At 42.0% G+C, this 59,208-nt stretch overlaps 2 protein-coding genes and 1 long non-coding RNA gene across 3 annotated transcripts; 1 reads left to right on the plus strand and 2 right to left on the minus strand.

Moving 5' to 3' along the window:
- The first annotated feature begins 6,853 nt into the window (after positions 1 to 6,853).
- On the plus strand, positions 6,854 to 10,709 carry LOC118973974 (uncharacterized). The gene is made up of 3 exons (XR_005063541.2): positions 6,854 to 7,450; positions 7,542 to 7,651; positions 10,273 to 10,709. It is a non-coding gene; the product is annotated as an uncharacterized lncRNA (long non-coding RNA).
- Positions 10,710 to 28,013: 17,304 nt separating this feature from the next.
- Positions 28,014 to 32,729, minus strand: LOC140848610 (spermatogenesis-associated protein 31D1-like). Its single transcript, XM_073232876.1, is given in 2 exon segments — positions 28,014 to 30,208; positions 32,720 to 32,729. Coding segments are annotated over 2 exon segments (1,638 nt in total). The 3' UTR covers positions 28,014 to 28,580.
- A 10,261-nt stretch (positions 32,730 to 42,990) lies between these two features.
- LOC108386767 (uncharacterized) lies at positions 42,991 to 50,192 on the minus strand. The gene is made up of 8 exons (XM_073232877.1): positions 50,147 to 50,192; positions 49,297 to 50,096; positions 48,064 to 48,253; positions 47,582 to 47,764; positions 46,980 to 47,084; positions 46,681 to 46,890; positions 43,928 to 44,027; positions 42,991 to 43,557 (listed from the first exon to the last, which is right to left on the minus strand). The coding sequence occupies exons 1-4, from the start codon at positions 50,190 to 50,192 to the stop codon at positions 47,727 to 47,729; spliced, it is 1,074 nt and encodes a 357-aa protein (XP_073088978.1). The 3' UTR covers positions 42,991 to 43,557; positions 43,928 to 44,027; positions 46,681 to 46,890; positions 46,980 to 47,084; positions 47,582 to 47,726.
- Positions 50,193 to 59,208: the final 9,016 nt, after the last annotated feature.

A 59,208-nucleotide genomic window follows, 5' to 3' on the forward strand; every position in this document is an offset into this window, starting at 1 on the left:
TGTGCAGTCTTCAACTGTGGCTGCTTCTAGTCTGTGAAGTCTCCTGTTCCCCCCCAAACCGACCTCCCTCCATTGTTCCTGGCTGGAACAATGGGAAATCCCCCTCCTTGATTCTGGATCTTTCTGTCTGGCCCCAACTTCTGTGCTCTGATAAACCCTCCTCCTCATGCTGTTGTTTCAGCCGTGGGGTACCAGCTGCTGCCCGCTCTTGCTAACCTCTCTGTCACCTCACCATCCTGTGTTGGGCCTCTTAGCTTTTCCATTTGCTGTGTAACCAATTTTGGAATTTGAAACACCCAAGGTGGTATCTGTTTTCCTGAGTGAACCCTGCATAGTACAAGTATTGTGCTCATCCTTGGTCTAATCTGAGTGGCTGCAGAATGGGCTGCCTGGTGTAGACTGACACGGCATTGGCGGAAGGGGCAGTAAGGGCAGAAATCCCTCTGGAAGGAGGGCTGAGCATTGAAGGCCTTCCTGGTCACACTGAAGGGAAATGTACAGAAAGGTGACATTGCTGGCTGGTAGACTCTTGGATGAGTTTTATATTATTTTTCCTTCATTTTTTATTTACCCAAATTACTTACACATTCTACAATGGACATGGATTATTTTGCATGAAGAAAAAAATTTCCAGCATGCCATACTTCATAAACAAATGAAAGAGAATGGTGAATATGCCGTGTACGTTAAGATATGTCAGTGAAAAAAGAAGTGGCTAATGCCATAAAATACTTTGGCCCCCAAATCTTTTTTTTTTTTTTGGCCTTATTGAGGTATAACTGACAAATGAAATTTTAATATATTTGAAGTATATACTGTGATGATTTGATATACATAAACATTGTGAAGAGATTCCCACAACCAAGTTAATTAACACAGCCATCACCTCACATACTTACCTTTTATTGTTTTTGGTATGAACTGAAGTTCTATTGTCTTAGGACATTTCAGCTATACAATGCCGCATGATCAACTATAATCACCATGTTATACATTAGACCTTCCAAACTTACTCCTTTTAAACTAAAACTGTGTACCCTTTTACCTACCTCTCCCCCTTTGCCTCAGCCCGCAGGCCCTGGCAACCACCATTCTATTCTCTGTTTCTATGAGTGCAACTTAAAAAAAATTTTTCCACATATAAGTGATTCAGTGCAGTATTTGTCTCTCTCTTTTTGGCTCCCCAAAGCTTTTAAATAAAAAAAAAAAAGAGTCATTCTATATAATATAAGAAGATATAAGAGTTAACAGATTTCTCTTGTGAGATTTATATAAAATGCTTATACTTTTTTGTATGTTTGATATAGTTCATAATATAATTCATAATTTTAAAAACCTGGTGCTATAACTGTAAAAGGGGAAATGGCTCAGTTGTTGAGGTTTTCACCTGATCACTCAGGCCCACAAACAGGCAAGTCTCCAGTGAACAGGAGAAAGCTATGCTGGCTTATATGTTTACATTTAACAGGTGACTTGTGTGATTGTTTATAAGAATTAGAGGGGTTTTCAGTGTTCAATTACTTAACCAAATGATCTTAGGAGTTTTAGAAAATTTATTAACAAATAGTCTGCAGGATTTAAAGGGATATTAAAATAGCAGAGGCATGGGTTAGAATTCTAAGAAAATGAGTAATAAAAGCAAAACAAATAGCAGTGGAAAGGCTAAGTAGGCCACAAGCTAAAATACAGTTGCAACAGTGAAGATAGAATCAATGGAAAGAAAATGAACTATCAGAAATGCAAAGAGCAAAAACAAAAAATGACAGTGTTAGCTAAACAGTCCTGGATTTGAATAATTAACAAGTGTTTTTCACAGAAGGTCCTAACATAGGAAACACACATTGCAAGGGAGAACACAGCAAAACCTGCTGCTATTTTACATCAGCTCCAATATCATCTGGTACCAATGTCTTGACAAATCAAAAGAAGACATTTTCTTAGGTGTTCAACTATTTCAATGACCATCAGTGAGTCATTGCCACAGACTTTTGACTTCAACCTGCCTCTGCTTGCCAAGACCTGTATTTAGTCACGGTCTAATTATGGCTCAAGAGTTTATTCACTGGATTTACGAAGCACTGTATGTGAGAAGAATAAGATTGTCAATTCTGTCTGAAATGAAACACATGAATAAATAAAAGAGTTGATATTTTATTACAAATTATTCTGACCTCTTAGTGTTGCATATTTTAATGTCATTAACTTTTATAAACATAGGAGAAAGTGTCTAGTCAAAGGTAGATTTTTTTTGTTTTTATCACCCACATTGAGAAAACAATCTATGTTGAAGAGCATCTCTGCCTCTGAGAATCTCCTTCTTGAGAATTTTCTGCGGACAACACTGGAGAATGTGATCCGGACAGCTCAGTACAGTAGCTGCGAAGTTTTGAAAGGGGCTGGTATGGATCTCAGCAGAGATTTCTTGATTCCTTTCTTAATTTTCTCCCAGCTTTCATCTTGATTATCTCATTAATGTCATATCTACTATTGAAAGAGCCTTCTGGAAGTTGCTCAGTTATGATGACATTCTCCTAACACATCAGGAAAATTTGAGCAAAAGACCCAGGAGGAGAAAACTTGGGCCTGGGATGTCTTCTCAGTGCATCTAACACTACTGGAATAATGAAAAGACCATGGGCTGCGTGTTTAACAACTCATCTTTATTAACTGTATGATTCAGTTCTTTTGCTTCCCCTTTGCAGAAATTCTCGTTTGTGACATGTTTCTGGACACCCTATTAGATCTTTAGTTGTAGGTAATACATAGGAGAGTTATTGCAACATTCGGAGCATGGTAACTCATGTTCCTGGAAATATCTAGGGCAGGTGTCAGTTTTGGAAATACCTAAGGCCTCAAGTTATCAAATAGGCATCTGAACTTGGGGTTGGTGGATGTTAGGGATTCTTTTGAAAGCTATTGACTTACAGTTGTGTAAAAAATACAACTGTTCATGCCCGGAACCTGCTGAAGGGCAATCAGATACATAGTCAATACTTAAAACTTTTTTTCCATGGAGGGCATTTTACTTACATTAATTATGTAAAAGAAAAATGTCTTTAGAGCAACACTGCTCCCCCAGCAATGAAACATCGCCAGGTCCTCTTATTGTGCATTTCAGTCACTTTCCATTGACCTCAAAAGCCACATCTCTTAAAGAATCAATTTTTTCCCCCATGCTCACTTAGTTTAACTTCCTCTCCTCATTTATTTAACCAGGAGCAGTAATTTATCTTCATTTTAAGAAGTACCTAATTAGGCTTTCTTACATTCTTTCTGAAGACAAAACAAATCTAGTTTTCTAAGAATTGACATCAGAAACGCTATCATTTCTATTTCTGTAATTGTTTAACAAAGAACACGCTGATTCCAACATTTTTTAAAAGGAATATTATTCATATCCAGAGAATACATTTTTTAGAATTAATGGATTTAATTTTTTCAGAGCAGTTTTAGATTTACAGACAAATCGAGTAGAAGTAGGAATCTATTTTTTGAACAGAAATTCTTAAGAGCTCACAAAGTGCTAGGGCCTATCACAATAGTTAGGTAAGTACCTATGATCAATAAGCCAGTAGCCTATAGCCATGTGCAAGTGAGTACCCACCAAAAGTCTGAGTGATATATATTTTGCTGTAAGTCATAAGGCTGTACATTATAGGTTTTATATATGTATATTTCTACTCTGCCATTTTCATACCACAGTTGCTGTTGTCCTCAATACAGTTTCTCTAAAAATGTCCCTATTACTTTTGGTTCTGTTAAAGCATGAGCTAGGAACTGCCCCGCACTGGGCTCCCACCGTTCCTTGTGTTTAAGTACAATAGGCGTGTAAACCCAAGTTACGTGATTCATGCCCTTCAAAGTCAGCAGGATTGACAGCCCCTTGGGTTTCAGTGATGGGCTATGGAATGGCTTGGCCACCACCCTGGGGCTGACAAGAGCATTTCATCCTTTTCGAATTCACCAGCAGTTTTCTTTTTCTTTTTTTTTTCTTTAATTAAGGTATCATTGATATACAATCTTATGAAGGTTTCACATGAACAACATTGTCGTTTCAACATTCACCCATATAATCAATTCCCCCACCTCCACCCCATTGCAGTCACTATCAGCGTAGTAAGACAGCAGATTTCTTTTATTACTAAATTTCCCTAAGGTTTGTGAGCATTTCTCAGTTTATTCCTTTAAGGAAGGTTTCTGAATAGTCTAAGTCCCCATCTTTTCTTTGCCGTTTCTGGTTTTAGAAGTCTGGTCTTGGGCGACTGTTGCTCATGGAAGTGTGCTGATCCAAATTTACTTACTTTGCTGCCCAGGAGGCTATTGTATAACCACCTTGATAGAAAAATATCTGACCGTTTGTTTCCAGGCCTGTGTTCTTGTAAACTTTCCTTTTAGAATGGGAACCTTAAACTCAGATTCTACAGCAAAGTTTCTTAACCTGGGGTCCAAACACCCTGTGGCTCACAGTTGAGTTTTAGTGGGTCTGTGAGTCCCTTGAAATCGCATATGAATTTCCTGTAATTGTGATTTTTCTGGAGAAAGAGTTCTTAACTTTTGTCAAATTCTTCAGCAGCTGATGTCCCCAAAAGGTTAAGAGTCACTGGCCCATCCTATCTACTAATCTGATCTAACTTGATTCACACTGTTCCTTGTCTCTATTTCCAACTGGGAGAGTGTGAATTGGTTTAAACAAGGTCTTAGCAGTGTCTCACTGTGTCTCTCTCTTGCTCTTGTTCTTTCTGATTATACATATTTTCTGACTGACAACCTGTTTCTGGGTACTCTTTTAAATCTTTCTTGTGAGCTTTAAGTTACTCAGTGATTCAACTTATGGTGGTGGTGATCTTTAAATACAAAATGACTTTTTCTTTTCTGTAACTCTTTTAATGTAAACTGTATAAAACATACAGAAGAGCACACATGTAGGTGGGATTTAAAGAAAAAATTAAAGCAATTAAAAAGCACCCAGGTAACCAGTTTAACAATTAGACTATTGCTGTCATCGCATTATGCACAACCCCTATTAAAACCTTTCCTAGAAATAACCACTCTTCTAGCCTTTCGATTTCCTTGCCTATCTCTATAGTTTTTCCATATATATATATAGTTACTTAGTTTTGTCTGTCTTTCAATTTTGTAAGATTGAAATCAAACTAAGTTATTTCTCGTTTCTTTACCTCAATATTATATTTGTAATATTAATTTACATTGCTACATGTAGCTGTAATTCTTTCATTTCATTGCCTTGAAGTGCTCTTTTGTAGGCCACAATTAACTTATCCATTTCACTGTTGATGGACAATGGGTTTCCTCTCCACAGTTCTTAAGAATAATATAATCTTTTTCATGTATGTGGTATGTATGGACAAGAGCTTCTCAAGGGCATGTACCTAGAATTGGAATTGCTAGTTTGTAGGGTATAAGTAAATTCAACTTTATTTAGAAAATGCCGATTTTCTGAAGTGGCTCTAGGAATTTAAGTTCTCACAACCAGTGAATGAAACTTGTTCCTTGGTATTATGAGTTTTTAAAATTTTAGCTATTGTGGTAGTATTTAGTTATATGTCACTAAAGTTTAGTTTGTATGTTTGTGATTACCAATGAGGTTGCGAATTTTTTAATTTGCCTGCTGACTATTTGTATCTCTTCTTTTATGAAGTTCCTGGCCAAGTGTTTTGCCTAGCTATGACAGGTTGTCTCTGATTCCTTGATTTATTGGAGTTTTTTTTGTATCCTAGATACCAGCACATTTTTTTCTATATATGTGCTGCAAATATCCTCTTCCACATCACTGGTTCTCTTACAATTTTCTTCATGAGGCTTTTGTAAAAAAAATCCTTTAAATTGTTAATTGTATAGTGTTGTTTGAAGAACAGAAGTTCTTAATTTTTGTTTAGTCCACTTATCAATCTCTTTCTTTAGGGTTAGTCCCATTTATGTCTTATTTAAGAAATCTTTCACTGGGGTCTTGAAGGTATTTTCCTAGATTTTCTTTTGAAAGAGTTATATTTTTATCTTTTACCTTTAGACCTGTAATCTACTTGATAATTGATTTATGAATGATAGGACTAAAATCCAGCTTTTTCCCACATGAATACCTTTCTGTCCCAGCATCATGTATTAAATAGTCCTTCCTTTCCCCACCTGAGCTACCCTACCACCTCTGGCAAAAATAGCAGATATGCCTGATGCTGTTTCTAGGTTCTCCATTCTCCTCCAGTTGTTCAACTTGTCAGCCCCTGTGCTAACGCCAAGCTGTCTTCATAAGCAGGTTTTGGTTGTTGTCTGGCTTAATTGCTCATAGCACGTATAATATGGTCTGACCACAGTCTGCCCATTTTGTTGAGACTTGCTTTATTGTCCAGTGGGGAACATTTTTGTAAAGGTTCTCTGTGTTCTTGAGAAGAACATTGCAACACTGAGCACTGTGTTTTACAAATGTCCACTCTCTCAAATGGGTTAATTGTGTTGTGCAAATCTGTATCTTTATTTTTCTGTTTTGTTTTTTTTTTTTCAGTTTCAAATCTAGATTCTTCTTGCTATTTCGTCTGCTTGGTCTCTCAGTTACTGAGAGAGGTTTAAAATTTCCCAGTAGGATTGAGGATGTGCCTGCTTTTTCAGGTAGCCCTGTCAATTTTTATTTTATGTATTTTGGGTTTATGTTATGAGGTTCCTATGACTTTAAAATTATTATATCTTCCTGGTGAATGGAGCATTTTAGCAATAGGAATTGAATGTCTTCATCTCTAGAAATGCTGCTTGCCTTCAATTTTTTGTTTCTGTAATTAATATAATGACAAATATTTGCTGGATGTATGTGTGTGTGTATATATACACATACAGTATATATATATATATATATATACAAATTCATCCAATGTTTACCAAATTGTGAACCATTGCAAACATTGCTGAATCCTGATGCTCACTCATCCCCATCCCTCTCCTGGCTCCCCTTTGAGAAGGAAGCCTGGAGCTGGACCACCCCAAACACCAGAGGATACCAGGGAGATAAAGAGAATGCAGGAAGATGGCCGAAGATGGGGGAGAGGAAGGAGCAGGGCCAGAGAGCAAAGCTAGATTCCTGGGCCACACACCCCCACACACACAACACACACACCTGTATACACACACACACACACACACACACACACCTATACACACACACATCTACACACATCTTACACACACATCTATGTACACACACATTACACACACACATCTATATACACACATGCATATATATGTGAAAAAAAATGAAATTTTACGGCCCCTCACGGTGGTCACACAAGCAGGCAGGGCAAACCGTGCAGGGTGCAGAGGCCCTAAGTTGGCCAGGACGGCATCTACTGTGCTGGGAAGATGCCCTCCAGCCATTCTCACCTGTATCAGCAAGATTGCTGCAGCCCCTCACCTGCAACAAGAAAAGAGCCTGGAATGCTCAAAAAAGGTAAACTGGAAGAAAATCTGGTTTTCCCATCCTTGATAGAATTCTTTGGGAGAATGATAGCCGTCCTCACCCTTGCCTCCTCTCATGTCAGGGCATGCAAGACATTTCCGGCGCACTGACTGGACGTCTCCTTGGCCCACTGCTTTGATGTACTGACAAATTGTGACCTTTTTCTTGCACAGTGTCCCCTGTTGTAAAAAGGTATGTAAACGTTCCCAGATAAAGGGGTTTGGAGCAGTGTGATGAGAGCTCTCTGTCTGTTCAACTGTCATCTGGGTCATGGCCCTCAGTAAGACTGAATAAACTGTCTTTCTTAATACAAAAGTCATGTTGATTTCAGCCAATACATGGTGTGTGTGTATATATATATATATATACATTTTTTATTGTGGTAAAATATACATAAAATGAAATTTATCAATTTAACCATTTTAAGTGTACAATTCAGTGGCATTAAGTGTATTCATATTGTCATGTAACCATCACCACTACCCATTTCCAGAACTTTTTATAACTCCAAAAAGAAACTCTGCACCCATAAAACAATAATTCTGCATTCCCTCTTCTAGGGGAAATTACCTGTATTACCTCTTCTAGGTACTTCATTATCAGTGGAAACATACAATATTTGTGTTTTCGTGTCTGGCTTCTTCCACTTTGCATGCTTTCAAGGTTCATCCACATTGTAGCATCTGTCCGAATTTCATTCCTTTTTATGGCTTAATGTGTATATACACTACATTTTGTCTATCTGTTCATCTGTTGATGGACACTTGGGTTGTTTTCATCTTTTGGCTATTGTGAAGAATGATACTATGAACATTGGTATAAAAGTAATCTGTTTGAGTCTCTGCATTCATTTCTTTTGGGTATATACACACATTTTAAATATAGTATTTTTCAATTAAAATTTTTTTAAACCTTTCTAAAAATTTACATTTTATGTTTCTCTTAAAAACCAGCCTGTCACTCTTTGAACTGGAACATCTAGGCCATTTATATTTAACGGAATTACTGGTATATTTTACTTTATATATGTCATCTAATTTTATGTTTTCAATTTGTCATGCCTGTTCTGGGTGATTTCCCCCCATCCTTAATTACTTTCTTTTGGATTGATTATAATCTGTTAAATCATCCGTCTACCAGTTGTTTGGAAGCTCTGCACTGTTTCATTTTCTTTTAGTTCTTACTTGGAAACTACAACATGCATTCTTAATGTATCAAAATTTAAATTTTAATATCTTTCCAGTCATCCAGACAACACAAGAACCTTTGAATATTTTAAAATATATTTATTCTCTTTCCAGACTTTAATGTTGTTATTGGGTGTTTTCATTTTTTAAAAATCTTCCATAATACCAATATTTTATAGAATCCATTTTCATTTACATTTACGTACATCTCTACAGCTGTGTTCTTTATTTCTTCTTGAAATTCTAACTTTCCGTCTGGGGCCATTTTCTTTTTCCCTGAAGTATATCATTCAGAATTTCCATTGGGGGACTGCTATCTTTATTTTGCTTTCATGCTTGAAATACATTTGCACTGGTCCTAGAAGATGTCCTTTCACTGTGTCCTGCTTTTCATGGATGTTTTTACAACATCTGTGAAATGAACTCTAAATCCAACAGTTACTACTTTGTAAGCAATCTGTTTTTTTAAAAAAACTATATGAAGAAGTTGATGATTATGTAACTCCTTTGTGCTCAGGATTCAACTTTGATAATTATAAACTCATGGCCAATCTTATTTCTCTATATTCCTACCGACTTTCCACCCACATGGTTTTTTTTTAAGCAATTGAGGCCATCATATTATTTCATAGATAAATATTTCAGTATACAAACCCAAAAGCTGATTTCTCTTAATAGAAGCATAACCATAATACTAGTATTGCCCCTAAAAATTAATAATGTCTTAATATCATCAAGTATCCAGTGTTCAAATTTCCAATTGTCTCATAAGTAATTTTTTTAGTTTGTTTGGATAAGATGTTCACATTGCTAATAATTTTTGTATTTGTTAAATTCTTTCAGTCTATAGGTTCCTCTCCCTCTTTTTCATTCTGACTTACTTGCTGAAGAAACAGTGTTTTTCCTGTAGTGCCTGGCACAGTGCATTCTCATAGCATCACTTAACATGCTCTGTGACTGCACTGAAGAACTTCTCTTTGTCTTGGATGTTCTGCATTTCATTATGGTTTGCCTGGGTACAGCATTCTCTTAAAATGTTTCAACTTTTCTGCTAAGGGGATCTCTGGGATTTTTACATTTGTGGATATGTGTCCTCCCTCAGTTCTGCAATAGTCTTGCCCATTATGTCCTCAGGTATTTCCACTGTCCTGTTTATCTAGAACTCTGACTGGATTTATATTCATCCCTCTCACTGCTTGCCTCTTAACTTTCATCTCATATTTTCCACCACTTTGTTCCTCTTGGTGGCATTCTGAGTGATTACTAATGGCTTATCTTCTCCTAATTTCTCTCCTAAACTGTATCTAGCCTGTTGACAAACCTCTTCATTGAATTTTAATATCTTGCTGTATTTTAACATGTTATGTTCTATCCAGTTCCTTTTCAAACCCACTAGGTTACATAACATGTATGGGATAGGCCTATCTCATTGTGTTTCTTAGACAAACACACCAAATTGTACCTTAGAACAATAGTCTACAAAGGGTTTGAGAATATTGGAATGGAAGTTCCAATCAAGGAATTATTTATACCTGCAGGTTGGTGCGGCTACTCATAGAATCTGCAGGCCCAGGCAGACTTATCTTTGAGAGATTTCTAATCATTTTCTCTCTGCTTTATTCCCAGTCAACATGTACCCCAAAGAGGTTATGTTATCCTCGTCACAATGGGAGCATCTACCAGAGCATCTGTCTTACCTGGAATCTGAGCCTTGATAATTATAAGTTCTGAGAGAAAAAAGGAAACTTCTGAATCCAAGTTCTGTGGTGCCGACCATCATCTGGCTAGATCTACCAGGAGGCACTTCACTGAATTCTGTCTGGAGAGTAAAGTTCTAGGGGAAGAATTTCCTGTAATATACTACTAATAAGAACTATCTCTAAAAACTTATAAATGTACCAGTTTCACTTCGATTTTTAGAAAAAAAAAGCTATAGAATGAAAAATCTTCCTGTCCCCATCTTTCTAATTTCCACACGCCTCCTTCCTGGAAACCATGGTATTGGTTTCCGACATTTTCTTTTAGAGTTTCTTTATGGACAAACCAGAAAAATAATTGTAGAAGAGAGCATGCTAAACATAATATTTAAAATTTTTTCTTATCTTTTAAATTCGTACTTTGGAAGTCTTTCTAATATCAACACAGAACTTTCTCATTCTTTTTACCACTGCGAAATGTTCCACTGTACAAATTTACTATAATATATTTAGCCAGTCATCTACTGATGGACATTTAGGTTTTTTTCCCAGGCTAAAGAAAATTAGGTGCCACAGGTTCTCAGCTCTGCTATGGCAGGCAACCAGTGAGCTATGTAATGGACCTCCTACAGAGGTGCAAAGAAGCCCCTGCTGGAAGGCCTGGCTGCTTGTTTCACATAAAAATAAGGGTAAAGATAAGAAAGTGTTTTGTTTACTGGATTCATTCAAAAAGTGTTTATTGAGCACCTACTGTACACCAGGTATGAGAATAGAGATGTTGCCCTCAAGGAGTTCCTAGTCTAGTGGGGAAAACAAAAATATAGAAAAAGTAATGTGGCAGTGTGTTACTGTGAAGAAAGAATCCCTCACAGGGTGTTGTGGAGTGCAAGGCAGGGAGGGGTTGGTGTACTCAAGCATGTTTCTCAGGGGAGCAGTCAAACTGAGTCTTGAACTCTGAGTAGGATCTGCCACGTAGGTGGAAACAGAGGCGATCTGGGGAGAGGGTGGTCGTTCTGGGCAAACAGGCAGCAAGAGTTTCAGGGAGCTGGTGAAGCTTCAGGGAAATTCATGGGGTTGGACCAGGAAGAAATAAATGATATTGTTGCAAAGAAAACAGGAAACCCACGAGGAGATTTTGGTGTGCTGGTGAGAGATGACAAAAGCCTGCGACAAGACAGGGCTCTCAGGAGTAGAGCTGGGGGAGGGAAGAGACCCTGAGGAAGACTCTGGTGTTCATCTGGTCGTGCTCAGGGGAGAGAGAAGGGGAGAAGAATGTGAGAGAGGGCAGAAGACCAGGAGAGAGAGGGAAGGAGATTGACCCAGGGCCACTCCCTGGTTCTTGGCTGGGGCATCTAGGTAGATGATGGTGTCACTTACTGAGATGTGGGGCACATGAGGAGTGGAAGGATTGGGAAATATGACTTGGTTTTGACAAACCATATTTGAGGTGCCCCTGGGAGGTAGAGAAGAGTATTCATGGCCCACTGTGGATAAAATTGCAATATTTTCAGAATCTCTCACCTGGCCTTACTGCATCTCCATACCAGTGGGTGATTACAAGGGGGAGTGAGGGCATATCTTGACGGGGGTGGGCTGGGTGGGGTCCCTTTTTGCAGATGGGTCCTGAGAGGGAGAGCAGAAGTGGATAACTGCCTGTAAGCAATAAATGGGTTTCTCCCACTTTATTTCTCCCTTTGACTGATTTCAGCTTCAAAGATAATCTGCCCTGGGCTGGGAACTATCCCCCTCCTCCCCCACCACCCCCAGAGTTGCACTCACTTAATTGGACTGCTTTGCCTATGTGAAAGCTGCAATGTCCGAGCAGGGGCGAAGCAGTCCTTGGCAGAGGAACTGTCAGCAAGAGCGGTCCAATTCAGATTCAGTTATGGAACATTTACTATGTGTTAGACATGGTGCAACACTCACTGACCGCCAAGGGGCAGAGGTTCTATCTGGCTCGTCCACACTTGCATCCCGGGGCCCACTACAGATTGATACATGGTGGACATTTGAGTAGTATTTGTAGAATGACTAATCGAATGCATGAATGAATGTGTTTGGTAATAGGAATGCAGCATTCATTATGTACCTCCCAAATCCCTCCCTTGGGAGCTTGCTGTCTGGTTGGGGAGACAAATGCAGAGACAACGAGTGTCAAACAGTATATTAAGTGAGGGCAGTGTGGACTCAGGGGAGGAGGGAGTGTGTGTGTGTGTGTGTGTGTGTGTGTGTGTGTGTGTGTGTGTGTGAGAGAGAGAGAGAGAGAGAGAGAGAGTTCATTTTCTTACTTCCTGCTGTCACAAGATACTCAGGCTCATCTTGTATCATTTCTGCTCCAGTCCTAGAATCAGCCACCTGCTTAAGGAGTACTGACTCTTTTTATTGGACAATGGTATCAAAGTCCAAGTTCTAGGCTCTAGGTGTGCTTGTTGCTACTGGAGTGTCATTGCTTCTAGGCCCTCTTAGCTGACAACACAACTATATATATATATATATATATAATAGGATTTCCACATTATCGAAACAAAATACTTACATTCTATTATGCAGCTTTTATCCCTGTAACTGTTTTCATCTTAATTCTGTAGTATGTGTGCATTTAATGCTTGAAGTTTCTCTTGGTTGGCTGGAATTTGTCCTCTGGTAGTTTCCCCAAGAAGAGCTAATGGGAACAGTAACCCTTGATTTCTCACATGTTCAAGATGGTCTGTAGCTATTATACTGGAGGTGCAACGTGGCTGGATATGAAATCCTTGGCTCACTCTTTCTTTTCTGGTTGTTGCTCACTACATTCTGGCATGGGATGCTGAGGTGGAGAATTATATGTGATTTGATCATTTGGTCTAGCCAGCCAAAGGATTCTATTGTTATCTTGAATTCCAGTAACTCTCCAGACTGTATCTCGGTGTTTAGGTGTCAGATCGATTTTCCCTGGGACATGGTATGCCCTTTCAAATTATAGATTTGAGTGTTGTTTTTCCTAAAAGGTGCATTTGCTTGAATTATATTTTAAACATTTATTATATTCCTATGGATTGTTCCCTGGTTTCCTTTTCAGAGACTTCACTAATGTGTATGTTGGCAAGTTTGTACCTCTTAATCCTGTTAATCTCCTAATCTTGTCTTGATTTGTTTCATTATATTATCCCATTTTTACCTTCTACATCACTGTGCTTTCTGTAATATATGTCCCCCATTGTACTCTTTTAAATTTTGCCTTCACTTCTGTAGTGATTTTGCTTTTTGTCCATTTTTCTTCTGAGTTCTACCAATTCTCATTTTAATTCCTGCTGTTGTCTGGTCATATCCTTACTGAATTATTGTATTTTCTATGTTGTAGTGGTTTTTCACAGTAGCAGTTGCTTTGGTAAGTATTTTTAAATCATGGTGAAATCTTTGGATACATATATTTTTTAAAATTTTATTTTGGTATCATTAATCTACAATTACATGATGAACATTATGTTTACTAGGCTCCCCCCTTCACCAAATCCCCCCCCACAAACCCCATTACAGTCACTGTCCATCAGCGTAGTAAGATGCTGCAGAATCCCTACTCATCTTGGATACATATTTTTATCCATTCCATGAAAACCTGTTTCTGGGAAATGTTTTCCTTAGAAATGTTTTGTACCCTTTTTTCCTATTTAAAAATGTACACTATCTCTAACTGGATGGTGTGTTAATTCTTTTTTTAAATTCTTACTTGAATGAGTTAGGTTTTTCTCTATCAGCTATTTGCAGAAATTTCCTGTTGGTATTGGGTCATGAAGGGACAAGAATAGCCTTCCATGGTGTGCAGCTCAGAGGTCCCTTTCCTGTTTCTAGACAGATGGGTTGTTTCCTTCAAATGTGGTGCTTTTATATATCTGCAGCTCCTCTGTTTCCCCACACCTAAGCACTTCCGAGGGGGCTTGGCCACTTCATGGACCTCTGCCACCCAGCCCATGGCCTTCGGTGCCATCTCCTCATTTTCCATACTGGTGATTTCTGAGTTCTCCTTATAGGGCCCTATACTCCACTCCTTCTTCCACAGAGCTCCTGTCACTTCTTCATGCCGAGCTTTCTCTGCAGTTCTTTTTATATAAACTGCTTTTGAACACAGTTGCACATACTTTTGAGTTTGGAGCATTTCTCTGTCTCCTAGATTACTGAAAATTATTTTAGATTATTTAATTCTCCTTGTTCTTTATATAGTTTCCAAGAGACTATATGAGAATATGTATTTACTTATAATATATAATATAATATGTATTATATATAATTTATGACATAATATAATATGTAATTTATATATATGTAATTTAACCACTTGAGATCCTCAGTTAAAGAACTACTGAAACATGTACCTCGTTGAGAAGAAACAGATCTCCGAAAGAAGGCACGGGATTCCAGGAGCACCAAAATATATAAATATGTTGTTCAATTAAATTAATTTATTCACTTAAATGATTTGATTAACTATTGACTGGAGGGAAATAATTGTAATAATTATCTTTTGTATATTTAAGATATGACCTAAAACTTCTGGCAATAAAAGTTGTTTTCTTATATAGAATCCTTTTAGATTTTAACAAAAGTGTAGTTAGATTTTTGATAAAAAATATAAAGGTAAACACACCACACATACACACACACAAACACACAAAAGAGACATACAATTGATGACTTATAATTCAGAAGAGGGGAAAATAGTAATATAAAAAAATTGCCAGTTAAACAGAAAACAGAGAAGAAAAAGCAAAGAAAAGGTGGTAAAACATACTCATAGTAAGATGAAAAAATAAGTCCAAATACATCAGCATTTCCAATATAATGGAGTTACCTGCAGAAAGTTAGAGATGATCATACTGGATTATAAAAATAAAGTCTAATTTTATGTTACTTAGAAAGGACATCTGGAATAAAACCACACTGAAGTGCTGCAAATAAAAAATGGATGGCAAAAGACACACCGTGTAAACACCAACCAAAACAAACTAACCATTTTAACATTATGGAAAGTAGAAGGCAAAAAAGCACTAGTGGGCATAAAGAGAGACACTTAGAATGCCAAAGGAACAATCCCCCAAATAATATAACAATTATAAACTTGTATAGCCTCAAATACTTAAGGCAAAAGCTAACAAAGTTGGAAGGATTAATGCATAAACCCTCAGTTTCTGTGGGAGAATTTAGGCATATGTCTTTAAGAACTGGTACAGTAGGCAGACTTAAAAATTAATAACATAGGAGTTAATACATTTTTAACAGGGAAAAAATACATGAGTATAAAGTTGTTAATTACTGGGGGAAAATAGAAGCATTCCTACTAGTCAGAGAAAAGGTAAAATTGCTCACTATCTCCAGCATAATTTAACAATGTATTGGAGGTATTAGCCAGCATTGGGGATGGGGAGTAATAGAAATTAAAAAAATAGGAAGGAAGAAGTAAATGTATATTTGCAGGTTACATCATTATATGGCTGGAAAATCCAAAAAAGGAAATGGAAAACTACTAAAACCAAAATGAGAATTTAGTAAAGTCACAGTATACAAATTTAAACACAGAAATCAGATGCCTTTATATAGAAAACTAGTTGGAAAAAATAATGAAAGACCATATTTATGAGAGCAATGAAGAAAGAAAATTTTCCAGCTATAAATGTAACAATAAATGTACAAAACCAATCTGGGAAAATTACAAAATACCCCAAGACAAAAGTCAGACTTGACCAAGTGGAAAGGCATGTCATGTTTATGAATAGACCATGTTGTGAATCAACATAGTGATCTCTTTAAGTTAATTTGAAAAGGTAATGTGATCCCAATACACGTACAGTCAGTTTTGTTCTAGACCTAAAAGAGTGATTATGAAGTTTATTTGGAAGCATAAACTAGCAAAGATACTCAGGAAATCTTTAATAAAGAAGAGCTTTGGGGTCACAGCCCCCAATCAAGTACGAAATATACTTTTAAAGCCTCCATCATGAAAATTGTGGGGTTGGAGCACAAATAGATCAATGAGACATCATACAAATCTAGAAATAGATATAAAAGCATATGACAAATTATATTTTAGCTATCATGATATTAAAGTTCCTCTACTCTTGTTGTGGAAAGGACTTAAATAAATGGTGCTGAGACAACTGGATGGTCATATGGAAAAAGGCATAATTGAAACTATTCCTCAAACCATAAAGTAGGGAAATTTCCAAGTGATCAAGTACCTAAAGGTAAAAAACAATAACACCCCCCCCATAAATGGTAATAGAAAATGTGGATGAATTCTGTTAGAATCTGGCAGTGGGAACATTTTTCTAGCAATGACCAAAATTCCAGTAGCTATAGAAAAAGAAGATGAACTTGACTGTATAAATACAAAACAAGCAACCAAATCTTTTGTACAACAAAACCCCACAAGTGACCTAAAAAGACAAACGATAAACTGAGAAATAATTAGCAATTTTTACCACAGAGGGCTATTATCCTTAATATATAATGAATGTCCAAGATTTGAGAAGAAAAAGACCAATAACCTCAGAGAAAAGAAATGAGCAAAATATATAGAGATAGTTCACAGGTAAAGAAATTAAAATGGCTCTTAGGCATATGCAAAGATTTTCAACCTTGCTTCTAATAAAAGAAATGCAAATTAGAACTGCCCTGAGATGTCTGCTGCGCACCTCTCACAGTTACAAAGATCAGTAAGTTTGGTTAACACTTTGTTGGCAAGCCTGTGGGGAAAAAATGTTGGTGTGAATGCAGCGTGGAAATTTGGCAATACATAGCAAACCTGTTAAAACAGAAATCCCCCTTGTAGAAATTTGTCCCCAAAATACCTGGACAAAATAAAAAATGACATAAGCATAAAACTATTAATTGTAGCACTTTTATAATAGCAAAGGACTGGAAACAACCAGTGTCCTTCATTAGGGGACTGGCTCACAGATACAGGAATGTCAAAAGTAAAAATATAGAAAATATACATTAGACATTAAGAACAACATCAAAGAAACGGCAGATGTAGCATTACAATCCACCAGGAAGATAAAATAATTCTAAATTTGCTTGTAGTGTGCTTAATAACATCTGAAAAAACATAGTGCAAAGTTGACGTAACTGTAATGAAAGATAAACACATTCTTGGTTTTTTTTAATTTATTTTTTACTAAGGTATCATTGATATACAATCTTATGAAGGTTTCACATGAGCAACATACATTCTTAGTTTTAAAGGGAAATTATATCACACCTATCTCAATAACTAATGCAACAAATGGACAGAAAATTAGTGAGATTTGACCTAAAACACATTATATCCAAGTGCACAAGGAACATGTACCAGAATTGATCATATACGGCCATAAATTGAACTGCAACAAATTTCAAAGGATTTTAAGTCATGCTGAGTAAATTTTCTGACCACAATTGCATTTGAAATCAAGTAATATAAATATAAATTTGAAATCAAGTAATATAATGATAATTAGAAAATCTCAAATGTATGGAAATGAAGCAATACTCTCAAAACAAAACAAAAAAAGAACCATCAAGAACACCATGGGTCTATAAAGAAACAGTGAAAGTTAGAAAATATTTTAACTAAATGTAAATGAAAATATATTTTGAAACTTGTGCACTGCAGTTAGAATCATGCTTAGAGGAAGATTTATAGCATTAAAGGAAAATACCAGAAAAAAGTCCCAGGCTCAGTAGCAATCATTTGAGTATCATCTCATAAAATCAGAAAAATAATAGTAAATAAATGTGAAAGTAGAAAAGAGCAAATAATAAGGAGCAGAAATTAATGAAATAGAAACAAACGTAACAAGGGCTTTCAAAAAAGCAACAGTTTGTTATTTAAAATACAGGTAAAATTGATAACACCCAGGCAAAATTTATGGTAATGAAAATGAACAAATTATGACTGCAACAAATAGATGAATCTCACAAATGTTGAGCAAAAAGAGCTAGCCCAAAGTATATACTGTATGATTCCACCAATATATATTTCAAAAAACAGACAAGACTACAAGACTATGTATTGTATTAAAAGTAAAAACGAGTTACCTTTAGGAAGAAAATAAATTATTGGAGCAATTGCCTTGAGGGGCTTTTGGGATACCGGAAATGCCTATTTCTTGAATAAGTATTAGTTGCATAAGCATGTTCGCCCTGTGAGAATTCATTGACCTGTGTCCACTTGTGATCTGTGCTTTTCTGTATTGCACAGCAGTAAGATTTTATCAAGGAGAGACAGATGTCATCAGAAAATAGTTGCTTGACTAAGTCAAAGCCAAAGAAAGATAAGAACAAACTGCTTTCTCCTTCACTCTTATAGCTGCCTGGAATATGATGCGATGCCTAGAGATTCAGAAGCCATTTGGAATCCTGACGATGAAAGCCACAAATGACGACAACTCTGAAGATGGCAGGAGCAGTGACGTCAGCCGTGGACAGCCCACGACTGACAGATTACACAGGAAAAATTAACCACTTGCCTAGTCTGGAGCCATTCTTACTTGAAGCTCAGTGCCACCTCAGCTAATGGTTTAAATATCCAATTTTTAAAAGTAGAAAAAGAAGGAAGCAAATAACATATTCATAATGCACAAAATGGAGAAACAATAACCTACATAAAACCTTTTAAAATAAAGCCAACAAAATAAGCAAATCTCAAGCTTTATAAACCGCGTTAAGAAGGATAAAGGAAACACTACTTACACAGCATAGTTTTAAAAAATATATACTAAGAACTCTGCTGCAGGGATGGAAAAGGAGAGAGTGCTCTAGAATCCATGGTAATTTACGGAGCCTTCTGTTTGGACCTCATCATTACCTGACACAAGAGGTGTCCATGAAGCAACATTTTATCCTTCCAATTTTAAAAGCGTTAACTGTCCTCTCTGTAAGTAATTGGAATTGTTGCTTTGATTTCAACTCATCCATGAAGCAGAAAATAACCCGGTCTGGAGGTGAGACGCCCTAGGACCACACATTGAATTCCTGGGTTTTGCCCACGGCTTAAATAGAGAGCCCTCTAGGGGCCAGCAGTGGGATAACAGGAGCTGCTGTGTGGCACGTCGAGAGAGACGGGGGAGAGAAAATGGTGGCCTCTAGACTAGAGCTTCTAGCCAAAAGAGAAGACTTAGCATCAGAACTCGTGATCCTTTCTCCTACCCTTTCCAGATGGCCACCGTGTCGCACAGCGGCATTGGAACCGGTTCACAGAGAATGCAATGCGAGTGCCCGCTCTGGAGTTGTGCAAAAGCGCAGCTGTGCGCGGGTACCGATAGAGTAAGAGGGAAGGACTGATCAAAGTCAGCTCAGAGAAATCTAAGGTTCCGAAAGTGTTCTGAGCCTGGTAAAAAACAAGGGAGAGAGGTTATTGATGGGAAAGTTAGGGGTGTGTGGTGGTCACATTAACCAAGATTCAGAGGCAGCAGTAAGCGACCCTCGTGTGCAGAGGTGCCCTGGTCAGACCACCTCAGTAAAAGAAGAGAGTCAGACCAGACTCTCCTATGATTAGGGTGGAATGTTTTGAAGGCTGGACTGAATAACTTCAAAATGTGCTTTGGGGAGGTTAGGATATGTGCTGAGGCGCCTCCAGGGCCAGGTAGGAGGGAGGATTAGAGAGAGAGTCAGAGAAGTTAGGCGCCAGGGAGATAATCCTGTTTTTTCTCTTACCTAGTAAACTTGTCCTTTCCAAGACCGTCTTAAACCCCTAGCTGTAGGTGTGCCTTCAGAGTCTTTGGTCCACCCACAATTCAGTCTAGATAGTTCAGTTTGGATCTCAGTGACCCCTTTTTCAAATGTCTGCTTAATTTCTTCCCATAAGTGTCCTACTGTTCCCCTAAATTACAGTTTTCCTCTCTCTAGCCCAATGATGCTCCTACTCGTATCCTTGGACTCATCCGTTAATCTCCCTCACTCCTTCCTTCCCTGCTGAAACTCAGCCAGTCTTCAAGTTCTTTCAATATTTACCTCACAGAGGCTCTCCAGAAAAACTTCCAAGTGACCAATGCAAAGATTCTGAGAGTCTATGATCTCAGACTGTCTTTTATTACCCACCAGAGAAGGCAAATTCCAAGTTAAAACTCCACTCCTGCTTGGTGAGACAGTGACTGAGGAGTTAAAAGGGTGGCAGCATCAATAGGTGAATTTTGATGGGTCATACTTGTCTGTTCTTACATTATTAACTGTATTATGTTAACCGTACTTCCATTGCCTCAAATACTTGTGGAGAGCTGTGGGGCATAAACTGAATATGTAAGATGTGCCTGGGATTCAGATGCTCTCTATCTGGCCCATCCTAGGCTGTCCCAGAGCCCTTACCCCAGGCCAGGCTTTCATATTGAGATGATAGCAGTAATTTCCAGATTGGTCCTTCAGTCTCTACATTTTTTAAAAATTATTTTTTCACTTTGATATCATTAATCTACAATTACATGAGCAACATTATGTTTACTAGACTCCCCCCATTATCAAGTCTCCACCCCACCCCATACACCATTACAGTCACTGTCCATCAGCGTAGTAAGATGCTATAGAGTCGCTACTTGTCTTCTCTGTGTTGTACAGCCCTCCCCATGCATGCCCCCACATTATGTGTGCTAATAGTAATGCCCCTTTTATTTCCCTTATCTCTCCCTTCCCACCCACCCTCCCCAGTCCCTTTCCCTTTGGTAACTGTTAGTCCATTCTTGGGTTCTGTGATTCTGCTGCTGTTTTGTTCCTTCAGTTTTTGCTTTGTTGTTATACTCCACAGATGAGTGAAATCATTTGGTACTTGTCTTTCTCCACCTGGCTTATTTTACTGAGCATAATACCCTCTAGCTCCATCCATGTTATTGCAAATGGTAGGATTTGTTTTCTTCTTATGGCTGAATAATATTCCATTGTGTATATGTACCACATCTTCTTTATCCATTCATCTACTGATGGACACTTAGGTTGCTTCCATTTCTTGGCTATTATAAATAGTGCTGTGATACACATAGGGGTGCATCTGTCTTTTTCAAACTGGGCTGCTGTATTCTTAGGGTAAATTCCTAGGAGTGGAATTCCTGGGTTTGATTGTTTTGAGGAACTTCCATACTGCTTTCCACAATGGTTGAAAAACTACTTTACATTCCCAGCAGCAGTGTAGGAGGGTTCCCCTTTCTCCACAACCTCGCCAACATGTGTTGTTGTTTGTCTTTTGGATGGTGGCAATCCTTACTGGTGTGAGGTGATATCTCATTGTGGTTTTAATTTGCATTTCTCTGCTGTACAGAAGCTTTTCAGCTTGATATAGTCCCACTTGTTCATTTTTGCTTTTGTTTCCCTTGCCTGGGGAGATATGTTCATTAAGAAGTCGCTCATATTTATGTCCAAGAGATTTTTGCCTATGTTTTTTTCTAGGAGTGTTATGGTTTCATGACTTACATTAGGTCTTTGATCCATTTTGAATTTACTTTTGTGTATGGGTTAGACAGTGATCCAGTTTCATTCTCTTACATGTAGCTGTCCAGTTTTGACAGCACCATCTGTTGAAGAGACTGTCATTTCCCCATTGTATGTCCATGGCTCCCTTATCATATATTAATTGACCAGATATGTTTGGGTTAATGTCTGGACTCTCTATTCTGTTCCACTGGTCTGTGGCTCTGTTCTTGTGCCAATACCAAATTGTCTTGATTACTGTGGCTTTGTAGTAGAGCTTGAAGTTGGGGAGCAAGATCTCCCCCGCCACTTTATTCTTCCTTCTCAGGATTGCTTTGGCTACTCGGGGTCTTTGGTGTTTCCATATGAATTTTTGGATTATTTGTTCCAGGTCGTTGAAGAATGCTGTTGGTAATTTGATAGGGATTGCATCAAATCTATATATTGCTTTGGGAAGGATGGCCATTTTGATGATATTAATTCTTCCTAGGCAAGAGCATGGGATGAGTTTCCACATGTTAGTGTCCTCTTTAATTTCTCTTAAGTGTCTTGTAGTTTTCAGGGTATAGGTCTTCACTTCCTTGGTTAGGTTTATTCCTAGGTATTTTATTCTTTTTGATGCAGTTGTGAATGGAATTGTTTTCCTGATTTCTTTTTCTGCTAGTTCATCATTACTGTATAGGTAGGTAACAGATTTCAGTGTATTAATTTTGTATCCTGCAACTTTGCTGAATTCACATATTAGTTCTAGTAGTTTTGGAGTGGAGTCTTTAGGGTTTTTTATGTATAATATCATGTCATCTGCAAATAGTGACAGTTTGACTTCTTCTTTACCAATCTGGGTGCCTTGTATGTCTTTGTTTTGTCTACTTGCCATGGATAGGACCTCCAGCACTATGTTGAATAACAGTGGGGATAGTGGGCATCCCTGTCTTGTTCCTGATCTTAGAAGAAAAGCTTTCAGCTTCTCACTGTTAAGTATGATGTTGGCTGTGGGTTTGTCATCTATGGCCTTTATTATGTTGAGGTACTTGCCCTCTATACCCATTTTGTTGAGAGTTTTTATAATGAATGGATGTTGAATTTTGTCAAATGCTTTTTCAGCATCTATGGAGATGATCATGTGGCTTTGTCCTTCTTTTTGTTGATGTGGTGGATGATGTTGATGGATTTTCGAATGTTGTACCATCCTTGCATCCCTGAGATGAATCCCACTTGATCATGGTGTATGATCCTCTTGATGTATTTTTTAATTGGGTTTGCTAATATTTTGTTGAGTATTTTTGCATCTATGTTCATCAGGGATATTGGTCTGCAGTTTTCTTTTTTGGTGGGGTCTTTGCCTGATTTTGGTATTAGAGTGATGCTGGCTTCTTAGAATGAGTCTGGAAGTATTCCTTCCTCTTCTATTTTTTGGAAAACTTTAAGGATAATGGGCATTATGTCTTCTCTGTATGTCTGATAAAATTCAATGGTGAATGGGAGTTTTGTTCTTGGATAGTTTTTTGATTACCGATTCAGTTTTGTTGCTGGTAATTGGTCTGTTTAGATTTTCTGTTTCTTCCTCGGTCAGTCTTGGAAGGTTGTATTTTTCTATGACGTTGTCCATTTCTTCTAGGTTTTCGAGCTGGTTAGCATATAGATTTTCATAGTATTCTCTAATGATTCTTTGTATTTCTGTGGGGTCTGTCATGATTTTTCCTTTCTCATTTCTGATTCTGTTTCTGTGTGTAGATTCTCTTTTTCTTTTAATAAGTCTGGCTAGGGGTTTATCTATTTTATTTATTTTCTCAAAGAGCCAGCTCTGGGTTTCATTGATTTTTTTCTATTGTTTTATTCTTCTCAGTTTTATTTATTTCTTCTCTGATCTTTATTATGTCCCTCCTTCTGCTGACTTTAGGCCTTATTTGTTCTTCTTTTTCCATTTTCAATAATTGTGACTTTAGACTATTCATTTGGGATTTTTCTTTCTTCTTTAAATAGGCCTGGATTACTACATACTTTCCTCTTAGAACTGCCTTCACTGCATCTCACAGAAGTTGGGGTTTTGTGCTGTTGTTGTCATTTGTCTCTATATATTGCTTGATCTCTGTTTTACTTTGGTCCTTGATCCATTGATTATTTAGGAGCATGTTGTTAAGCCTCCATGTGTTTGGCATTTGGGGAAGGGGAGGAAATAGACAAGTGTGTTTGAACTGCTGTGTTTAATTCAAAACACAATGACTCATTTTAAATGTGTGACAGAAAAAAATTTTCTTCTATATATGTGAAAACACATAGATTGATGTCAAGTCTATCATGTATACTTCTCTACACCAGTACTTTTTGCGTGTTATACTTAGTGTGTGATTCGGGGACAGCAGTGTTGTGCACTGAATTTGCTCTATAAGATTATTTCTTGTATGAGGCTGAGGGAGGAATTCACTCAAATGATTCAGGGTTGACTGAAAGGCAGGGCGTAATGGATTGCCAAAGCTTCTGCAGCTCAATGCTTTTTTTGTTTCAATGCTGCACGCATCTGTTAGGGTAAGTATGTTACACAGATGATGACTATCAAAGAAATGTGAGTGCTGTGACATGCATGCATAGCATATGTCTAGGAGATGGATGGTAAGATGTTTAAATGGGATTTTATACTTTAATCATGGTGTAAGAGATGGGATGTATGATACATTCCAAATGATAATTGTGCAAGTTGGGTGAGGCATATATGGGAAGTTATGTTGTTCTGTCTGCTCTTGTGCATGTTTAAACATGTCTGTAATAAGCTTTTAAAATAAAAGGTGTTGGGTGCCTCATAAGAACAGATGGATACCTGGTAAAGGTGGGTTTGTCCATCAAGATGGGCATTTAATTCTCTCTCAATAAAGAAATTTCGACAACTGTAATTCCTTTGAAGTTGAGAAGAAAACCACTTTTCATGTAACAGAAAGAAAGGAGGAATGGGAAAGTGTTATTTTCAAGGTTTGTTGATGAAAAGTCCCTATCTCATGGCTTCTAGCTCCTCTGTGAATGGTGATGGAGCACACCTGCTAAGCAGGGAGAGGTGGTCTATAATTTTGAGAAGGTGAAGAAGATTTGAAATAGATTTGCATAGCATCTGAGAGAGCATGGAATAAGAAAACAGTAACCTAAGCTCCATTTATTTGGGGCACATGTTAGTAACTGGGATAATTATTTGTGGAATGAATGAATGATTTCATCTGTGTAACACACTCACCCTAACAGATGCTTGCAGTATTAAAACAAAAAAAGCATTGGGCTGCAGAGGCTTTGGCAATCCATTACATCCTTCCTTTCAGTCCACCTTGAATCATTTGAATAGTGCTGGGTCCCAATTTATCACGCAGCCAGCAGACTTGTGAGATTTATTCCAGTAGTGACCACTTACTTACAGGAAGAATTTCTGGAAAAGGAAGAGGGAGGATTTTACCAGAAAGGATGGATTAAAGGGGATTAGAGTAGTGGAGCTTTTTTACATGTTGGTTATCTGATAGACATCAAGTCTGCTTTGGAGGAGAGGAAGGATGAGAAGACAAGAATTTGATGGTAGACAAGTGGAGAAATGAATGACCTGGAGTTGAAAAATTAACAAGGGGCATACAAGTTGGAAGGATAAGGGTATGAGGCCAAAGAGTGGAATATCAGGCTGTATTAGGATGACAGAATTGTTCCTGGAATAAGCGCTGCAGTGTGGCAGGAACTGCACTGGGATGGAAATAAAGGACCCTGAGATGAGATGGTGTAGTAACTGTGAGGCTGAGTTATTGGCTGGTCTGTCCCCATGGAGGTTGGAGCCCTCCACTGCCTGATCACCTCTTCAAGTTCCCTGCCCCTGACCCCATACCACCTTGGTCCCTCCCTGGGCTTTCACAGAACCTTCATTCTTTCTGTGACCCAAAGCCTGAGACATGGTAGGGTCTACGATGCACCTCTGGACAAAAGAACCAAGTGTAGGAGTGAGAGAGGCCTGTGGTTGACACCTGATATTTTAATAGCCAGCATTCATAAATCTTTTTGAAAAGACTACCTCAAGCGCTCTGTAGGACACACACCCCATTTGTGAGTCCCGTTCTGGACAAGTGGAGTTACCTTTACCTTCCGATCCCTATTGTAACTATGCATATGTGAGCAGTCTTGGCCAAAAAAACATTCCCTGCAGGTCCATGGTGAGCCCCCAGATATCTGTAACCCTGATGCATAGTCTTGGATTCACCTCTGGTTCATGAGCAACAGGTGTTCTGGGGGAGATCAACCAGGCTCCACCAAGGCCATGAATATGAAAGGTGACATGTCCATCCTGATAAATGAACCGTACATACTAAGGGAAAGATCCTGTATTTTGCCATCAAGTGTGGATGGATGAAGGCACCAAAATCACATTTCCCAAAGAAGAGGATGCCATGCGTAATGACATCCCTCTAGATACTGTTTTTGTACTTAGACCAGCCCCACACCCTTTTAGTAAAAGGCATCAGTATGCTGTGCTGTGGCCTGATCAGCCTCAAGGAGGTAGAGCCTGAATTGACTGGAGGAAGTGGGGAGCAGTACAGGGTCACGATATGGGGATAACGAGATGTATACCTTTTCCCACCCACCAGGTCATTCTTTCCCCTCACCGTCTTTTGTTGTTTTCCAACTCATGACTAGGCCTCCTTTCCTTACTCTCAGCTTTATTTTACACTGGGAGGTAGATGGCTGCCTGGTCAACATTCCTACCAGTGACAGCGGGCCCATGCTTTTGCTCTGCAGAAGCATGTCATCAATCGGGCAGCCTGAAGAAATTCCCAGGATGGAAGAACCACCACTTCCCCAAGATGCCTTTCCAGTAGGAAAACCTCACTGTCAAGGTGAAAGTATGCTTCCCCAACACAATAACATGATCCACATGACAGATGCTTAAGCAGCATCTATACAGTTTCCAGACCCTACCCCAACTATCCCAGGATCCACTGCAGCAATACCCACCCCAGACACTCCCATTCGGGTCTACCCTGTGGGATCCTCTGGTTACTCACTTCTAAATGATGAGTAAGCCACTGCTTCTTCTTGAATGTTATTTTCTGAAAAATATACCTGTCCTTGACCCTCTTCAGATATAGACGACTTGTCCTCCCTAGTGCTAGAAGTGGTATAAAACATTCAGTGGGGAAGGTGTGGGCTGCCATACATTTTCAATAAGGCTAAGCTAAGAGACGGGAGACAGAACTCATCTCTTCAGACTTCATCAGGGTGGACATGGGCTTTTGGGAACAGATGAGATCTATTTCTCAACAAGAGCAACAGGGGTCATGACACCTTTTAGAAGTCAAAGGAAGCAATGACTGAGGCTGGACTCTTTCCTTTCCCTAAGTACAAGTCCAGAGTTACCCCAAACCCATGCCCCCCCACAGAGAACACAGAAATCACTATTATTAGAAAAACATTTATTGGGAAAAATCAATATTATACACAAGGAAAGAATTATTTGGAGGAAGGAAATTCTCATTTCTGGAAAATCTGAAGAATTGTTTTCTTTATAAACTGTAGAGACAGATCTCTGAATGCAGTGTTTTCAGCAGTGGTGAGAGCAGCTGGAGGCCCCTGGCAGGCCTGATGCCTGCTGGTGGGGCAAGCATGGGGCACAGGATCCTTGTGGGGCATGGATGAGGGGTGCTTCTGAGCCAATAGCTGGGTACCTGTCTTACTCTCTGATCTGTAGAGTACTTGAAGGGTAACTGTAGCCAGCAGAGAGAGCTTCTTGGTGGCCACACTGGTTATTTGCCACTTTACCAGAAGGAGCCTTGTGGTTGAAAGACTGCCCCCGAGTGGGATCTGCTGGGCCTGCCCTTCTGCCTTCTGCTGAATTTTCACAAATTTCACTTGGGGCTGATGGGGCTTTTCAGGGTGGGTGCTACCTATTGCTTGCTGATGCCCCATTTTGTTCTCTAAGAACTTCCCAGTGTCTGTCATGATTTTCTGAGCTTCAGTCATTCCGCTAAAGGCAGCTATACTTTGAACTACACCTCGGCTCTGCGCTGCTCTTTTCCTGGGGATTTTCTTTGCCAGGACAAATCCATTTTAAAAAGTGTTTCATTGTTTGGCAGAAACGGCTTTTGTCAGGCTGAGCCTTCTGGGACAGTGTCTGCGAAGACTTCTTCCCAAGTGTCTCCCTTGCCAGGGAACTCTTCTTTCCTGATTGGGATGTTCCCAGCCCTGCATTTGCACCTGGAGGGAAATTCTCACCCAGGCACTTCCTTAAGATACGCTCAGGGACACGAGGCTCTTGCTGATGCTCCATGCTGCTGCCTCTGTCCTCCACATGGACATGTAGCTCCTGGAAAGGTCCCATGTCCCCACTGGAAATACCCTGAGCATGAGTCAGTGAGGCCTTAGACATCAAACTGTCTGAGGCAAGGGACATGTGAGTGGGTTGTCCTTTGGCCTGGGCATGTGTCTCACTGTCATATTTTACCATTAACACATTCAACAGTTGTTGCCTCAGGTCTTTTGATTTAAGATCTTGGGGACCCAAAATATTTGGTGGGCAGTGTTCAGTGGTCACAGAACCATTCACATTTTTCATTTGGGAGCTTCCTGGCTTGCTGGGAGTCAAGATGTCACTAATTTTTCCTTGATGAATATCCATCTCTGCAGCCCTAAATATATCCCTGGACATGCTGAGCTCAGAAACAGGTTTTAAAATCTTCTCTGTCTTCTTGCCACATTTCTACTTCATTACTGCACCTCACAGTCTTATGCTCTCGCTTATATAGAGGCCCAGCTTGCTTTGGGGGCAGTTCTGAGAGGCTCCTGTTGGCCGGTAGAGTCTGACTCTGAGTAGCTTTGCCTTTAATGCTGTGTAATGACAGGCCCAAGAGTCTGTCTGGCCTCCTTGATTCCCTGAATATCCTTGGCAATCTCATGGTTAATATTAGGGGGTGATTGTCTCAGCATCTCTTGTCCTTCTTTGGCCACAAGTGAGGTAGCAGGGAGAGGATGCTGCAGTACAGGGGCTGAACTTACTGTCCCCACTCTGTCTCCATCAGGAGTAGAGCACCCTCTACGGGGCTTGATTTGCAGCCTCTCAGATTTGGAGTTTGCCCCAGACACCAAGTTGGCTGAGCAAGGATAGTTGGAATAGGATAAGGAGTAGGATGAGACATTTTTCAATTTAAAAATTTCTATGGATTCAATGACCTTCGGGAGAAGTCCGCACACCATCCTCATATGAAACTTTTTAATATGAGCTTCCAGTACCTGCTTTACACTGGAATCAATGAAGGAAAGTTCCTGGAAGGTATTCCATTTGTAGTCTTCATCCACTGATGGTGGCAAACTACTCTGTTTTGATTGGATGTGGGATTCCTCAGGAAGCAGTGTCTGCTTCATACATTCCCATGAATTCTGCACAGCCCCAGGGAGCTGACCCTCACTGATTTCCTCAGACTTCTTGCTCAGATGTACTCTTAGGATGTTCACAAGTTCTCTCCAGCCTTCATATTCCCCTAACCCCCCTGACAGACTCACCATGTGACTGTCTAGTTCTTCCTCAGAATCATATTCCACGTCCTCATATGAAAAGCCCTCTGGTTCACACAACAGAAGATCTTTTCAGCCACTCTCTGGGCTCTGTCCCTGACCTTTCCCCACATCCTTCTCTAGCTGAAATATTTCTGAGGGCCACTTTTGGAAGCTACCAGGTTGGCTCAATCCAACATTAAGATTCTTGCTACTCTTATCATTAAGCACATTTCTCTGTAAGAGTCCATGATTTCTCTTTGACCCAGATATCTCTGAAGAATCACTCGGTGACATCATCGGTGATAGAGATTCTAGGACCCTGTGGGGCAGGCCCCACGAGTGTTTAATGAGCCTCTTTTGAAGGTGCTGTTCTAGTTTCTTCCGAATCTCATCACTAAGAGGAAATGCTCCAGGAAGGATAGAGATTGAAGCATGGGGCTGGGAGGCCTTGCAGTTAGAAAAGGAACGAGCCAGAGGACAAAATTTCACCTGAGATCTTTGGACCACAGCAGGTAAACCCCACAAACATTCTTGTTGCTTCTGAAACACATTCCATTCCAGGTCTTGAATTTCAGATGAGCTGAGAGAGTCTAAATCATTCTGGGGTCCATGGAAACACACTCCACAGATCCTCGTCTGGGATAGAGGACCAGATGGTGGGATTCTGGGTTGAGATGGAAGATGAGCCTGGGTCTGGCCATGAGAGACAGGTGGGGGCTGAGCTTGTGGCAGCACTTGGAGCTGGGGCTGAGGGTGCTTCTCAGGCAAGGACAGAGGTATGAGATGAGGAAGCTCTGGGGATTCTTGACCTGCAGAAGCATTCAAGATTGCATTGAATATAAAGACTATGGAATAGTCACCCAAGCCATGGGCAGCAGAGGACAAGGACTCACTGTGTAGAGATGGGGACCCTAAAAGAGCTGGATACCTTCTTGCTTTAATTGGCTCCCCAAGGTCTTAAGATATGGGGGCTGCTCATGCACATGCAGCTCCTTTGGTTTGCCTTTGCTGTTCCAAAAAGGAAGGGATGGAAAGCACTATGGACGTTCCTCAAAAAGCTCAAAATAGAAATACCATTTGACCCAGGAATCCTACTTCTAGGAATTTGCCCTAAGAATGCAGCATCCCAGTTTGAAAAAGACAGATGCACTCCTATGTTTATCACAGCATTATTTACAATAGCCAAGAAATGAAAGCAACCTAAGTGTCCATCAGTAGATGAATGGATAAAGAAGATGTGGTACATACACACAATGGAATATTATTCAGCCATAAGAAGAAAACAGATCCTACCATTTGCAACAACATGGATGGAGCTGGAGGGTATTATGCTCAGTGAAATAAGCCAGGCAGAGAAAGACAAGTACCAAATGATTTCACTCATATGTGGAGTATAAGAACAAAGAAAAAGCTGAAGGAACAAAATAGCAGCAGACTCACAGAATCCAAGAATGGACTAACAGTTACCAAAGGGAAAGGGACTGGGGAGGGTGGGTGGGAAGGGAGGGATGGGGGGAAGAAAAGGGGCATTATGATTAGCATGTATAATCTTGGGGGAGGCATAGGGAGGGCTGTGCAACACAGAGAAAACTAGTGACTCTACAGTATCCCCCTACACTGATGGACAGTGACTATAATGGGGTTTGTTGGGGGGGACTTGGTGAAGGGGGGACCCTAGTAAATATAATGTTCCTCATGTAATTGTAGATTGATACCAAAATAATAAATAAATAAATAAATAAATAAATAAATAAAGGGAGACTGCTGAGTCATGCCTATCAGTGACTGACTATATCATTTTCCCAGGGGAATTTAGTTGGTACTCTGGCCTAAGTTGTTTTGGAAAAGAACCCCCTTTCTTTTCCTTTTCCTTCAATCACAGGAAATCACTCCTCTTTTGGACTTGTGTCTCCAGAAGTGCCAGGCAATCATGGCTGAGAGATGAAAGGTTACCAGACTCTGTAGGGATGGCTGCAGGGTCTCCCCTGAAAGAGTTCTCTGAAGAGTGGAGGGCAAGAAACTCTTGATTGAAATCACACTGTGACAAGTCTTTGGCATGAGCTTGCCCCCAAGAACAGTCTGAAGTTGACAAGCTTGAATGGTCAATGTCTCTGATTCTTGGGTCAAACGTGAACAACCCACCAGGGCTACCTGGAGATGAGTTCTCTGGAATAGGCATTGGTGGGATGGAAATCGATTTAGATATAGTCACAGTCAAATTGCAATCTGGTGGTGCTGCAACAGACATGCTTGGTAGTAGGTGAGGACAAGGAAATGAATCCATGGGATTCATTGTCCGGGACAATTCTGGTAAGGGGTTGATGTCTTGGGAAAGTGGGGAGGTGGTATTCACAGACAAAGCAGCCTCTGGGTGGAGAACAGGATCCACTGTCCGAGTGTCATATGGTGGGAGAGGGGGAAAGGCAAGGGTTTGGGTTTGGGAACAATTTAGAATCCAAGGAAGGAAAAGGTTCTGGTGACAGTGTGTGACACACAGGTGAAGCAGTGAGGAAAAGCCCACTAGGGGAGTCATTGGGTTGGGTGAGAGAATGCAGGGAGGTGGTGAGGAAGGCTCAGACAGAGAGGCTGGTGTTAGGTCTCCTGGGGGGACTGCTGAGTCATCAGGGAACACACTGGGTGATGACTCAGTCACAGGAGCTGTGGAAGCCAAAGGGGTCACAGAGGGAATAGTACCTTCCAGGACTTCTGGGCACAGCAGCCGATTGACCTCAACTGTTGTGGTATTACACACCTCACAGAAGGGGTCTGGACATAACAGTTGACGAAAGCAGGTATAATTGTAATTCTGGCCCCGGTGGCTGCAGGAGACAGGAAGTACAAAGCTGCAGCCAGGACAAGCTTAGGAGAGGGGCCACCTGCAGCCTGCTGCCCCTTCACATTATCCCACAGCTATGACTTCACAAGAAGCTCAACACCCCCACACCAAGACTTTCATTCCCATACACTTTTCTATGCCTACCTCCTCCCATGTGTATGACAGGCTACCCTGAATCCCCCAAGTTGCATAGAACATACTAAATAGGAAAGGGAAAGACCTTTTTAGAAGAGCAATCAGCTGCTGTTCCTCCTCCTCTTCTGTCAGGTAATAACTGCAAGCTGAGAAACCAAGAAGTGTGGATTATACGTAATGAAGGTAGAAGCATAGGTTTTGTATAGGAATCCCTTTACAAGAGCCGCTTGGAATATTAGACTCTGAAAGCCCCAAGATTCAATAGACAAGGTCAAATGGTCAAGAATAATATTAACAAGGTTGCCGTATTTTCAAAGTACAGTCACATATGTTATGTGATGCTCACACCGCCCACGTGAAGCATAGAGATCAATAGTTTCTCATAGAAGAATTTGAGTATCCAGGAAGTCAGAGTACTTTCCCAGATCAAGAGACAGAAAAATTCTGACTCTCCACATCTCACACAAGTTTACCACCTATTGGGCAACACCATTACCCAGGTCCATCTCTGCTTCATGCCCATGAATGGCAAAGCAGGGAATCTGACAAGTGTGTCAGGCCCTGACGGACTTCCCATGAGCCTAAGTGATATGCTTTCTGAGATTAGCTAGACTCTCTCTAGCAACTGACACCCTCAGAGATCGTGGACTTGGGACCTCATGGAAAGGACAGGAGGGGTCACTGTTGGAGGGTTCAGGTGCAATAGGCAGACACGTACCCTTCAGTGAGCCACCTTGCCTTCTCCGCTGGGCTCCCCCTTGATGCTGAAAACAAAAGGAAAAGAATGAGGGGCTGGGACTCATTTCTCTGGCTCTTTTTTCTAGCAAACTCTGACATTCATTATCCAAGAATCATATGACTCTATTTTAACTAATACAATTCTGTGTTCCTTTTGTCAGTTTTAAAACTTTAAAATGCTTTCAATTTATACTTCTTTGAAAAACTCAAAGAAGGATTTTGCCTATGAAGTGCACACTTGATATTCCCAGTCAGAAGGCCTCTGCTGGAGGCAGGCTTAGGCCCTGAGGCGAGCAGTCCTGTCTGTGCTCCCTCAGACGGGACCATGTATCCTGGGACAGAGCTTGGGCTTCAGCCTCTGCCAAAGGCTCTCAGAAGCTCGGCACTGCTCTCCACATGCACGAAGGAAGGCTTGGTCAAGTGATGCAGGACATGAGAATGTAACTCAAGATCAAGTTCAGGGAACTTTGTTTGCCTGCAGATCCCAAACTCTCTAAATTGCCCAATCTAGGGCCACAAAATCCCTGCTGGGGATTTTATCACAGTTAGTTGGTGAGCTTCGAATGGCAACAGTCCCAGATAAGCCCTTCACCCTGCCCAGTGTTTCCCTAGAAGGATGAAATTCTATGTTCTCCTCTGTCTTCCCATCTTGAGTGTGTCTCTGAACCAACCAAATTCATTAAAAAATGTGGGACCAGAAGTGGAAATGACAGTGAAGAGGCCCTGTTGGAGGTCTTCCCAGGGGCCCTTACCTTGTTGCTGTATTGCACTTTCCCTCTGGTTGGTGCAGATAGCATCCCCACCAGGTAGTATAGGGACAGAAGGATGAACCCCAAACCACACAGGATAATGAAGCTAGGGTTAATACTCAAGGTTTCTGAGCCAAAACTCAGACTTGGCTGAATAGGGTTGTTCAGAAATGAAAGAAGGTTCCATTCTCTGAACTCCATCTTCCAAGCTACCTGAGGTAACTGAGCTCTGGGAGGGCAGGGGCTTGGCTTTAGTCCCAAGCCCGCATCACAGAGCACCGAGGAGTCACAAAGGGTGTCTGTTGGGGAGGGGGCAGCGTGAGGAGGGTGTGCCCCCTGCCCCTCCCATACCCCCAGCCCAGCAGATACCCCTCTCCTCCTGGGACCTCCAGGCCCCTCTTCCCTAGCCTCACACCCTGTTTTCCAACTTTACCCTGTCGTATCATATATTACCATAATGAAACTTGCTGCTTGTTTCGTCGATACTTCCCAAGTTCCCCTTCACTGTTGGGAACCTTGACTTGAGTCTCACCGATTCAACTGCCTTGAAAACCTGAGATACTGACTGGAATTATGGCTCATACCAAAGAACACTTATACCCATGATCTTGTATGTCCTCAAATCCATTTTTTGTGTAGAATCTTTTAGCTTTATGAAACAAGATATTGGCTTTAAAGCTCTTTTACACTCACTTAGTTTTGTGAATGTTAAATAGCCAACTTAAATTTTTTGTTTCAGTCAGGCTTGACCATTCTCAATCTGAGGGGCTGACTAAAATAATTAAAATGAATAATTCATTATTCAACATTCACACAACTAACATCAACATAAAATAAATGTAAATAATCCTTCAAATGATCTTGATCTTTGTAGTAAGTCTGTAGCACTTACTTTTCTGAAGTGAGTGAAGTTAAACTACATACAGACTTTTGGGACATTCCATACACACATAAAAACACATACACACACATCTTTTCACAAACTGATCTGGTATGTTCAAATCAAAGAAAAACATTTCAGTTCCACCCTTTTATTTTGATATTTCATTTTTTAAAATTCTGACCCTACTTCTAACTCTACTTAAGACAGACAGTTCCTACCCTGTACATGAAACTTCTAACAGGTGTACAAATCCCTTTCTTAGCTCAGGCTTGTATACCAAAAATAGCATAGATAAGGTAGCTTAGAGAACAAACACTTATTTCGCACACTTCTGAAGGCCAGGAGGTCCACAATCAATGCACCAGTAAACTTCAGTGTCTGCTGAGACTCACTGTCCAGTTTACAGAAAGCTGTCTTCTCCCTGAAACCTCATGTCAGAGAGAAAGAGATTGAAGGAGCTCTGTGGGGTCTGGTGTACAAATTAATGCCTTTTTCCCCCAGTTATTTTAGAATAACGAAATAAAAAGAACCCCCTAGCTGCCAGGCAGGTTTTGGTGTTTGAAATACAGGGCAAAGCACTACATCACTGCAAATAAATAGAGAGTTAGTCTGCATGTCTGTAGGCTGTGTGATTGTGGAAAATACAAATGCTGCTAATATATTTCCTTTTTACAAAAGCATATCTAAATAGATGATTGTTTTGATGTTAATCTTTAGAAATTATGTATTACCAATTTTAACATTGGATGTAAATGCATAAAAAGCTTGCATCTCCATCCATGAAAGTCTAGCAGTAAATGGAAAAAACTTTTCCGAACTACAGAGTGGTGAGTTTGCTATTTTATTCCTCTTTCCTATCTTCCCATTTCTTTTCCAGGATCTTCACCCAGTTTCCAAACAGATTTTTTTTTTAATTAAGGTATCATTGATATACAGTCTTATGAAGGTTTCACATGAGCAACATTGTAGTTTCAACATTCACGCATGCTATCAAGTCCACCCCCCAACCCAGCCCTGAATGGACATTTTTAAAGAATGCATACAGATGGCCAACAGGTACACAAAAGTGCTCAACACCACTAATTACCAGAGAAATGGAAATAAGAACCACAGTGAGATGTCACCTTAACACCTGTAAGAATGGCTATTTTCAAAAAGACATGAAATAATAAATATTGGCAAGGATGTGGAGAAAAGGGAATCTTTGTGTACTGTTGGTGGAAATGTCAATCAGTGCAGCCACTACAGAAAATAGTATGGAGGTTCCTCAAAAAATTCAAAATAGAATTGCCATATGATCCAGAAATTCTACCTCTGGGTATTTATCTGAAAGAAACAAAAACACTAAGTCAAAAAGATACTTGTACCTCCATGTTCATTGCAGCATTATTTACAGTATCCAAGACATGGATATCTTGTGTCCCAAGTGTTCCCTGATAGCTGTCCGTAGATGGATAAAGAAAATGTGATGTTATATGTATACAATGGAATATTATTTAGCCATAAAAACAAAGGAACTCTTGTCATTTGTGACAACATGGATGGACATAGAGAGCGTTATGCTAAGTGAAATAAGTCAGACAAATATAATAAATACCATATGCTCTCACTTACACGTGGAATCTATAACCAAAAAAACCCTCATAGATATTCAGAATAGACTGGTGGTTGCTAGAGGCAAGGGTAGAAGGTGGGTGAAATGGGAGAAGGTAATCAAAAGATACAGACTTCTAGTTATAAAATAAATAAGTCCTGGGAATTTCATGTACAGCATGGTGACTGTAGTTAATAATGCTGTATTGTATATTTGAAAGTTACTAAGAGAGCAAATCTTAAAAGTTATCACAAGAAAAAAATTGCAACTGTGTGGGGATGGATGTTAACTAGACTTATTGTGGTTATCTTTGTCATTTAACAATATCATTTCACACTATATACAACTACCAAATCACTGTGTTGCACACCTAAAACTAATATAATGCTATATGTCAATTATATCTCAATGTTTTTAATGCTCAACAAAATAGGAATAAAAGGACATTACCTCCACATAAGAAAAGTCATATATGAAAAGCTCACAGCAAACATCACACTCACTGGTGAAGGACTGAAAGCTTTTCCTCTAAGATCAGGAACAAGGCAAGGATGCCCACCTTCACCACTTCAATTCAACATGGTACTGGGAGTTCTAGCCATAGCAATTTGGTGAGAAAAAAATAAATTAAAAGCAGCCAAAGTGGAAATGAAGAGGTGAAGTTATAATTATCCCTTTTTGCAAGTGATATGATTTTATTTGTAGAAAATCTTAAAGACTCCAAAGGAAGTCATTTATTAGCTGTTAGATCTGATAAATGAATTCAGCAAACAGGATAGAATTGACATACAAAAATCATTTGCATTTCTATGCACAAAGAACAATCTAAAAAGAAAATTCCAAGAACAATTCCATTTACAATAGCATCAAAAAGCATAAAATACTTAGGAATTACCTTAACCATGGAGAGGAAAGACTTGTACAATGTAAACAACAAAACACTGCTGAAAGAAATTAAAGAAGACATAAAGAAATGGAAACACATCCCATATTCATGGAATTGAAGATTTAATATTAAAATCTCAATGCTGCCCAAAATGATCTACCAATTCAAATAAATCCCTATCAATATCCAAATGATGTATTTTGCAGGAATAGAAAAACCTATTCCAAAATTCATATGGAATCTAAAGGAACACTGAATAGCTAACATAATTTTGAAAAAGAAGAACAAAATGGTACTTACAAGTAAGTCCACTACTTGATTTCAAAGCTTACTACAAAGCTATAATAATAAAAACAGTGTGGTTTTTGGCATAAAGACAGACATATATACCAATGTAATAGGATAGAAAGCCCACAAATAAACCCTCACATATAAGGTCAAATGATTTTTGACAAGGGTGCCAAGACAATTCATTGCGGAAAAGAATAGCCTTTTCAACACATTTAGCTTATAAACTGGATATCCAGCTGCAAAAGAATAAAGCTGGACCCTTACCTAACACCATATATGAAAATTAACTCAAAATAGATCAAGCATCTAAATGTAAGACCTAAGACAATAAAACTCCTATAAGAAGACATAGGACATAAGTTTCATGACATTGGATTTGGCAGTTTCTTGGATATGACATCCAAGGCATAGTAGCAACAACAAAACACAGACAAACTGGACTTCATTAAGTTTTTTTTAATTTGTACATCAAAAGACACTATCCACATAGTAAACAGCAACTCACAGAATGGGAGAATATATTTGTAAATCACGTATCTGATAAATGGTTAATCTAGAACACATAAAAACTCATAAAACTCAAAAAAAGAAAACCAACCAAATTAAAAAATGAGCAAAGTATTTGAATAGATATTTCTCCAAAGAAGATATATGAGTGGCCAATAAGCACATGAATAGGTGTTCACAACATCACTAACCATTAGGGAAATGCAAATTAAAACTACAGCGAGCTACCACCTCACACCCATTAAGATGTTATCAAAAAACAGAAAACAAGTGCTGGCAAGGATGCAAGGATGTGGAGCCATTGGAACCCTGGACTTTGGTGGGAATGTAAAATGACACAGCCACTGTTCAAAACAGTATGGAGTATCCACAGAATATTAAAAATAGAATTACCTTATGACCCAACAATCCCACTTAGGGGCATACACCCAAGAGAACTGAAAGCAGAGACTCAAAGAGATATATGTACACCAGTGGTCATAATAGCATTATTAGCAATAGCTTAAACTTGGAAGCTACCCAAGCATCCATTGACCATTGAATGGATAAGTAAAGTGTGTTATATATGTACAAGAGAATATTATTCAGCCTTAAAAAAAAAGAAGGAAATTCTGGAATATTCTACAACATGGATGAACCTTAAGGACATTATGCTAAGTGAAATAAGCTAGTCTCAAAAAGACAAATACTGTGTGATTCCACTTACATGAGGTACTTAGAGCAGTCAGAATCATAAAGACAGAAAGTAGAATGGTGACTTTCAGGGCAGGAGGGAAAAAAAATATTCATGGACTGGCCAAGAAAAAAATCTTTGGCTTACTTTTCCTTAAATACTTTAAAGAGGTGGACCCACTACTATCAGGCATTGATTGCTGCTATGGAGAAAGCTAAGTTCACACTGTTTTTCTCCTTGTATGTGACTTGATCTTTTTGCCCACAGGTTATTTATTCATCCTCAAAATCCAGTAGCTTTAGGGATATATTTCTGAGTTGATAATTCTGGGTCAATTTTCACTGGTATATGATTAGTCTTTACAACATGTAAATTTTTATTTCAAGAGCATTTTCTTCCATTATACTTATTTTAAAATGTCTTCTGTTCCATTGTTCTATCCCACTGTGTTTTCTTTGGGAACTCCAGTTAGGCGTCTGTTAGCTCTTCACGGCCAGCTGTCTATACCCATCATTTTCCCTCTTGAGTCCTTTCATCTTTATCTTGTTTATGTTATATTTTATTTTAGTTTAGTTTCTAGCCTTTATATTCATACTGTGCTTTCTAATCTGTTTCCCACTGAGTTCTTTCTTACTTACTTGGTTTGCTCAATCTTTTTCTCTTTTTCCTTTTATTTCCTGAATTATTCTTTTACCTCTCCTTGTTAACTAGTAATTATCTCCCCTGTCTGCCCATCTCATCTCTGAGTTACTGTATGTCTACTTGGTGTTATTCCTTCATAGTTGAGTTTGCAGCATTAAATATTTTTAAACTCATATGGAAACGTTAGGACACAATTTTTGTCGGCTCCCTAGAGATATATTTCTGGTAAGATTTCTTTTCAGGTAGAAGAGTTTTGGGTTTCTGTCCACAAGTGTCTCTCAATAGATGCAGGTGGAGAGGAACAAGAATTGTCTTCCAGAGTGTGGAACTCCAGAATTATCTCCTCTGTTTCTAAGGACTGTTCCCTTAAAATGTAGTGGGTTTTTAAATAACTATCAGGAGCAGGCAGATGGGCTTCTCCTCTGAACGCTGTGCCCCCTGTTTCCTTTACTTGCCAAGATACAGATCTAGCCATCACTGAGATCATTTCACATCTCAGATGCATATTTTCCCTGGTGATTTCTGAGTTCCACCACCGGTATGCACTGTCTGCCTTCTCCTTCCTTCCACACTGCTCCCAACCCTGCTACATACTATCCTACACAGGTCTGCTGGTCTCCAATGCTTTTGGCAACAGTTACACATACTTTTGAGTTTACAGCTTTTATAAGGCTACTAGTTTCACTGAACACATAAGTTTTGAGTTGGGGAGGGGGGGACAGGATAAGTCTTTCTGAAGACTACAGAAGTTCTATAGAGATCCCTCTACAGAGACACTAGAGACCACAGGTGCCTGGGGAAATCAGGAGCATTCAGAACCAAGGTGCCACTGTGTTCCTACAGGAGTTTCATGGGGAACATTTAGTTACACAGTGACTAAAATAATTACCACCTATAGATGCTCATGAGTGAGCTATTAGATGTACTTCCACAAGAAGAAAAGTGAACTCAGACAGAAGGAATGGGAAGCCAAAAAAATCGTAACTACAACAATCAAAAGATATGCAGCTAAATTAAATTAGTTACTACAATTGTTAAATCAGTATACTTAAATTATACTAAATTGAAATATAGCTGAATTACTTTTGCTGAAAAAATCATATGAACTATTCACAATGAAAAATGTGTTTAAAATAAAGATGAAATCTAAAGATCTAGATAAAATTGCTAGTTGTTCTAAGAACCTTTTCCTGTTTGGGAGAGACTAGAGACACTGAATAATTCTAGATTATGTTAGTTTATAGTTTTAGTTTGCATTTTTTTCATTACCACTGAAACTGAGCCCTGTGTCAGTCACAGCTCAGTGAGAAGAACATAAGCCCCTCTACACATTCTAGATATAAAAGAGGAGTTACACAACCATTGGAAAACTTGGGAAATGAAAATGATGAAGCCCCACCAAATAGCTCCTATTGTAATACCAAAGTGGGTAGTTTTCAAGAGGTGACCTGGAAGCTGCTACAGTTCTTAATAACCTCTGCCAAGGCTTCCACTAACTCTTTCAATTGGTAGCAGTGAAGTAGATGGTTTTCAAGATCTCTCCAGGAAGCCACTGTGAATCTCAATCATCAACCTTAAAAATAAAACAGTCAGTTATTTACCAGTATAATGGGTTTATTCAGGAACAGCAGATGAATTGCGATTCTGGACAAGCAGAGGCCGTAGGCAAGGCCAACAAGCAAGGAAAAGTAAGGTTACTTCACAGACAGAAAGGAGGATGTTGGGAGGCGTTTTGAATGGCAGTCCTCTGGAGGGAAATGAGGGTTCAGGGTGGGGATGGTGTCTCATGGCCTGACTTTCTGGGCAAGGAAGGAAATCTTCCTTCCTCTAGCTGGTAGAAAAATAGTCTGGATTTGCAAGGTGCCTGTCTTTGGGGTGAGGTCTGTAATTGACAGTTGTAATGCATGAGGGCTCCCTCTTCTGGCTTCCAGACTTTGTTTCAAACATTTTCCCGTGAGGTTTCTCTGAATTTTCACACCATCTATCCACTCATCTGGCTGCCTGCCTCCAGATACCTTAAACGTGTAGTGGTGGTGCTGAATTGTCAAAATGTAATCATCAAATATAATCCTTTTCAGATGTTATTGGCATTTGAAGATCCTCTCATGAAGTGTCTATGTCTTTTGTTCATTTCTATATTGAGCTGCCTCTTTTTTCTTATTGATTATAGAAACGCTTCATTTATTCTAGCCTGGCCATTATTTGCTTTTAACTTTTCAAAGGTGTCATTCCATTGTCATCTGGCACCCAGTGTCTCACTTGAAAATAACACTATATTATTGATGTGCCTTTGAAGGTAATGAGCTTTAATTCCCTCTGGCTGCTTTTAAGGTGTTTCTGTCTTTGATTTCCAGCAGTTTTACTATAAAAGAAACAGGTATGGGTTTTTTCCCCTTCATTTTGTCTAAGGTTTGTAGTGGTACTTAAATCTGTGGCTGCTGATGTTTGATTTTTAGCCATAACTGCTTCTCTCTCTCTCAGTTTTGGCTGGGACCGAGGAGTGAGGGCAGGTTGGAAATTCAGGCTTCACGGGGACTGAAGCCCAGAATTAAATAAGCTTCATCACTGATAGGAGTAGGGAGATCTGTGATTGCTAGTACCATCCCCAGCCTAGCATCCTGCACATAAGCAAATATTTTTGGAAGGAAGATGGATCTAGTTAGAAAGCTGCACTAGCAGACTTAAGCTAGAAGTAACAGAAATAGTCAGTCTAAAGTGCTTAATCCATGACTGGCTACATGCTATGACATTTTATTCTTTTAATTATAATTGTTAACTGTTCTTTTTTGAAGTATTAGGAGATTAGCTGTGTCGTGCTGCTTTTGGCTAATACAGAAAAGAGAGAAAAATCCATGCAAATAAACTGAAGGAGAAAATATAGTAAGACTGCTCACAGTCTGGCAGAAGTTTGGAGGCAATCCTATGATTTCAAAGACAGATCCCTTTATGGACCAGAAACTAATACAAAGAACCTGCTCTTCCACTTTCACGGAATAAGAGAAAAATGAAGAGATGAACTTGAAATGGGGGTTCCCAGCCTCACAGAAGGGTGCAGCTCCAGAACTCAAGATGCTTTCACCCATTTTTCTCTAGTTAGCTGCTGTGCTGCGACACTTCAGAGAGCACCATCCACATACAATACAAAGGAATGGCAACAACTGGAGTTACTTAATAGAGTTACCCTTCCTGGAGGGCAGAGACGAGGTGATAAAGGACTGATTCAGGCTGGGACCGTGTGATGTGAATTCATGATCTCGAGGTGAGCAGTCCACAACGGACTGACCACAAGGAAAGACTGAAAGGCTGCAGGAAGCCCTCTGTATACAGAGGTGCCCGAGCAAAAATTAGCAAAATTTTAGATCACATTGAGATCATGTATTTAAAACTCTTGCTGTAGTGCCTGGCCTCCTGCTTCTTTATTCGTCCATCTGTTTTCTGTGTCTAGGACTATGGGCTACAAAACATGTTTTAATGGTAGCAAGAGAAAGCAGTAAATGGGGGTGGATATCAAGGACCCTGGGAGTGGGCTGCAAGGAAGAATGAGAGGCATGTGGAGCAGGAGCGCAGCAAAGAGGGGCAGGACTGGGGAAAACCGCTAGGGACCTTGTGGAATTTGCTTATAGGATGTGTTGGCTGGGGACTCAGAAGCCTCAAGCCAGAACCACTGTTACAAGCTGAATTCTTTGGCCCCACTGGGTTCCATCAGACAGATCATCTGTAATTTGCCTTAAGGAAACCCTTGAAGAAAGCACTGCTTGCAGAATGAAATTTTTGTTCCAGCAACACGTGTTTATTTTTCTTTCTTCTAATCTGAATAAGGGGCAAGAACAAAATAAGCTTTTTTTCCCACCTTATTCCCTGACCATGCATAACCAGCTTAATTTTTTAAACAGTTCTTTCAGCTTATATATATACCAGCCTCTTTGGGAAAGAGGAGAGGGGTCAAAGAGGAAAGAACTGCAGGACTGGAAGGACACTAAGGCAGGGCGGCTGCAGGGGGTGGGCGTCAGGTCGCAGACTTCAGGGGGAACCACCTGTTACAAATTCCCTGGGGCTGTGTGAGGCAGCAGCTCCGGGCTCCCTGGCCACACAGCTGAGGGCACAGTCTGTCACCAGAGGAAGGGGCCAAGGAGGACCGGGTGCTCAGAGGAATGTAGGGATGGCAGAGCTTTGGGGCCCAGGGGGGAAGGCTCTCAGAGGGTCACACTTCTCCACGAGGCTGGGTCCAAGCTACTCATAGGGCAGGTCCAGGCCTGTATTCCAGACCTCGACCTCCTTGTCCAGGGCAGCCGGCTCCTCCTGGGATTGCTTCAGCACAGCTTGGGGCTGAGGGCCTGAGAAATACTCCTCTTGGTGCTGCCCCAAGGCCACCTGAGAGGGGAGAACAAGATGGCTCAGCTCCTAGGTGCCCCCAGCCAAGGATTCTCCCGTCCTTCCAGCTGCCTGACCCCCAGCACCCGGGCAGCTGTCTGTACCCTGACAGGCTGCCGCCTGCCTAGGACCCATGCGGTCTTTGGCATATGGGTCTAGCACAGATTGGCAGGGCATCCACTACATCCTCCTCTGTCTGGTCCTTGGAGGGGGTGGGGGCTTCTGCATGGCACACGGACCATGGGACCAGGAGAACCAGTCCAGCTGCAGGAAGGACAGTGGCTCAGACACCCAAGTGGGGGAGCTGAGCACTGGATGGCGCCCCACTTCCCCATCCCAGGAGCCCCTGGGGGTGACCCCAATAGGTTACCTGGCGCAGGCGGGTGGCAGCACGCTGACCAGTACACGTGAAGATGCACATGGTGACAAAGAGGCAGAGCTGAGCCCGGGACGCTAAGGAGATGGGGAACCTGGGGGATGAGGAGAGTTAGAGGCTTTGAGGCCCAGACGCGAGACATCTCAGGCAGAGGAAGCTATTTGCAGAAACAGAAAAGAATGGGGGCTGGGGCTGGGGCCCGGAGACTCTATGGCTCACACGTGGTGTGCACTTTGCTGTTTATGGACTGTGCTGAACCTGGCGATGGGGAGAGGGTAGGAAAGGGTGAGGGAAACACCTAAGGGAAGTGTATCTGGTCCAGAGGAAGCCCCTGACCAGAGAGGGACAGAGGAGGGGTCTGGGGAGGCAGGGGTGTATGTTAGGGTGTCTGGGGAGTTCAAGGCAATTCTCGGGGTCCGCAGGGAGGCTGTCCTGTGAGGCAGCGAGAAGGTGCGGAGTGTCGGCTCCCACCTGGGAGCAAGCTGGCTCAGGTCAGTGGGGAGCGGCCTGTGCCTTACCCCTGCCCAGGAAGCCCTGCTGCCTGGCCTCAGGACCTCTGTGCACCAGGCCTGCGGCTCTGGGTCACTCCTCACGGCTTCATCGCTCTTGGAGAAAAGACCCACCAGCCCTCCACGTAGCTGCTCCGGGGAAGAAGGCCCCCAGTCACAAGTGGCCAGCGAAGGGCCATCTGGACCTACAGTCCCCTCGGTCTCCCCATCAAGCCCAAGGCTCCTCCCTGTCACCCTCACTGGCTGCTGACTCCCCACAGCCTGAGGGCATCTCAGCCACACAGAGAGGACTTCACACCTAAGAGCCCTTGCTCAGCCAGGTCACAGGGAGGGCACAGGAACTACAGGTCAAGCCAGCCGTGGCTCTGCAGAAGGTCCAAGTGGCCGCTGGACCCAGTGCTCATGGCCTGAGGACGAGGTGGTCAACCAGGCAGATCAGCCGTGGTGAGCCAGCTCAGGTGGGGTAGCTCAGGTCAGGGGGTCCCCGTCAGTGGGCCTGCTCAGGCCCCTCTAAGGAGAAGGCTACTCAGGAGGGAGGATGAGAGAGGCCTTCCCAGAGGAGGAGCAGGTGTGCAAAATGGGCCTTGGGGACCTTCCGTCCTGGCACTCTCCTCCCTCTTTAACACCATTTTCCATACCAGGTCAAAAACTCCCCATTTAGAGACAAGATTGCTCGTGGCCAGGGTGCTGATCTCCATGGTGCAGGGAAAGGGGGGCATCAGGAGCTGATTGTGGAAGGAAGAATTGGGATGGAGTCAATTAAGAGGATCCCAGGACCCATGAGGGGAGGGAAGGTAAAGGACCACAGCTTTATAGAAAAGGAGGGAGAGGACAGGTCTCTGTGAAATTGGATTGGGTCAGTTTACCATTTGGGAGAAGAGAGACGTCTGCCCAGGGCCGACCAAGGTCAAGGGCTTAGCAGGCGGCTCCCTGCACAGTCTCACAGTATCTGTAGCAATTCTAGGACTCCCTTGTCCCACACCCAAAACCTAGCAAGTTTCCACATTGAAACTGTATCTAGGCCTCTCTTACTCCTGTGGACAAAGCATCCTTGCTCCCTCCAAGGGCAAATCCTCCCCTGAGTTGCCTCCCCCGGACATCACCCCCACCACCACCTCTCTCAGTCTCTGTCTCCCACCCGCCCTCCTTCGCCCTCCCTCTCTCAGGGCCACACAGTACTGGCTTCCCTAACGGGACACCCTCCCCTGCACAGGCCCTCGCCCCTCCAGCAGCCCCTGCTCCTTGCTTCCCCTTCCCAGCAAGGCTTCTGGAAAGACTTGCCCTGCACTGTCTCTGCTGCTCACCCCCCGTTTTCTGCTCAGCGCACACCCGTCTGGCTCCTCCGCCCCCAGATGGCACTCCACACGGATGACCAAGGGCTTCCGCACCTGCAGATGCAAGTGTCATCTCCCTGCTGGTATTTTGTTCACTTCCCAGCAGCAGCAGCAGCGCGCCTCCCCCTGGCAGCTCCTGCGCACTGCATGGCCGCTCGGCTTTCGTTGCCCTCCTGCCTCGTGGCTGCCCTCCTCGTGCTCCTTTGCCCACTTCGGCCCCTCCCCCCGTGAGAAAGGGGGGCCACCCTAGAGTCCTGCCGTGGGCCACATCCTCTGCGGGAGCTGCCAACCCTGGACACCTTCATCGAGGACAAAGGCTGCATTCACATGTCTCTGTTTCCCAATAACTCTGGAATCTCTCTCTCCAGCGCTGCCCTGTTTCAAAGACACAGGCTCCTATCTAACTGCCTTGCCACATTGCCAGGGCCTCTCCGGGCACTGGAATCCTCCTGTGGTCAGAACACACTCCTGACACTTCTCCCCACCGAGGGACACGGCCTCCTCTCAGCATCCCCCACCTACTTTCTCCAAGCTAGCTGTTCAGGCGCCCTCCCTGCCCTTGCGCACAGTTAGTGTCAGCCATTCCCCAGATGCCACCGCAGATCTGCCTGTCTGCCGCGGGCCCACCCTCACTACCCACCTGCAACCTCCTCAGCACCAAGTTCAAGTCCTTGGTAAAACGTATTCTCACTCTTCCCCAGCCCAGGGGGTTTCCATAACAGGGTGTGTGGGGGTGGCTGGGGATGTGGGAGTGTGTCTGTCTGTGTGTGTCCGTGTGAGAGAGAGAGGAAGAGATGGGTCCTCACTAACATACCCCAAGGTGAGGCCCGTGCAGATGCCTCCCGAGGCTGAGAGGTGTGGGATGGGAGGCAGTCAAGTACAGAACGAGGAGGGGCTGAAATACCTCGGAGACAGGCTGCAGGCCAGGCACACTCCTCATCGTGGCCACAGAGATAACCTCAGCCATCAGGGGTCCCCTCAGGATGTGTGGCTGTAACTGGTGCAGCTGGAAATTAGAGCTGGGGATCCAGGTCTTGGCCAGGAGCCAGGCCATGGGGGGATCCGAGGACACGTACAGCACAGGTGGGGGACACTCGTGACAAGGGGGCTGGAGCTAGAGAGGGACAGAGAGTGGGGGCTGACGACCTGTGCATCTAAGTCCTCGAGGGGATCAGGGTCGGGGGAAGGTGTCTGTCCTCTAACCTGGATGAGGGTGGGTAACAGTCGGCCATCAGGCTGCAGCTTCAGCGTGAAGAGGGGCGGCCACATGTTGCTGCTTGAAAATGCTGACATTAGGTTTGAGCCCACCTAGCAGGGAGAAATCAGCTTCAAACAGAGATCCAGCCTGGAGGGCTGGGGGTCACCTCTGGACCTGGCCTTGTCTCATTTGCCACGGTGGTTCCTTCCTCTACCCATCAAGTCTGCTACTTTAAACACCCCTCACTTTCCCCAAACCCAACCCCTAAACGCAAGCTTTCCACGTCTTATGCTTTGTGTCAGAGTTGGAACTCTTTGAAGGGAACTTACTGGTTCCACCAAGCACCCCTGTCCCTGGAAACATGTCCTCCCCCAAGCCCTTCAGGCTTAAATCAGTGTGGCACAAAACAGTCCCTCCATCCTCCCCTCCAAGAAAAGCAGAGCTCCAGTTCTCTCCAGGGCCTTGTTCAGGCTCTCTCCCTGTTTCCGCCAGAAGCCTGAGCTCCTCCCTAACCTGAGTGAGACGCGTGGAATAAAGAAGGAAGGGATTAAGGAGGAGATGGAAGAGGAGGAGATGACAGGAGACAGTGTAGATCAGTGGTTCTCACCCACGGGTGATGTGGCCCCCGGAGGACGTTGGGAAATGTCTGCAGACACTCTGGGTTGTCACAACAGGGGGTGCTCCTGGCGTCCAGTGGGTGGAGGAAGGAGATGCTTCCGAGCATCCTACACGCTCAGCGCCGCCCACCAAGGTTATCTGCCCAGCGTGTCAGTGCGGAAGGTGAGAAGCCCTATGTGTAGACGGAGAAGGGTGCCGGTGGAGGAAATGGGGGAGGAGAAGGAGGCAGAGAGAAGGCAGGTGCGGCTGGCTGGGGGGAGGGTGCACAGAGAGGGCACAGCACTTGGAGCTCTTTCTCTGGCTGGGTCTTCAGGTCTCCCATCCCTAGAGGCAGCGTCTCGGGGGCATGGGGTCTGCGTCCCTGAGGAACTGGGACCCGAAGAGGGCGCCATCCTTCCAGCATTGCGAGCCCGCTCTAGGGAAAGCAGTTGGGGGGCACGCCCTGAGCTCTGAGCTCCTGGTCCCGCTTACCTGGCCCTCTCCTGTCCCCACCGTCCCCCTTCGAATCTGTGGGCTGGAAATCTGCAGGCACACAGGCTTGAGAGGTTGTACTAACTGACCAGCCGGGGCGGTCGCTCCCTACGGGAATGCTTTGGGAAATCTTCCGGCCTTTTAACGGAATCTGCGAGATCCAATGCTCCTTGAGGGCCAAGTCCTCAACCTGTGGAAAGTGGCAGTGCCAGAAGATCAACAACGCCCCCCTCGCCTCCCGAGATGTCAGCGCCCAGCCTCACCCTGGCCCTCACCCACTGGCCAGAGGGAGAGAGGGAGAGTGAAGTCGAATCGCTCGTCCTGGGAAGGTCCCACGGTGACCTCCCTGCTACCGGCAGGATTCACCCCTCTTGCCAGGAGCCCAGCTGCAGACAGAGACGGACTCGGGGTAAGTGGGCGCGGGGTTTCCCGGGATCTGGGCGGGCGTCAGAGGCGCTCTCGCGCTCACCTGAACGCCGTCCGCCTTCCTCCCGCGCCCGCTGCCGGTGCCGCTTAAGCAGCTCTGGGGGTGGTCGCACCGGCCGGGCTGTGGGAGGGCGAAGCCAGGCCCGCGGCCCCCTTTGACCTCCCTGGGCGCCCGCCCCGCGTCCGCCGCGCCCCGCGCTCCTGCGCACGTCCGCGGGCCGCCCCCGCCCCCTGGCGGCACAGCGCCCGCGCCCCCTGCCGCCTCCGCACGCCGGGCGCTACCCCGCTGCCCAGCTCCTCACCGGGGCCCTCGGGCAGGCAGAAGAGCCCTGCGCCCTGCGCCCAGCGCCCGGAAAAAGGGCCTCCCCTGGGCGCCGGGGCCGTGCACCGCGGCCCACTTGCGGAGCCACTCGGCATCCCACAGGCTCTGTGCTGGCGCAGCGTCACCGGCAGGAGGCGCCCCAGGGGCAGGACACGTTGGTCTCAAACTCCTGCGGGCCCCGAAGGAGCGCACACGCGGGTTGGGAGCCTCGGGGAGGGCAGCCGGTGAGCCTGGGCAAGCCTGGCCCTTGGAACACTGCCCAGGGGACACCTGAGTCCTCCTGGAGGTGCCGGGACAGTTCCCCGGGGTCTCCTGTCCGCCGCATCCATCCGGGCAGGGCACCGCCGCTCTGCCCCAAACCGGCCCTCGCTTCCTCGCTGCCCACCTGGCGCGCCTCCCGCGCCGCCCTCCCTCCCCCGCCGAGCCTCCCAGGCGCTGCTCCGGCCCCAGCGGCGCCCCGCGCCCGCCGCCACCTGGCCCCTCACCGAGGTCCACCTCCCCGTGCTCGCCCACCAGCCACAGCTGCTCGCGGCTGCTGGTCCCTGCTGAGAACGAGCCCCTGGTGTCCCGCGGATCGTGCACTTGCTCTCCTTGCCAGACGTGCAGCGGACCCGAGGCAAACGAGCAGGGAAGAGGCTCTGGGCACAGCCCGCTGGGAAGCCACACCCCGTCCGCGGGGTTCTTGCTGTGTGTGGCGGGCTCCCAGGCCCCACCTCCCATCCCCGGGGCCCTACCCCCCGATGCTCGCGTCCCAGCTGGCTGCCGCCTGGAGCCAGGGTTTCTCCGGAAGTGCACCTTTCCCGAACCGACCTTTCAGACTGGTCCCTGAGAGCAGTCGCACTCCCGGCCCGGAGCTGAACACCCGGCTCCGGACACCAGCCACCGCGCCCAGCCAATTTTGGTGAAATGGATGAGTAAGATAGCAGCACGCAGTGGAGACGAGGGAGATGGAACAAGGCTTGAAGGCTGGGAGATTTCTCCTGACAAGTGAGGAAACCATCTTGACGAGGATGCAGGGCTTGTTGTTGAGGACACGTAGGAGATAATGACACAGGTGAAGTCCATCGGTGTGCTGTCCAGACTGGAGCCCAGAGGGGAGCTTGGAATTCCCCAGCAAGGCAGTGGCGAGGCTTCCAGCGGGCTTCCCTGAAACGCGCTCCCTGAGGCCGGCACCCCGGGCCGGCCCCTGTAATGGGCCCCAGCAGCCGGCTCCGTTCAGGGCCAATTCTTCCCCGCCGGACCTCCCAGGCTCCGCTTCCCTGACCTTGTTCGTTCGGGGAAATGGCTGCACCAGACACCAGCCCCTCCTAGATTGCTCCCAGGCGTCCTTCCCACCAGTCCGCTTGCCTCCTTCCTGGACCTTCTGCTCTATTGTGCACATAGGGCCCCAAATTCACAGCTTTTGTTAAACACTGCTTCCACCTCAAATTCAAATGGTTCATCGAGATAGTTGGATCAAGTGGGAATCAAAAGTATACATTTACTGTTGTAAAGTAAACATTCTGTTTTCAAGTGAAACCATACATGTATATACATTCGTGAATGTTTTCATACAGAGCAGAGTTGAAGTGTGAATCCATAAAAAGAGCTTCCTAGATCTTTCTTGCATAAACTACACCCAAATGAGCTGGTATTTATTTTAAATGGAGCTGGACTCTAAAGGTTCTCTTGGGGGAAAAACTTCCTGGAGCGTTACAGTTTTCCCCAAACGTGTTACAGGTGACCTGACCACTCCTAACCAGTAACTTGACAGTGATTTTTAAAACGATTCTTGTTTATCTAGTCATAAAGTATTCAGCTTGGTTTTAATCAACGAAAAAACCTTTATGTATACACATGTCATCAGTTCATCTATAAATCAAAAAGTACACAGATGTACCTACCTTAAACATTTTATTTTAGAGTGAAACCAAAAGTCTATAGTGACTTTGAATATTTTTATATAGGGTAGAAGTTTTTTTATTGAAATATAGTTTATATAAATATTACATTGGTTTTAAGTGTACAACAGAGTGATTTGACAGTTATATTACCAAATCCTCACCACTGTAAGTGTAGTTACCATGTTATGTTTTTTTATCAGAATTACACAGAGAACCACATATTAACTTCCCCTTCTACTTCATAGATACTAGTTGATATTAACCTGATGTTATTCATTTTTCATCATCCTTGGACTGTACATTATTATTATTTTTTGGTTACAAGCCTGTTTACCTAAGATTTTTCAGGATTGAGTGTTCTTATTTCCAAAACACTACCTGAACTCGAATAACCAATATATTTCTGTATTAGTGTTTGGATGAAAGAGAGGAATAGAGGAAAACTCCACGATTTTAGCTTAGACTCTGAGAAGGATGGAATTGCCATTAACAATAATAGGGAAGATTGAGGGAGGAAGATGGGGGGAAAGACCAGGAGTTTAATTCCATTTTGTTCAGTTCAAGTTGTTACAAGTGAACAATCGAAGTTCCTTGCACCTGAAAGCATCCTACCTTAGAATGTGCGCCAGTGACTTGGGGTTCTACAAGCATTAGCTTATTAAATGTAGATCATAAATATTATATCCTTTATTATAACCCAACTGTTCTGGGTTAAACTTGATAAACCAAGACCTACTGCAAGCTACACTCAGATCATATGCCTTAAAATGCTTTAGCATTAGAGAATTTGGTAATGCTTCACAGCTAATGTTTTTAAAGGAGAGAATTTGGTAGGGAAAAAACCCCCACCATGTCAGAATGTATTAACTCCACTGCAGAGCCTTCAACAAAGACCTAAGAGAAAGAGATTACCTCGGGTAGAAGGCAATGATTTAAAACCAGAGAGGGAAGAGTGGTTTGGGTAAGAGTGGCTCTGTCTGACTCTAGACTGCAATCAGAAAACTACCAACACTCTGGTAACAGGAACCTTTTCTTGGAAAAACAGTTCTCTACACTCCAAGCTAAGATTAGTGCTAGCAGAGAAAGGGAGATAGGAAAGAAGGGCGCAGAGAAGGTCTTTCTGAAGCACTTCCAGTAAGTATCCTACCTAAACAACAGGGGCAACCAGTCTCTCTGAGAAGATGCAACTGGGATTGAAAATGTCACTGGAGTATATACTTCGTGAGACTTAGAAAAAGGTCTCCTTCCAAGCAGAGGCATCTCCAGAGGTGTACAGCTTCATGAATGACTAGTGCTTTTCGTATGTCACTACACGTCACTACAAGTGCTCTATAGCTCATGGTTCTGTCCTCGGCTCAAAGCATGCAGTGATCACGGAGACCTACATCCTTACTTTAAAAACAGCCTCTCTCCAGGTTTTCACAGATCCTGTACTTTTCCTTCCTGGGGTTTCAAGCCCACAGGCCTATCCAGTCTCATCTGCAGTGCCTCAGCTCTCCCCACTGGCCTGACACTTCTCACTAATAATAGCCTTTATCTAATAAAATATGTCACTTTTCTTCAGATTTAGACTTTTAAATACAGTGGACTAGACGCTCAGGCATTAAGGATACAGTTTCCATATCCTATGGATATTATCACAGTTCACAAGACATTAACTATCTTAAGCCAATGGATGGTCAACAGACTGATTAAACATCCAATATTATCTCCCTTCCTTTTGACTTCTGAATTGAAATGCAAAATTTCTCCTTGGGAGTTGTCCATAATGGTTCTTGAGTCTTTGCATTAATCTCATTTCTTATACCAGTCTATATGACCATATATTGACAAATATTAATAGTAAACTCATATTGTAGAAAAGACCAGACACAGATATCAAGAAAAGAAACAAGACATAGATAACAGATAAACCAAACAAGACTTGCTTATCTAAAGGATCTGCAGTGGAGACACACTGGTGCAGGTGACAATATTAGAATGAGTGGTATCTTTTCTTCTAGAAACTCACTTGTCCACCTTTATATCCAGACTTATATATATATTTGCACAAGGCTAGATTGGGTCAGGATGTAGACTCCCTGGACACATGCTGTAACCGTCACACCCTGCACCCTGGCCATATGCACCTCATCACCCTCCAGCTCACACACTGGATAACATGATGGCCAAGGGTGGGGGATGGTACACTTGGGCTTGTGCATTGGCCCACTCTCAGCCTTTTCAGGCCAACAGCTGAGTACTTATCAGAGTTTAGTGCTGTGGGTCTAGAACAAAGGTCAGCTACTCAGGCATTTCAAGAACCATGACACCATCTCACTGACCAGCTATAGTGCCTTTGTGTGGGATCTCAGCACTTCTCCGGGGTGGCCCAGAGCTTTGCCTCCTCGTGGCCACATGGCTGCCAACTGAAGCTCTTAAGTCACAGGCAGCCACAGACTCTCATGACTCCCCATATTCTATGACCTCATTTTTGTTCTTTAAGAATTTCTCCTACTTTCTTGTTAAAGAAACGTGCATTTAAGTTTTTAAAATTCTACATAATAACTGTTGGTGTTTTACATGATCAGGGAAGGAGTTCAGGGTTTCTCAGCCACAATAACTACTGAAAACAGCTGGTCTTATATTTTTAATCCATAATTTACCATTGTGACAGAATGGAAGTCTGTCCCTGTTGATGATGTACATGTGTGTGTAAGAGAGATTTTCCCAAGAGGGAACACGTGATGTGAGAAGAATACACATTGCCAGCATCTTCCTGGTTGACTGAAGTGTTATCTTTCCTCACCAAAGTATTTACTCCAAAAGGAATTCGTCTCCAGTTTTATAATAAAAGGAAATTGAAAAACCAGACTTAATATATAGAAATTCAATTCTAGCAATTAAGCTTTTTCAAGGATATGTCCACTCATGTGACCTGTCCCTTTATTCTAAACAGTATATAGTGACAAGAGGATGAGGAGCTAAGGAAGATCAGAAAGAGTCGCTGTAACCAGGGAAGCCTTTTCAGAGAAGATGACTTGGGATGTGACTTTGCAAGCACAGTAGGGCAAAGGTCTCCAAAGCTCTCCAGAGAAAGCTTTTCAGGTGGGAGGTGTGTGGCAAAACCAAAGTCCAGTGCAGAAAAACACTATCACCACCACCAACCAATTCCCATGAGTAAGGCAAGGAATTTTAGCTGGAGGAGAGCCTGATATGCCAAGCTGAGAACTGAGCCCAATTTGTTCATACCATGTCTCACTTCAAAAAGGATTTGAGCCTTCTAAAAACGTTTCATAGACCACACAAGGTTAAAAAAATTCAGTGGATAAATCAAGCAGAAAATGGAAGGATAGGAAGAAAAAGATGAGGTTGGGGATAGGTCAGCACAAGCTCCGGTGTCAAGATTTGTTTGGGTGGCTAGTAGGAAGCCAGTGAGAAACTAGTCCTGAAAGAACTGCAGGAAAAATGATTGAAAAAAACACTGGTTGAGGATGATCAATCTAGTGGAGCTGTAGACAGCATGTGTTGGAGCTGGGAAACTGGAATTAAGGATGTCAATTTGAAGGCAAAGCATGTTTGATGTTCATACATTGGAAGACTTAATATTTTTAAAATGTCTATACTAATCAAAGTGATATATAGAGTCAGTGCAATCCCTATCACAATCCCAATGGCATTCTTTACAGAAAAATAAAGTCCTAAAAGTCATTTGTAACTACAGCAGACCCTGAATAGCCAAGGCAATCCTGAGTAAGAGCAAAGCCAGATACATCAAATCTTCTGACCTCAAAATATATTACAAAACTACAGTAATCAAAATAGTATGGTACTGACATAAAAACAGATTTACAGGCCAATAGAACAGAATAGGGAGCCCAGAAATCCATAGTTACAGCCAACTGATAGTTGACGAGAGTTTTAAGAACATGCAATGGGGGAAGGAAAATCTCTTCAAAAAGTAGTGTTGGGAAAATTGGATATCCACATGAAAGAGAATGGAATTGGACCCTTATCTCACACCATATTCAAAAAGTCAACTAGAAATGGACTGAAGACCTAAATATAAGACCTGAAACTATGAAACTACTACAAAAAACATAAGGTAAAAGTTTCTTGACATTGGTCTTGGCAATGATTTTTTTGAAATGATACCAAAAGCACAGGTAACAGAAGCAAATATTCACCAGTGCAACAGCATCAAGCTAAAAAGCTTCTGCACGGCAAAGGAAATAATCAACAGAATGAAAAGGCAACCTATGGAATGGGGGGAAATATTTGCAAACCATATATCTAGTGAGTGATTAATATCTGACATATGTAAAGAACTCTGCAGCAAAACAAACAGCCCCCCTCACAAAAAACAACAAAAAACTAAAAAACCTAAAAAACCTAATTAACCCAATTTAAAAATGGGCAAAGGACTCGAATAGGCATTTCTCCAGTGAAGAAATACAAATGACTAAGATCGCAATGGTGATAAACATTACTAATATTCAGGAAAAGGCAAACTGAAACCACAATGAGATATCACCTCACACCTGTTAGAATGGCTATTATCAGAAAGAAGAGAGATAACAATGTTGGTGCATGTGGACCAAATGGAAACCTCAGGCACTGTTGGCGGGAATGTATGTTGTTTCCGCCACTATGGAAAACAGTATGCAAGTTCCTATAAAAATTAAAAATAGAACTAACCATCTGATCAAGCAATCCCACTTCTGGGTATATATCCAAAAGATATGAAATTTGGATCTCAAAGAGATTTCTGTATTCCCATGTTCACTGCAACATTATTCACAATAGCTAAGATATGGAAACAATCTAAATGTCTGTTGATGGATGAGTGGATAAGGAGTGTGATATATCTGTAACTGTATGATGGAATATTATTCAGCCATGAGAAAGAAGGAAATCCTGCCATTTGTGGCAACATAGATAAAACTAGAGGACATTATGCTAAGTGAGGTAAGCCAGACATAGAAAGACAAACACTGCATGGTATCACTTAAATATGGAACGTCAAATCGTCAAACTCATAATAACAGAGAGTAGAATGGTGGTTGCCAGGGACTGGAGGAAGAGGACATGGGAAGATGTTTGGACAAAGGCTACAAAGTTTTAGTTACGCAGGACAAATAAGTTCTGGAGATCTAATGTACAGCATGGTCACTGTAGTCAACAATACTGTATTGTATACTTGAAACTTCTAAGAGGGCAGATCTTAAGTATTATAACCACAAAAAAAGGAAGGAAGAAAGAAAGGAAAGAGAAGGGAGGAGAGGAGGAAGGAAGGACAGGGTAACTATATGAGGTGATACATATGTTAATTAGCTTGATTCTGAGGATCCTTTCACAATGTATACAAACATCAAGTTGCACACCTTAAATATATGCAATTCCTATTTGTCATTACCCCTCAGTAAAGCTGAAAAAAATAAAAAGAACACAAGGGTGCCTCTGTCACTCTGGAACTGGAACTCAGGGCTGGCACAGAGTTTCTAATAATGTTAATTATTTGTTCTTGGGTTTAACTCTGTTCAGCCCCTAAAGAAATGCTTCAGAGTATCCTTTCTCTAGTCCTTAAAACAAAAGGGTTGCATCCAGATGTTAGTTTTGAAGATTTGTGAAGTATACAGCTGCCAACATAAAACACAAGGCTTTGATTCAACAATTTGAGGTTTGGGAAGCTTTTAAGTAAGGAACATACTTAAGAGAGAGAAAAGACAAGTTTGACTTGTCAAATCCCTCCTTTTAGCATAGCCTGGGTGAGCACAGCTGCAATAGATTCTTGCACAATGAAATACTGTTTCCTAAGAGTGCCAAGAAGTCATTGTTTTGCTCCTCTTTATGTTCCAACTCAAGGTTCAGAGGTACTCAGGAATCAGCACAGTACTCAAAACAGTTACACATGGCAGCCAAGAAACATCTGTCAATACTAAATCATTTGTATTACTCTTGAATTTATAACACAAATGTAATGTGTGTGAAGTGTGAAGATGGTGAAAGCATCATAACCGAAGTGAAAATAAAATATTTTATGATTTTTTTCTGTAATAATTTATCATTGCTGTATATAAAATTATGTTAGATTCATGGTTTATTTCTGAATATAATTATTCCTTTAAGAATTGACAATTCTAGATACCACTGCCTCAAGAAAGCAAAGTGTCTCCAGATTGAAATCAATAAAAATTATCTAAGAACTACAATGACTTAAGAAAGATTGTCTAATTTGGCATTGCTATCAATTAACCGCAAGTTCTGTGAATATTGATTATAAAAACATACTTCCCAGCTTCTCTGAAAATAAGGCAAGAAAAATAAATCATGTGCAATAAATTCATAATAATTTATTTATTATGCATGTCTTAATTCCATTACTACTACAAACATTCAAGTTCTTTCATAAATTGCTGACTTCCTCACTTTGCATTTTTTCCTTTTTTATTCTGTTCATATGAAGGAATATTTGTCAAGATAGGAGAACTTATTTCAGTTAATAGTTTATTAGTTTGATTTGTGACTTTCAATTTTTGGACATATGATCTGCCAACCTCCAGATCTTATAAACAGTAGACCTGCCATAAAAAACACCCATTGCCCTTCTGATCCATTCCCTCTCTGTGAAAAAGAGCTCATGCTATCTTCCTCACTGAGGTGTTTTGAATATTTTAGTGAAATTATGATACTCAACAGTGTTTTACTCTTAAGAGATGCTAAATAAAGTCTCCATTGAAGACTGTATCCTGTAAAAATCTCCATCACTGTAAAAATCTAGATGTGAGAACTGAAAAGGTATGAAAATGAAAAGCCAAAAAACAATGAGCTGGACTTAATGATTATATTTTATTCAAGGAGAGAAGCTGAGCCTCAGGGTAGCCAGTCTGTCTACAAACCAAGGAATTGGACTAGATGATGTCTAAGGTCTATCCAGCTCTAAGCTTTTGTGCCCTGGCATTCCAATAATGAGGCTTTTATTTTTTAAAAGTAGTATAACAAGACTTATGGAGCATTTTCAAAATACTCCCTAGAGCTCCTCCCTTGACCAGTAAAGAACTGATAGAATGACATTCCTGATCTTTACTGGATACTAAGATGTGTACCCAGACTTTAGCAAGCAACATACGGAATACAAAAATAAACATTCTCCCTGGGAAGCAGGCCATTCAGTTGGAGAGTCAGAACCTCCTCGGACGGGGCCTGGTGAGACCCATCTGTCTCCTTTTGCTGACTTTGTTCTTCCTCTCCTTAAGAGGTCAAGTTTGGTTACTGATTTGGGATGTTTCTTCTCTTTTCATATGGATGTTTACAGCTATAAATTTCACTCTGAACACTGAAAAGATCCTACAAAATTTGGTTCTGCAGTTTCTGCCTGTCTTTTGATTATTTTTGAGGAGAAGAAGGGGGCCTGGAGTTCCCTATTCTGCTATTTTTGGTGATATAACTCCCAGTGAAACCCATCTAAAACTAACATTCGTAAGGTGTATGATCTCCACTGAATGACTCACTCCAGAATGAAGCCTAGTGTTCAAAGCCCTCTCTCCTACCTTTCTAGCCAGATCTTCACCTGACCTGACTGATTCTCTCCACTATCTCTGTTGTCCAAACAAGCTCTGGGCCTTAGCAGCTCCTTCACTTATGTTGATCCCTTTTCCAAATCCATCTGTACCATATGCCCTATTAAAACCCCATCCTCCCTTCAAGACCTAGTTCAAAGGCTACCCCTCATTAAGGCTTCCCTGATCACCAGCCATCAGCATCCCCTCCTTCCTCTCTAAGCCAATACCATGGCTTGTCTAACCACTTGTTGCCTCAACTGTCTGTGTGTATTTTGTCTTTGTCTTTGTATCAGTCTAGGTTTTAGCAGGAAGCATATGGCAACTGAAAGGGCTTAACAGAAGAAAATTTACTGAGGCATGGCAGGACTAAAGGAATCAAGAATGGTGAAGCATCCAGGAACCAGCAATGGAGGGAGCTAATACAACCACCAGCAGTGGAGGGAAGGTATGTATTGGAACCTGGAGAGAGGTGGCCTCATGGAAATGGAGCTGCTCAATAGGATCTGTGGCCACAGAATAGAAGCAACCATCTCCAGAACCCCAGAGGCAGGGCAACTGGGGAGAGGAGGTAGCTATACACCCAGGTCCAACTTTTTGTCTCCTGCAGATGCCTCCTATTGACAAAAGCCAGTCAGAAGCCAGAAGGCATGGGTACTTCAACTACACTATCTCTATGTAAAGGGCAGTCTCCTAGGGCACAAAACAGAACAAAAAATGATGGAGAATTGATTGGCATGGAGGATAGACAAAGGGGAAAAACCAGCACAGTCTTGTGTCCTACACAAGCTTACCTTACAAACCATTGGTTCCAATAACAATTTACACCATAACAGCTCTTGAAAAGTTATGCCACTTTTTGAATATCTCCTTTTATATATATGCTTTTTACTCTTGGTGTAACAACTTCTCCACCCAAAGACATGGTAAATTAATATAAGAATAAATATTTCAATATTATAGTTTCAGGTAAAGA

Source organism: Manis javanica, chromosome 4, assembly GCF_040802235.1.
Source record: "Manis javanica isolate MJ-LG chromosome 4, MJ_LKY, whole genome shotgun sequence".
NCBI classification, from domain to species: domain Eukaryota; kingdom Metazoa; phylum Chordata; class Mammalia; order Pholidota; family Manidae; genus Manis; species Manis javanica.

Excerpts from the sequence above, each read along its gene's own strand:
- LOC108386767 (XM_073232877.1), bottom strand. The coding sequence starts at position 50,192 with ATGTGCACAATAGAGCAGAAGGTCCAGGAAGGAGGCAAGCGGACTG. Across the intron at positions 48,254-49,296 it reads GCACGGGGAGGTGGACCTCG|GTTGAGGACTTGGCCCTCAA; the intron begins GTGAGGGGCCAG and ends CACTTTCCACAG. Across the intron at positions 47,765-48,063 it reads TGGGGACAGGAGAGGGCCAG|GGCTTCTCACCTTCCGCACT; the intron begins GTAAGCGGGACC and ends GTCTACACATAG.